The sequence below is a fragment of the Xiphophorus couchianus genome, chromosome 16 (genome assembly GCF_001444195.1).
Source record: "Xiphophorus couchianus chromosome 16, X_couchianus-1.0, whole genome shotgun sequence".
Lineage (NCBI taxonomy): Eukaryota > Metazoa > Chordata > Actinopteri > Cyprinodontiformes > Poeciliidae > Xiphophorus > Xiphophorus couchianus.
Genome location: NC_040243.1, coordinates 8,209,437 through 8,279,635, shown reverse-complemented (window position 1 = coordinate 8,279,635; position 70,199 = coordinate 8,209,437). Strand labels below are relative to the sequence as shown.

General features: G+C 37.1%; 6 protein-coding genes and 1 non-coding gene across 10 annotated transcripts; 4 read left to right on the top strand and 3 right to left on the bottom strand.

Annotated features, from left to right (window-relative positions):
- The first annotated feature begins 11,852 nt into the window (after nt 1-11,852).
- Nucleotides 11,853-25,911, top strand: kdm8 (lysine (K)-specific demethylase 8). Its single transcript, XM_028042263.1, has 9 exons — nt 11,853-11,940; nt 14,829-15,307; nt 17,056-17,228; nt 17,830-17,962; nt 18,051-18,116; nt 21,400-21,549; nt 21,631-21,723; nt 21,818-24,621; nt 25,035-25,911. The coding sequence occupies exons 2-8, from the start codon at nt 14,852-14,854 to the stop codon at nt 21,980-21,982; spliced, it is 1,236 nt and encodes a 411-aa protein (XP_027898064.1). The 5' UTR covers nt 11,853-11,940; nt 14,829-14,851; the 3' UTR covers nt 21,983-24,621; nt 25,035-25,911.
- Nucleotides 24,622-36,120, bottom strand: LOC114159962 (UNC93-like protein MFSD11). 2 transcript variants are annotated; one of them, XM_028042261.1, is made up of 13 exons: nt 35,654-36,118; nt 35,194-35,249; nt 35,001-35,108; nt 34,834-34,913; nt 33,392-33,488; nt 30,385-30,443; nt 30,061-30,205; nt 29,338-29,387; nt 27,426-27,491; nt 27,218-27,343; nt 26,971-27,145; nt 26,743-26,878; nt 24,622-25,221 (listed from the first exon to the last, which is right to left on the bottom strand). In XM_028042261.1, the coding sequence occupies exons 1-13, from the start codon at nt 35,741-35,743 to the stop codon at nt 25,069-25,071; spliced, it is 1,341 nt and encodes a 446-aa protein (XP_027898062.1). In that variant the 5' UTR covers nt 35,744-36,118; the 3' UTR covers nt 24,622-25,068. The 2 variants fall into 2 exon arrangements, with proteins under 2 accessions (XP_027898062.1, XP_027898061.1); XM_028042260.1 differs by having other exon boundaries at nt 26,971-27,343; nt 35,654-36,120.
- Nucleotides 36,121-36,860: 740 nt separating this feature from the next.
- On the top strand, nt 36,861-41,785 carry ubfd1 (ubiquitin family domain containing 1). Its single transcript, XM_028042133.1, has 7 exons — nt 36,861-37,011; nt 38,705-38,983; nt 39,093-39,301; nt 39,376-39,441; nt 39,552-39,657; nt 39,746-39,828; nt 41,357-41,785. Exons 1-7 carry the CDS (start codon nt 36,996-36,998, stop codon nt 41,465-41,467), a joined length of 870 nt encoding a protein of 289 aa, XP_027897934.1. The 5' UTR covers nt 36,861-36,995; the 3' UTR covers nt 41,468-41,785.
- A 137-nt stretch (nt 41,786-41,922) lies between these two features.
- rmi2 (RecQ mediated genome instability 2) lies at nt 41,923-45,305 on the top strand. Its single transcript, XM_028042134.1, has 2 exons — nt 41,923-43,676; nt 44,941-45,305. Exons 1-2 carry the CDS (start codon nt 43,388-43,390, stop codon nt 45,090-45,092), a joined length of 441 nt encoding a protein of 146 aa, XP_027897935.1. The 5' UTR covers nt 41,923-43,387; the 3' UTR covers nt 45,093-45,305.
- A 113-nt stretch (nt 45,306-45,418) lies between these two features.
- Nucleotides 45,419-60,760, bottom strand: zc3h7a (zinc finger CCCH-type containing 7A). Its single transcript, XM_028042132.1, has 23 exons — nt 60,614-60,760; nt 59,264-59,366; nt 55,545-55,584; nt 55,157-55,360; nt 54,410-54,568; nt 53,372-53,452; nt 53,154-53,207; nt 53,029-53,068; nt 52,602-52,945; nt 52,259-52,511; nt 52,138-52,166; nt 51,918-52,062; nt 51,649-51,807; nt 51,211-51,416; nt 48,890-48,990; nt 48,577-48,758; nt 47,899-47,972; nt 47,658-47,791; nt 47,476-47,581; nt 47,283-47,391; nt 47,045-47,178; nt 46,096-46,259; nt 45,419-46,009 (listed from the first exon to the last, which is right to left on the bottom strand). Exons 2-23 carry the CDS (start codon nt 59,329-59,331, stop codon nt 45,820-45,822), a joined length of 2,976 nt encoding a protein of 991 aa, XP_027897933.1. The 5' UTR covers nt 59,332-59,366; nt 60,614-60,760; the 3' UTR covers nt 45,419-45,819.
- A 2,123-nt stretch (nt 60,761-62,883) lies between these two features.
- Nucleotides 62,884-66,473, top strand: pla2g10 (phospholipase A2 group X). Of its 3 annotated transcripts, none has more exons than XM_028041338.1 (5): nt 62,884-63,025; nt 63,565-63,733; nt 64,328-64,434; nt 64,830-64,984; nt 65,929-66,473. In XM_028041338.1, exons 1-4 carry the CDS (start codon nt 62,992-62,994, stop codon nt 64,976-64,978), a joined length of 459 nt encoding a protein of 152 aa, XP_027897139.1. In that variant the 5' UTR covers nt 62,884-62,991; the 3' UTR covers nt 64,979-64,984; nt 65,929-66,473. The 3 variants fall into 3 exon arrangements, with proteins under 3 accessions (XP_027897139.1, XP_027897138.1, XP_027897137.1); XM_028041337.1 differs by having other exon boundaries at nt 65,926-66,473; XM_028041336.1 differs by lacking the exon at nt 65,929-66,473 and having other exon boundaries at nt 64,830-65,047.
- A 1,474-nt stretch (nt 66,474-67,947) lies between these two features.
- Nucleotides 67,948-68,019, bottom strand: trnat-cgu (transfer RNA threonine (anticodon CGU)). Its single transcript has one exon. It is a non-coding gene; the product is annotated as a tRNA-Thr (tRNA).
- Between the last annotated feature and the right edge of the window lie 2,180 nt (nt 68,020-70,199).

The following is a 70,199-nucleotide window of genomic DNA, read 5'->3' as shown; positions in this document are numbered from 1 at the left end:
AGATAATAAATATCAGAAGAATAATCTTTTAGTGTTTTTGTTTTTTTTGTTCACAGAATTTGTCTACCCTGTTATCTGAGATCAAGTAAGGAATGTAACAGGTCTAGGATGGAAGCAAAGAAATGCCTTTTAAATGTAAAATTATGTATCTCATATAGAGGGAACTCAAGGCAAAAAGTCTGTCCCAAGTTCTTCTCCATGTGGGGAATGACTGGAAATCTCTAAAGGTAGGCACCCAGGAGGCATCCTGTTCAGATGTCTGAACCGAACATCCCCTGGTGATTTTTTCGAGTCCTCCAAAGGAGTGTTATTTTTTGTTGTTTTGTTTTTTTTATGGAGATTTACTGTTTTAAAAAGATTTAAAATTCGAGAGTACGCTGGTTCAATTGAGACAGACATAAAGGGACTGCAAAGGTTTATTTAGGAGAGTGTCTTAGGAAGATTCATGAATATTAAATTTTGTCAAGTTGTACTTAAACCAACATTCCCATCAGCAACTTTGATAAAATCTTTATCTCATTTAAATTCATTATTGTCATATAATTATAATGTATTCATTTGATTTGCAATTAGAAGTCTGTTGCTCATGAAATGTATCTTATTAATTGACCATAGATACACACACATGCATATATATATTTATGTTTTTATATATTATACCTGTCGGTGTGAATCATTGAATCGTTCAGTGAAATTAAACTTCATGCAGTATAAGTGTAATAATGTTTTTTGGCCCTTCAGTGCCTTTAATTATATGAAAAATAAGCTTATCTATTTTTCTTCCTAAGGTTTATCACTTTTTGTTTATTATGTGAAAAGATTTTGTTATTTATATGTTGCAAAGGAGAGAAGTCCCTTTATGTTCCAAAAGATGAGATGTAGTGATGAGCTCAAATTATTACCATAACTTCTCACAGGCCACTCTCTGCTGAAAAATCACCATTCTGACTCCCAGTATCGCCATGTTTTACTTAGCATTACCATCAAGATTAGAGGGGGCATATCAAGGGAGAGGCTGGAGTTTGAGCTTCCAGTCTATCCAATCTAAAACATAAAGCTTGCCAAGTTTGCCCGCAGTCAGAGAACTGCCAAATCTCTCACATCCTACAAGCAAATGATTCATCTCAGCCTTTCAACGACAGAAAATATGGAAACGGGATATGTTTTCTGCGGCCAGACAGAGAATCAAAGGATCTTCCCACTCATATTTTCACTTCTTTTATGGATTAGTGCACAGAGTGCACTATTGATCTGTGTACAGCAACTAAACCGTCTTTTCTTAGCTGCAGTTGTGTTAATAAAACAAAACTCTTAATGAAGAAATGATTACCCATAAGCTAACGCAGAAGCAATTTTTATAATGTCAAGATGACATTGAATTAGTAAATAATCATATTTCCTTAACACTTTCTAAACATTCTGAGAAATAAAATCAGATAACTGGGAACAAACCTTTTGGTCTGCACAAGGAAGCTGGGAATATCTGTCTGAAAGTACGTCTTGGATTTAAAATAAGAAGTTTAAGAATAAACCGAACCAAACACAAAATAAGAAGCTTACAGAGGACAGCAGTCCTTTAGCCAATTCAATAATGTGTCCTTGCTGTTGTTTTAGACATTTCATTGATTTCCTTTCACTGAGAAATTGTCAGAATGCGACCATGCAGGAGCCTCTTTTCAACAATTTATTAAATATTCACTATGCATTTTTTCCAGTCTGTGCAAAGTTGATTTACCACATTTCCTCTCAACAAACATAAAACATGAAAGTTGTCAACAGTTAAAAGGATTGTGCTATAGTCATTTCGAACGTAGCTGCAGTTTCCAAGGTTACGGGCAACGCAGTATTGTTGTCTTTTAGGTAGCAGGAAATTGGGAATAGATCATAATTTATTTTTGATGAGGAGTAAAAAAAAAAGGAGAGGACAATTTTGTAATAGGAAATATGTTGGTTCATTGAGGCTGGTGAAGGGGGGGGAAGGAAACAGAAAATATTGGGACATTGTATCTGTGGACGCTGCATCGTTTCTCAGTGAGACAACAAACATGAGGGTGGCATCTGCACACTCTGAGAGGAAAACAGAAATGTGCACTTCAGATGGGGAAACAAAATTGAAAATCAGCACCAAAGCTCTGGACATCTGACTTCAGCAGATAAATCAAAGATTTATTCAGAGAGGTCAAAGCATCAAAATGTGAACACAGAACTTGGATGATGGATCAGCACCCATTTGACAGCTGGATGTGATAAAAGCCCCAGGGCATGTTCAGCGATGTGTCCGTCTGCATATTTGTTCATCAGAGAGGCAGGTGCCTGCTGAATTGAACCGCTTTGCTCTTCTTTGTCTGTGCTACACCAAGGCACAATGGGCATTTGTTCTTTGTGAGGAAGATGCTACATAAAGGTAACTATTTAAAACAATAACACAAACAGCATAAGCTTGATTGAGCAAGAGAGCCAGAAAGATAATCATCAATCAGCACCCCGTGTTTTCTAAATCAATACCATGTGCTGGCATTCTGGCAGCTTTCCTCACACCACCGCCAGAGACAAAAACAAAAAAAAAAAAAACTCTGCCACTGAATCTGCCACAAGGCGTGCTCCTCTCCTCCTACTTATTTACAGAGGCAGTTGTTTTTTAACAGAAAACACAGCGGCGGGTCACAGGTGCCACGAAAATGAACCATCTTCTTCCCTCTGCTGCAAACAAGTATGAGCATTTACGCTTCCATATCTGTGGATGCATTCGACGTGCGCCTAAATGAAGAACAGACTCCTCTTCACAGGTAGAGGTGACTGCTGACCTAGTTTGAATTTGGTAATGTGTGTCAAGGTCACACACCCACAGCGTATATTTGTTCACAAACAACCAGAAGGCATGCGAACGCTCTGGTATGTGGTTTTGGTATTGGAGTTCTGTTAACTTCAGAAAAGAGCAAAGGATGTTTTCTATAGCTGCATTCCTTCTCCAAAAGGCTTGAAAAGTATTTATAAGAGGTGGGCGATATGGCTGAAAGGCTTATGACAATAGAAGTGTTTTTGCATCAGTTGATATTGATAATTACATATTTGTTTTTTGTTTTAAATATCCTAAGTACTGCCAAGCTGGCGACGTGACCTATCCTTTTTCATCCACAATTTCCTCATGAGCTGTTGCACCTTTTTTTCCCATCACTCCTGTTGTTTTGTATTTTTAAGCAATTATGAGGCATGGTGGCAAAACATGAAACTGCTCCAACATACTGAGGTGTATCTGCATTCTGTGAACCTTGCAGACTCTGCGCACTGACCTCAGACAGTTTAGATTTAATAGTTACAGATTTGCCGACATTTCTCGCGACAAATTCCTTCATTCCCCATTTCCATTATCAAAATGGACACTAGCAAGTTTGATGAGCTTGTTGTTCACCTAGCGCTGTTTCTTCTGCACCGGACAGCCACCGCTCCGCTGTCAGTGCTGAGAGAGGCAGTCATGCTACAGGTCCCGGAGACTGGTTGCTCTGACTTTCCACATTATGTCGCTAACAGAACAGTTTGAAGCGATTGCTGTTTCCTGTCGAACAGTTTCCTGCGTGCATCACCGAGTACGCGGCCGTAAAATTGTACCTCTGTGGGAACGTTTCTGAAAGACATTGAGTCCAGTGTGCCAGGACCTCCGAGGACTGAAATTTGCCCGGGTCTGTTGGGGACAAAACTTCTACTGCATATGTTTCTCATCAGATTATTGGTAGGTAACCAAAGAGGGAGTGAGTTAGTTGATGCCATCCACTTTCATTTGACCTTGCTTAAGTCGTGAGAGGTTGAGCGACTAAAGCCTTTCCTCTGCCTACATCCCCCAGAATGCAGTGCAGTTATGGATGGAATTTCATTTAAATTATCAACATTCTATCAGATGTACCTTATTGATATTGATCACTTGTCTATTACAAAGGTATTCATGACAAATACAGTGACTTTAGCAACAGTATTCAGATTCCCAGAATTTTTTCAACTTTTGTCATATAAAATCCACAAACTGCAGTATATTTTATTGGCTTTTTAAAAACAAGACTGACATAAAAATTAGTAGAATAGTGGAGGAAAATTCAATTTTGATAAATGTATCAAAACTGTGAGGAGATAACAATTTGGAACGTGTTGCATGAGCATTTGCGCTTCCCTATCTGTGGATGCATTCAACTCTCAGATTTATTATTCTTGAACTATCTTTCTTGCAGTTGCAGCTGCAGGTTTACAGATATCTTTACCTGCTTTGCACATATAATGCTAAATATCTCAAGCTTTTTCAGATTCTTTAGGTCTAGGACTTTCTGATCTTCAATTGTACCTCTGGTATGTTTTGGGTCCAGCTTCAACATCCTCCTATAAAATCTGACAAGCTTTCCTTTCCTGCTGAACCAAAGCATATCCACATCAAGATGCTGCCACCACCATTTTTCATGGTGGGGTTGACGTGTTGATCTTCTACTGTTTTTTGCTTGCAGTGAAAGACTGCCAAAGCCTAACTCAAATATTAACCAGATCTCAATCAAACAGGAGCACCTCCTTTGACATATTTGCTGTGTGCCCAACATGGATTGCAGTGGAGAGTTTTCTGACTTTTTTTTCCAACAATTCAACAATCTTGCTGTTCTTTTATAGAGGCCAAATTGGTGGAGTGTACAACTAGTAGATGTTCTGTTAACAGATTGACTGAGAAGTGTGTCTCTGCAGCTCCTTCAGAGTTACCATGGGCCATACTTTGAATTTAAAGATGGATTAATGAGTGCTCTTTGTGATGGTCAACCATGTTTGTGATGTTGGCATATTGCTTTATTACTCAACCCTTCTTTAAGCTTCTCCTCAACTTTATCCCCTGACTTGTCTGTTGTATTCCATGGTCTAGTTTGTTTGCTAATTTTTCTAACACCCTTTTGAGGCCTTCATATAACAGCTGACATTGCAGTACAGACAGGCAGATTCTGGTGAGTACTTGGGAATACAAGTACTTAGGAACTAAATAAAAGAGGCTGAATACACACTTTTCAGATATTTATTGGTTGAAAAATTGAAAAACATGTATCCTTTTTTATTCATATTCACATTTAGGTACTTTGTGTTGGTCAGTCACAAAAAATTGCAATGCAACGCAATAAAGTTTTCAATTGTAATGTGACAAAAAGCAAAAAACTTTAATGTTTGGTTTTGAGTTTTCTGTTAAAAGGTTTTTGTTTTAACTCCTGGATTTTACTCATCATAACATTTACTTATTTTTTATTATAAAAAGCAAGAAAAAAAACAACTTTTAGAGCTTTTTACGCTCATAGCTGAAATTATTTCCTGCGTCTTGACTTGGTTTTGAAGTCTTAATCTCCCCTTCACAGCCCTGCTCTGTAATGTCGAGGATGTCATTTATAAATCTGACCTCATGAAAAGCCTTTGGAGTCTTTCAACAAAGAAAAGCATGACAACTAACTCTGTTTCCTTTTTGCATACTAAATTGCAAGGGAAGTGATAGGAGAGAACTTTTGCTGCCTCAATACTGTTCTCTGCTGGAGAAGAACCTTTCTTTTATGACGCTGACCCATGGGTAGACACTGGACCAACATTGAGAGAAAAAAGAAATCAAGAAATGAGACTGAGAGTTAGGTGTTGGTGTTTACTACCAAAGCAGCATCACTAAAGAGTTAAAAAAAAAAAGGATATAAAGCCTGTTCAGTCTTTATGTGGAAGGTTATGCTCTCTTTATTTTCTTAAACAGATCCTCCACCTTATGGCTCTCAGATTTACAGGCTTGCAGGCACAGTTTGAAAAGCCGCAGGGTTGAAGGACATTTGGAGTAATACCACTTTGCTCAGCTCCCATGCTTGCGTGTGTGAGCTCACACGTGCACCTCGTCAGGAGCTACATGGTTCCCGCAGAGCCCTCGGAGCTGACCACCCACCTCTTTTTAGCCCGGTTAAAGAACCAAAGGGAATTCATATTTCAGGATGATACTCTCTCTCTTCATCTGCGCCATGCTTATTACTGCATCCAAGAAAGATCAAAGCTACCTAAACTACCCTCAGAGCTCGCAGCCCACTGAAGATTCTTCACAGTGCTAGAATAACGAGGTGAAGACTGCCTCCACTTTTATCCTCACCTTACTTAGCAAGTGAGTCATATTTGTAAGAAAATCGTTTTCGCCAGAAGTGCCACACTCCCTTTATAAACACACCGAGGGAGACATGGAAGCATGGGACGATTCAAGTTGGCAAACACGCTCATCAACATTAACACTGTTTTACTTCCCACATGAGGTGTAACCATTTATTTCCCTGCTGTCGGCTATTGATTCATGTATCAGTATTACCCAAAGGTCAGAGCAATAATCAGATGTGACCAGTATCAAGTGCTCCCATGAAGCCTCTGATTCTGAAACAGCTGTTTGAGCTCTAATTAAAGGGAAGGAGCAGGTGTCACCTGAGCCCCGACTGCAGGTCCACACCTGGTTGCATTAATTTGATTCAAAGTGGTTTTGACACTCTGCTTGCACTCTAAAGTCCCACATTAAGCCACGGGAACTGAGCACCTGGCTGGACAGGAGGAGTGTTTCACTGACACCACTCTGAGAAAGCCAGGGAGCCCGTGTGTCTGCGGGCAACCCAGGGGACGTCTCCATCCTCCCTGGATCTGCCTTACCAGGAACATCTGTAAGTGAGCAGACCTGCGACGCTGACCTGTAGTCACACTGAGCTGAGGGCTCGGCGCGCTCGAGATAATTGTCTGTGGAAACCTCCCACAGGCTGTAAAAGCAGCTTGTTTCAGATCTCCTGATGATTTCACAGGACATTTAACTTTACACCTCTCATTTGTTATCTCTCCCGGGGCATTTCCAAATATCCATTACCTCGTTCCCAAGGAATGTGCAAAACCTTAACTGCTTCTTGCTTTTATGTATGCATCAATTGCCACGGGGATAAATGTGACTCTGAATTTGGACGGAGTGACACCATGGTTGTTAATGTGCAGCTCTAAACAAACTGATGACCTCTTAAACGTTACAATAAAAATAGTCATTCTAGATGCAACACTGTTCAGTCTGTCTGAGGCTGAGCAATGCCCAATGAAATCTATATGATCCAAGCATAGAGCACCAGTGGTTCAAGTGGTTACTGGTTCAGGTCACGTGGAACTCTCTGTGGCAACAGTTTAATTTTGCCATGACAATAATTTCATGAGTCAACAGGCTACGACTGGCAGTTTGTGTCAAGCTAAACAGTGTTTAATTGGATTCTGAGCCATGGCAACGACACCAGGGGCTTGTTTCCATCTTTTATTTCAGCAGCACCTGGAGCGTAATGGTAGTGATTACATCCCTCCTGCGGTGTCCCGGTGGTTGTACCCTTGCGGGCCCCTGGGAGGAGGAGGCGGCTGAAAGTCGTAATGCGTGCAGCGCCTGCTGACCTGTTTAACTGCTGGCAAACCCTGAGCTTCTGCTGCTGAGGGCTTTACTTACAGCACTGCCGAGACAAACTCGGGTTCTAAAGGAATTATGACAAACACCAAATGAATTGCTCGCTTGCACAAAGTCAGACCGCCGAGATTCCAGAGTGTTTCTGCAAAACACAACTCTTTTTGCAAAAACATAAAATGAAAGCAGTTTACTTCAAGGTGAAATTAAATTAAACTGTTTTACAGAGAATTACTGTGAATAATTTTACAATTTAATAAAAATATATAGCACTTCGAGTAATGTACAGTATTTAAGTCTTAATCAACTGCATGACTCAGAGTGCTTTGAATGCTATTACTTTGACTTTTGTCTCAAAGCTGTTTACCTCTCAAAAGAACTGATTGCTGAAATTGCAAAAATTAGAAAAGTTAAAAAATTTTATTCCAGCTGAAGCCTATCCCAACAGTCATCAGGAGAGAGCCAAGGTACAGAACAGGTCAAAAGTTCTTTGCAAGACCAACAGAAAGACAGGCAAAACAGGCAACAACTCACACTTCAAAGCAATTTAAATGCAAAATGTTCTGCAATTTTAGAGAACTTTACAAGCTATACAGGCCACACAAGCTGCTTTTATACCACAACCTTCATTCACTAATTCACACACCGTTTTTTCTAACGCTTTGTGACACCACAGGCTTTCATTTATTAACAGTTGAAGAAGATATCCATTAAAGGCCCAGGGCTGGGAATTAAACCCAGGGACATCTGCATCAAGGACTGTAGCCTCATTGTATGTCACACCTGCTCTACCACTGAACCTCAGATAGATAACAGGCATTTATTTAAATGGGGAAACAAAGAAAAGGACATTTCTGAAATAATTTTCTGCAAGAGAGGAAAGGAAGGTGTGTGCTATGGGAATTGTAAAGTTCTCTTTGCGTTTTACAAATGATATGATCCTGCTGGTAACTTCAGGCCATTACATTTTGTGCATGCTACGAATGTTCGTAGTTGGTTGCAAAGTAGACAAGAGCAAAGTCAGTTCCTAAAAGTTTTACACCATGGTTCCTGATTGGGAAAAAAGGTAGACTGCTCCCTACAGGTCACAATTTAAAAACAAGTTGCAAGTTGGGAGAAAACTGCGACAAATTACCTTTTTGTTAAAGTGGATTACATGCATTTTTGATCATATTTTACTACATTTTGACCAGTACTTCTACCATTTATTCTTAGAAATGCTCGGTAGCTGAGCTAATATCTAAGTCAAACCGAGGATAATGATTTTGACATTACCTACGAAGTAAGAGTGTCCAGAGTCAGTCCTCATGGGGGAAGGTATCCTGAATGTTCAGTTCTCTCAAATAATAGCTCATTAGTAGACCTTTGCAGAACACTGACATGCAGAGGAGGTTGCAAATACCACCAGGGAGAGACATAACACATGCAGAATACCTGTAATTTCCTCTTTGTCCAGAGCTGTGCTAGAAAACACAATTCAACAGGGAGGGTCTAATGAGTCAAAAAACAAAGAGTTTGGAGAGCACTGGCTGATGAGGAACCAGGAGGATTTATTTTTTAGCATAATGAACAACTTTAGAAAATTGAAAAATATGGTGCCATACTGACGTAACATCAACAGTTTAATGCTATTTTATAAATTTCACTGTGAATAGTATTACTAAGTCAAGTCAGTGTATGTATGCCAGTCTTATTAAACCTTTTTTTTTATCTGAACAGACATGTAGATAAGCTCTCTAAGAAGTACGTGTTTAAAAATAAGATTTTCAAAGTGTATTTTTCATGCCTGGAAATAATGAAATCATGTGTGCATTATAATTTATGCATGAAAGGTCTAAAAAGAGCCACTGCTCATCCACATTGAAGGCAGTCCATTGAAGCGGTTTGGGAGTCTTATGAGGATGCCTCCTGGGTGCCTGCAGTTGGAGGTTTTTCATTCACAGCCTACTGGAAAAAGACCCGGAGCTCATTTGTAGGAACTATATTAACCCTCTGGTCACGAAACTCCCCTGGATTCCACAGACTGAGCCTTGTTGGTTTTCTTGGACGCAAGGAACCTGAGCTCAGGTAAGAGGAGGATGATGGATGGAATTCAAAGCACTGTTAAGGAACATCTAAATGCATTTTTGCCAAAACTAAATTATCTTTAAGTCTACTTTGGGCTTTGGATATCTTGTTTCTGGACTTTGGATCTTGTTATTTTTCTGTGTGTTGTCTTTGCTTCAATACCTTTTTTTAAAAAAGATTTTATAAAATTCTCATGACCTTAAAAGATGCAATTGAGGGGCGTGCTGTGGTAGCATAGGGGATAGCGCGACCCACGTTTGGAGGCCTTGAGTCCTTGACGCGGCCGTCGTGGGTTCGATTTCTGGACCCAGCGATATTTGCTTTCCTGTCGGCCTACTTTCATATAAGGGACACTAGAGCCCACAAAATACCCCCTGGAGGGGGTGGAAAAAAGATGCAATTGCTCACAATAATTAAAAATTAAATCCTAATATATCCTCTGAAAGACACCAGTCTTCCTTCCACCAGGGCTTTGGGAGGAACAATGATTCCTCACCTGCCTCCCGATAAAACGGGAGAAAGGTTTCTGACCTCTGTGCATGAAGTCGGTCCTGACAGCACAGCGAGGGACAGAGTTGTCAGACTTGTGACCTTCAGCTCGGCCCCACACTGTCTTACAACCACAGTATAACGTGTGTGAATAATGCATTGGTTCTCCTGCTGGGACCCCCTTCAGCAGCTCACACAAGCAGATTTGGACATACACAGCATTCACATTATGGTGTGAGGTTTTCCCCCATACAGTGTAATAAAGAAAACATGTTTGACCAGCGCAGACCTGGTGTTTCAGTGTATAATATGAGGACAAACACACGTTTTGTAGTAGCCTTTCTTAGCTGCACTACAGGCATGAAGGTTTTTGCATCCCTTTTTATTCCAGGAGAAAACCTAAATGTAATCCTAGTTCTAACAATTCCTATTCAGTTATGAGAACTGGGGAAGTATGAGAAGCAAAACATCTTAGAGAAACAAGTTGGCTGCCTTCTGCTTAAGCACTAAGGATTGTCATAGCGTGGATGACTGAGAACCTACACCAGCATAACTTTAATTTAGATTCTAAAAGCTTAAATAAGTTTTTATTCTTTTTTATTGCATGTAGAGTAGCAATTGTTGCTGTTTTTGATATTTTTTGCCAAAGATATTAGCAAAACTGTAATAAAACTCAGTGAACAATCACAGTAATGTCTAACCTCCATAAAAGCAAATGAATAGTACATTGAGTCACTACGATTCTGAATGTTTACACAGTGAAAGTGAATAGAAATGCTTGAAGCGTCTTAAAATCCCCAGAGATTCCTGGAAAGGCAGTGTGACTCTCTTGTTTCTGTCTGCCTTACATACAAGAGTAGCTCAGCGATTTCCACCGAGATTATTTGAATTTCACAGAGTGTTTGACATTTGATAATAGTGCTCTGGGTTTATAGATTCTAGAGTTCCCCAAATGAAGATTTCCTATCGTGTTTGTTCATGCCACATCTCTGTGGGTGGAAAGAAAAGGTAGAGGAATACAAAAGATTAAAAAGGAAATACCTATGAGATATCAAAAGGACAAATCCGATTATTGTTTCAGCTTCACGTGAGCAGACACAAATCTGCAAGTCTTCGAGGAATATCTATATTTGCACAATACATCATGAGCAGCTGGAGTCTCGTTTGGAAGGAAGAGGAAAGCAAATGTTTGTCTAACAGTTTTGCCATCATTTATCATGACGGGAGTTATCTCAGTGCAATACAACTATGAGACAGGCTTGTCCACCTGTTGAGACAGATGCATCGGTGTCAACATGTATGTTAATGAGGATGTGCTGTCACCACCAGAGCTGTGACTAGTTTCAGCTGACTGGGCTCGGCTACATTTGGTCAACAAAAGTGAAAAGACAGACCTCGGTAGAGAGGAATGAACAGATTTCCCATGCTGCTACACGAAGACTAAGACGTTGTGGACAAATGCAACTGTGTGGGAGTGTGATGTGGGTGAGTGTATAGATAGTAGGAAACTGCCCACACATGCCAAACAAGTGTGAGTGTGAATTCAGTTTGTGGTTTTTCCTGATGGAAGGAATGTTTCCTGCAGTCTTCTCATCACGTTGCAAAATTAAATTTTTTCCGGGGCCAGTCTGGCTTCACACACTTCTGTCTGTTACTTTCATATGTAAGCGTGGTCATAGAGACCACATAGTGAATTAATATTAGCTTTTTTTCTAAACCTAAAGAAGGGCATATAATATACAATTTTTACACACTATCAGTAATGTTAATAACAGATTTTCCGACTTCATAACTTCTAATTTGGATATTTCCAACTTTAATAGCAGCACGGAACCAATATTTCGTGTTGTTCAAGTTTCCTGACGGAATGTTTTGTCTGTGTCACCCGCAGCCGAGCTGTGCTTCGCAGTCCAGATTGTGATGGATTTACACTGTATACTAGGCAATAAGAGGTAAATATTGACCTTAGTTAGCTATATTCGAGTGAAATATTAATATTTTTAAGCAGAAGTTTGCTTTAGGAAGCATTCTTACACGAGCTTAATCTCTTTTACCGCTCCTTATATTAACTCAAGCTAAACGTCAACTCTTTCAAACGTTAGTTGATTTTAAATAGGCTTTCTTATATCACGAAAGATTATGATGCTTTAATAAGCTAAAATAAAACGTTTTTCTTGCTTCTTCATTGCTTTGAGTCAAACTCTTACAATCCTGGCCCCTTTTGTACTAACATACGTTTTAGGGATTTATCAAAATTCCTAGAGATTATTTCTGAATTTTTTAAAAGTTTTTGTTGTAACTTTAGTAGTTGTGAACTTGACAGTAAATGAAGAGGGTTATTTTTAAATGAAAATAATCCACATCGTCATAATGCATTAAGGTATAATTTCTATAACCTTAAATCTAAACACAAATTCAAAACGTAATGCATGTATTCAAAGACAGAAAAATAAGAACTTAATGTTTTATTTTATTTAAATAACTGGCACAAACAAAATAAATGAGTTTCCCAGTGTTTAATAGACACAGAATAAAGATCAGTCTGAGATTCTCATAGTTTCATAGCCTTGAATATCCATACCACGGCTTTAAAGTATCACTTACTCACAAATTTAAAATCAAAATTGATAAGAGTATTCCTGATGATGCAAAATAATCGAATGTACTGATTATTGCAGTAATAAGAATGCAGTTTCAAAACAGCTCTATAACGATTAGTGACTCCCGTAATTCCCAGGGAAAAACTGCAGTTTCTTGAACTGTTTAAGACAGTCTTTCCTTTTGTTTTAGCAAGGGAAAGGTGTTGAGTCATACTTTCATCCAGCTGATTAGCAGTGCATAGCAACAGGTAGAGGGAGGGCTGCTTTGTGTTACTGTGCTGCATACAGCCAGAAAAAACTGATTCCTTGGACTGGGCCCTGCAACCTGCAGTTCTAGCACCTCAAGTGACTCTGTGGACTTTCGATGCTGACACATAATAATTTAACTTAAAATGTGCAGAACAAACAAATTTCTAGACATATATACATAATAAATGCAGTTTTTGCAGCTTATTTTATTTTATTTTTTTGCATGGAATAAATCAGGCATTGAATTTCCACAGCAGAATGACACAAGCATCAGTAATATATATATTGTTTCCATTATGGCATTGGAAACTGTTTTTCTTTAAGTAATTTTCCACAAACATCCACATCCCATAAAAGAAAATGTATCAATGCTCTTTATGTAAATGTTTTAGTTTTTTGTGTGTTTTTTTTGCTTTAAAACTCAATAATAATGAAATGGTGATTCTTTTAAAAATGACATATTTCCAACAGTATAGATTTATGAAAAAAAAATGCTGTTTTTTTCACAAAAGCTTATGGAACATTTGTGGCTCTAAATGAATTTTATTTACCTTTACTGAGGGCAAAAAGTAGGAACAGTGTGACAGATAATTTCACAAATTTTGAAACCATAATTTATTAAAGTCTTGTTATACTTGATAATCGATCCATATTTAATTTGATATGATGGTCCCCTGTGAAGGCAAAAACTATTTTGTTCACTGTCTAATTGATTTGTGGACCACTAATAAATTTTCTGAATTGAGGAATTTTTTTGTGAACTGTTAAGTCTTTTTATTGTTTGACCATCATTGATCAATAGATCACAACAGAATACGTCTGTATGGTCCACCGGAGAGGAAAATTGTGTTTGGCGCATGCACATAAAAGAATGATTAAAAAGATTCAAAGAACCAAACACACAATAAAGATGTAATAAAAACAACCTGGCAAAAAATGTATACAAGTTAAGTTAAATAAAAGAAGACATAATAAAACAGGAGTTAATTTTATTACTATGGTTTAGTCATTTTGGTGAATTAAGAAAGCTAATAGAATACAAAAGTTTTCACCAAACATTGCTTTTTAGCACCTCACAGACTAGATAAGTTGAAGGTGACTAAAGATGATGAGAACTGTTAGTAGTGGTTCTCCAAGGTTTCTTTCTCATGCAGGCAATGAGGAGGTAGATCAGATGTTTTAGGGGTTTAGGGTCACAATTATTCCCTTCTGCTTGCCACTGATAATATTAAATAGACAGTTTAGGTAAACACACAAAGCAGTAGTGTGATTTGTTAACGTGTAGTGTCCACATGCTCAATATTCTGTGACCTGATACCGCAACAATTTCACCTCTAGAGGAGATTGAGTGACTGTATAAATAGCCTCTTAGTTTTTGCTTCTTGATGTTTGTGTTTTATTATTATTTGGCTTTAGTGTCTCTGTTCATGTGAATGTGTAAAAATCTGAGAGCTGCTGGAGGCCAACATCATCCCTTACACATGTGGTTTAATAAACACAATTATTCATTTTGATGAGTTCAGCCCGCTTCTGGGTTCACACGGTTCTGTTTCCACGTAAAAAATAAATGAGGTGCTTATGTGTTGGCAGCTTCTACGGGAAGCAGAGAGCGTCCGAGTATGGATGGAGCAACACAGAGGCAGTGTTGGCATTTCCGCGCTGCAAACTGTCGTTATTGTTCATGTGTCACACGTGCGGTCCTGGCTCACGCTGTCCTCACCTGTGTTTTGTGTTTGCCAGTTAGGAAATTATGTGTACAACGTCTGTTTCCCTGCAGCAGTGAGGCTGTATGTGTGTGGCAGGTTTTTGCAGATTGCTACACTGATGGGCCCACAACCTGCCAAACCACATAATGTTCCAGCTTTTGTCTGAACAAAAATGCATCAACGTGTTCCAAGACAGACTCTGCAGTGTGTGGATGCAACTTTAGTTTAGATTAGAATTTCTTTTGGGTCATTGCTTCACTTTTACTGTTTTTCTCCATCTTTCAGAGCGTAGAACATTCATCTCGTCCATGGCATCTTTGTGGACAAAAATCTCAGCCACCCTGCCTCCTAATGAAGAACAGTTTCCGCTGCAGTTTAGTGATAAAGTGGTGTTAAGCGTGGTGGAGATGCTGGAACGGGCCCGGCAGCAGCTGTACGTTGAGACGTCGAGCGCCAGCCAAATTCTCACTGCTCAGATCATTTTGGACTATTCATGGGAGAGACTTAACATGGGAACATGGCGCCATGTGGACAAAGAGTGGAGGCGGGTTTACTCGTATGGCTGCCTGTTCAAAGCAGCCGCGATCTGTCGAGGAAGTCCATCAGAGGAGGAGATCTTGCAGGCCATCAGGACATGTGACATGGGTTTGCTGATGGGTGCGGCCATCATGGAAAATATACTTCAGGTCATCGTTCGAATTCTGCAAAGGGAAATAAGGACATTGGCTAAAGAAGAAGATAATCATGAAAACATCGAGGCAAAGGTTAGTTGTCTTCTTTTCCAATCATGTCCCTTTTTTCTTACATTTTAATACTGAAAGGTCAGACCACTGTGTTTAGACTCCGAGGAGTTTGACTTCTTTTCTTGATTATATATTTTAAAGTACACCTTGGCATCTCAAACAGCCCACATATTAAGGCTGAAACAACCGTCATCAGGTTCTTGTATTGAGAGGTATTAAAATAAATATAAGAAGAAAAAAAAAACCTGGAATCAGCTTTGTCTAGTTACAACCACCTCCACACTAATCATCACCCTGTTAAAGAAAAAGCCTGAAGGTAAAGTCAAATTTTTATTGCAATCACATACTTTTGTAGTAAAAATGCATTCAAATCAATATTTTTCATCTAGGTCCAATGTTTTAGTGGAAGAAAAAAAAATCTCACATGAAGAAATAATTGTTATTTTACTGCACCACAATCATTGCCACCTTAACAATTCCTATAAAATAAATTTAACTGAAGCATGTCTTTATATTTAAATTAATCAAAAACTTTTAATTAACAATTAAACTCTGTTTATCATATATTCTATTTTTATTGGGTTATAAATATGACATGAAACAGAAGCTTATTTCTTTTGGCTATTCTTAAGAGTAAGACTAGAGAACACATCGGTTATATGTTGATCATGAGAAGAAAGAAATCATTTTCTCATCTCCAGTTGCTTATATCAATTTAAACTTTAACTTAAAGGGTTAAAATAACTGTAACTGTGAGAAACGTAGCTGGATGAGGACTCATGATTATCTGTCAGCCATACAGAGGAAGGGTGATGCTTAATGAGATATAAAAGTAAAAAAATATCTCTAAAACTTACAGTTAGAGAACTGAAGCAAAGAGTTGTGTTTTGGGCTTACCATGTCTCCATAACAACCATAATATTCTAATTTCATGCCAACTGGTTGTTTGCTATCCATACCAGTAAAAAGCCTGGCGTGGACTGCCATCACAAACATAAAAGTAAAGTTAGCTCAACGCTTTCTCTCAGATGAGATTAAAATGAAGCATTTTGGAACAACAACTCCACATGTTGAAAAACATGTTGTATAATTTTATTATTCACTCTTCACTAATACTGACAATCTATGGTGGTGTGAGCCTGTTTTGCTTGCAAAGGTTGGAACTTTGTTAGAGTGCATGGCACCAGGAACTCTTTGTAAAACCAGGATGTTTTTAATATTTTTATGTAACTCGTGGACGTCCAGAAAACTGAAAATGGGTAAAACAGATGGCCAAATAAACACAGAATGCATTCACCAAACAGAAAATCAGCCTTTTTTTCATGACCACCATTTTAGGTCCTCAAGCTTAAATCCTTTAGAAAACCTGTGAGCTGAGCTGAAGAGAAGAGAGAGTTGGAGAGGACCCAGAGGAGGAATGGTCAGATATCACTCTCTGTGTGTATACTCACTCTGAGAAATATCTTTATTTTATTCATTCACCTATTTCTTTTTTACAGCCGTCTAACCAAGGTGCCAGTGAATGTGGAGAGTGCTGTATATTATCCTAATTCAAACATGTTTTTCGTTGCTATTTCAGCTTTCAATGACATCAAATGTACTTTCATTACGGTAAAATAAAATAAAAAACTGAAAGCACAGCTCTTAAAACTAGCTGAGATTATAACAAACTATTCAGTAAAATGTCTGAAACATTCAATCCTTTTCGGAAAGTATCCTCTGAAGTTTAAACTGACCTTGTTTTTTTCTCTCTCTGCTGTTATTAACAGAAAAGGAAGATTGCAAGCCCACATGTTGGTCTAATCAAAGACGAGTTGTCAGTTCCCAGAATTAAGTGTCCTTCACTGGAAAGCTTCAATGCAAACTACCTCCTTCCCCTCAAACCAGTGATTTTAGAGGGGATAATTGACCACTGGCCTGCCCTCAACAACCATCCCTGGAGGTTTGTTTTCTCAGAATCTATGCATTTTCAGCTAAATATTGTGTCTCTTGATGGTACATCGCTGTACATTTTCATCTTCAGATGATCTCATCTGAAAGTTCACCTAAATTATTGTCTGACGGATTTTAATTTAGGCCGTCAAAATAAGCTTTTATTATTAACATTATCCTGCAGTTACATTCAGTCCAGCAAAGTAATCAGACTGATATATACTTATCACAAGAGCTGAGAGCTCTTGTTGGGCTGAGTGGACGGGAAATCTGGAGTACTCTCAAATAGAAGGATAACTAACACATAACACACAAACTCAGTCTGGAAGATATAAAAATTAGAGTTTTAGCTTACTTTGACTTAAATAAGTAAGAATTTAGACAATAAACTGAGCATAGTTTGCTTAATTCATCTAAACATCTGTGATTCTTCTAAATCATTTCAGGTCATCATTTTTTCGCTGCTCACTCTGATTTTTAATAGGAAAAATCAAAATGGTTGTCTGATTCCCATCCAAAAGGGCTGTTTTACCATGTTGTTGTGCCCTCCTCAAATCACAACGGCCGTGTATGTTTTTGAGGATAGTAATTATTATTTCCCCCTTGTGAAGCATCGAGTACCTGAGGTCCGTGGCCGGCTGCCGGACAGTTCCCGTCGAGGTGGGCTCCCGTTATACAGACGAGGACTGGTCACAAACACTGCTTACCGTCAATGAGTTCATCGACAAATACATTTTGAATAAAGTGAGTGTGTCTTTTTTTGTTTTAAGTCCACATTATAATTTTAATTAGGGGTAATAAGAGTTATTAGTCCATGTCTTTTGCTTCCCAGGTTCAAGAGTCTGAGAGTGATCACAAAGCTGTGGGTTATCTCGCTCAACATCAGCTTTTTGATCAGGTACTTGTGCCATGTTGATAAATTGTCGTAGTTGCCTTCTTATCATCTACGTGTTATCTGTTTTATGCAATGTGTTGCAAAGATATTTCTAGCCCTTGAACTATGCAACATTACAATGGAGCACCTTAAAGTATCTCACATCTATGAAGTGCAAGAAAAAAGACGAATGGTTCTCAAAGGCTTTTACAAAGAAATCAGAATAAATGCTTGGTGCATTTGACATTTTTTCCAATTGTTTGCAAAATAGTTCCAATCAGCTCAGTCAGATTGGATAGAGAGCAGCTTCAACTGGATTTTCATCTGAACTGGGCCTCTAACAACCCCACAGCATGACGCTACTATCACCATGTTTCACTGTAAGGATAGTGTGTTCAGGTTACTGTGCAGACTTAAAAAAAATCTAGATTTGTTTCCTATTATTTGCTGTTCCCTAAGTATCTTGTGGCAACTTTAAAACAGAGTTTCTGTGGGTTTGTTTCAATAATGCCTTTCTTTTATGCTCTCAAAACTAGATTTGATGAGTGCTCTACTAATTTCCTGTAAACAGATTTTCCTTCACATTTCTCATGTGTATTTGTACTAAAAAAGAGCTAAAAGGTACATCGCTTTCAATCTGCTTCAAAATTGCACTCAACTTTGTGACAGTCTACCATCAAATTCCCAATAAAACACCTTGAAGTTTTCAAGTATTCAAGGGCTTTGAATACTCTTACAAGACACTGTAAGTACTGTGCAAAATAAAGCCAATGCCATCACTGGCAGGGCGTCAGTTTGTTTCCCCTGGAAAATACTAATTGGAGCCCAGAAATGGTTGATTTGTTGTCTAGGCGTTTGTTCTCTTCTTCACAACATGTGAACTGATATAGATAAGACCTGATTTTTGGTTTGTTTGGCACGTCTTAAAAGAACAATGAGCAGCTACCTGTTCTCAAAAATTTATGATAAACCTGCTGTTTGATCAAAGTAGATAAGAAACTTGAAGCGAGGAAGTAACAATCAAGTTTTTCAGAGTTTTTCACTTTCTGGCAGCACAGGAGCAACAAATCAAAGACACTCTCACAATGAGATATTAATAAAAAGATTTATTTATGCTATATCATATTTTTTTACCTAACTTGATACAAGGTAGTGCATTGTAGATTGAGCTTTACAAAGGGATCATATATCATTTATAAATTTCAGACATTTTTAGAACATCTATTGATAGTGAAGCTAAAGCTCTGCATCTTTCACAATTGGTTGTTTCTGTATAAATATTTTAAAGTGCAGAAAAGATACCTAAACATTGTGGGACGGTTTCTTTCTTACACTATTTAATATTTAGCTTCATAAAAATTCTTCTGTGATATTATGATAAAAAGTCCATAATTAGGAGTCATCAAATTTTGCACATGGAGTTATTATTTTTAGAGCTATAAAAATCTATCCCAAAGTCAAAAACGAAGTAGGTCTGCATGACATTAGTAAAACATGACATTGGGATATTATTGTTGATAATATCACTAGTACTTCATTTTTCTGCCATCCAAGCATCCTAACCACTTTCCTTGTTTTTTCTGATTTTGGTCACTATATCTGGATCTATAGCAACTGTGGGCGTCCAGGACTCGGAATACATTATTAAAGTTTTATTGCACAGCTTCTACAATCTTATAGCCTACCGATTATTTCATTATTATTTCAACAGTTCCTCACAAACGTGGTTTTGCACACATTGATATTGCCATGACAACTGCAATCCATATGCAGTGCTGTGAGAAAGTGTTTGCTGTCCGACAGATTTCTTCTTTTCACACCTAAATGTTTCAGATTGTGAAACCAATTGTAATATTGGAGAAATGTTGTGCAAGAAAATAGAGAATGCATTTGTCAGTAGTTGCTTTTTATAAACTACAGTATCTAAATACAACACTCCTGTTAAATTATGTACCGAATTAACAAGGTACATAATAATATATAATTATTATGATTAATTATATATAATTAATCAAATCTATTAGAAATATAATGGGTTCACCTTCACTCATCACACCCAGACATGATTACAACACATCGTGCCCTGACTTAAAGACATCCAAGAATAGATGAGAAACAAAGGTGTCAGTTTGGAAATGCTTGCAAAGCCAATTCTAAAGCTTTAGTACTGCAACAAGCCAGCGTGGTGGTAGTTGTTAACAAGTGGCGAAAACAAGAAATGGTGGCAAATCTTCACAAGCGTGATCAGACTGCTAAAATTAGTCCATGTACAAATCAACAACTCATTCAGGAACCACGTGATATCTAAATCACTGCAACTTTTTAAAGATCTGCATCCTGTTATGTCTGGAATTACACCAACAGCATTTTAAAAAGTCGTCTGAGACCCTTATGCTGTTTTGTGTGTGTGTGTGTATGTATACGCTTTGTTTAAGAGAACATGTTTCAGACTGTAATCTTCTACCTAACCTACCCTCTGAGCAGGTGGTGGCAGTAATGCACCATTACATTGGAGGCCAACCTCCATTAAACAAGAAGAAGAAGTGACAGTCTGGGGCCACTTTTCTTCTTTAGGACCCGAGTGATCTGCTGTAATTGATGGAATCATGAACCATCTGGTTGTGGTCTTAAGCTCAAGTGGTTATACAGCAGCATAAAGATGCAAAGCACACAAGCACGTTGAACCCCGAGTGACTCAGAAAAACAAATTCCGATTTTGGAGCTACCAGTCAAAGTCTCGAATTAAATCTGATTGAGATGCTGTGACCTTCACTCAAAAATGAATCGGTGTTCAATGTGCTTGTGCTAAAACAATTTAGCAGAAGAAGAGTGTGCCAAAATTCTTCCACAACAATGTAAAAAACAACTCATTCCCAGCTGTTGGAAACATTTGATGGCAGTTGTTGCCGCCAAGCGTGGCACAACTAGTTATTAGGGGTTAGGGGCAATCCCTTATTCGCCTAGAGCCAGATTTCTCTAGATGGATTTTTTCATATGAACAAAAGTAGTTTTTCTTTAATTTGACGATCTGAAATCTCCCAAGTGCGACAAAAATGCAAAAACAAAAAAGAAAAAAAAATCACTTTCACAGCACTGCTGTACACATTCTGTATTGTTAACAGCATGGTGAGCTGATAAATTCATAAGTGCCTCATTGAAAACCATGAAAATTAAGTTATAATAACTTCAATGATATTTTTAAGTTGCTGAAAAATGTCGCATGCTCCAAAACTAATTTTATTAGTGTATGTTCTGTTTGTTTCATTTTCTGCCTTAGATGTCCTATAATGTCTTCCTTTAATTCTAGATCCCAGAATTAAAGGAAGACATTCGCATCCCAGATTATTGCTGTCTTGGTGAAGGAGATGAAGATGACATCACTGTAAATGCGTGGTTTGGACCCAAGGGTACGGTATCTCCTCTTCACCAAGATCCCCAGCAGAACTTCCTGGCTCAGGTGACTAAAGCTGCTCTCTTTCTAAACAGCTGACACCTGATCAGAGAATAACCTCTTGGGATTTCCTTTGCATATCTAAAGGTAGTGGGAAACAAATACATACGGCTGTATTCCCCAGAGGACACAGAGAAGCTTTATCCTCACGAATCCCAGCTTCTTCACAACACCAGTCAGGTGCGATTGACAAGTCTGTAGAGAAAACATGTGTTGCACCTGCCAAGAAAACAAAAAGATTCAGTGCTTCCAGTTTCTGAACTCTTCTGTGCAGGTGGAGGTGGAGAGTCCAGATGCTGAACGCTTCCCTGAGTTTGTGAAGGCACCGTACCTCGAATGTGTCTTACAGCCTGGAGACATGCTATTCATCCCTGTCAAATACTGGCACTATGTCCGATCTTTAGAAATCAGCTTCTCCGTCAGCTTCTGGTGGTCATGACTTTATTTCATAATAAAACACGTTTACTCTCAATTTCACTAAGAGTTTTTACCCAATGGGAGGCTAATTTCCTATAATGCTACATCAGACAAACCTTTGAACACTGAACACACACTGCTGAATGACTAGAGTCATTTTAGTTGCTGATGACTGAGACAACATTTACTGTGTGCAAAGCTAAATGCTGCACAAACTAACCAAAAATCCTACAGTTATTAGTCAGCTGAATTGATATTATTCTCTTTGGAAATTGGCTTATTTAATTGTCTACTCCACCTCATTCATCCAAATATCCTACAACGTGTGATTTCCATAATTCTAGGAAAATGAGACAAGTCCTCAAATTTAATAACCGAGCGAGCTACAGGCACAGAACAGTTGTAACTCTGAATAAACCGACAGTCGGAGGCAATCAAGCAGGTCACAGAAGGAAATGATTGAAATAAATGAACCAATCTCTTGGGCATACACAGACTCCGAAATTAAAACAGCTTCACTGGATAAAAGCCATAATAGTGAAAACTCATTCTCTCGCATCTAAAAACACAATAACTGACAACACAGAGCGCATGCTGCGCTTTTCAAGGCCCCAGTCGTGTATGCTGCAAGTCCATTTCAATCAGATCCACCTATTAGGACTGTGAGGAAGTGGCAAAATGAAGCAGATAAGCCCCCGTGTGCACATTTATTCAAGTTATCAACCAAAGGTGCGGCAGGCTAAAGTGGTGCTTCGGGAAATCAAGCTGGTGTTCGTCGGGTGGAGCTGAAGGGCTGTGGGGACGCTCAATTAAAACAAACGCTCAATAAACACAAACAAGAATCATATTTTATTTGTCGATATTGTCTCTAACTCGACTGAACATATACTGAATTCTGTGCTTGAGACTTTTAGAACTACTCAGGCATTAAACATACCAGTACTGAGGTAATAGACTTATCCAGACTGAGCTACACTCCTTACAAGGTTACTCCACTAAACTAATAACACAGATCATGCTGGGATGTAATTTTGGGGCCAAATGTTGTAAACTTTCATTAACCCTTCCGTTCTTTGTTATATCAGTAAGTGACACAATTGACTTAAGATTCCACTAACCTGCTTTCTCTCATTATAATTTAATCAATACTCAATTACCTATAAAGTAATGTGAGACCTGTGGGCTTCTGACCTTTTCACTGAAACTGAGCTGTGCATGCTCCTTTTTGATTAATAGCGTTATTGATTTTTAAACAAATCTGACAAATTGGGGTTAAAATTAAGTGATTCGGCTGGGGAGACTGGCTACAAGCTGGAGGTCCATGTTGTGGTCAATTAAAGATTAATTTAAAAGACCACAATTCACAAAAATCACCGGAGTTGTAGCAAAGCAAATTGCAAGGTATGTGTTTCTAGAGTGCTAAGAAGGTTATGCAAGTTTGTCAAAGTCAACCTCGATAAACATCTCAGTTTTCAGTGTTGTTGAATACTAAAATCATCTGAGTTTTAACGCACAATATTACATAGTAGTAAGCATGACAAATGTACTAATGGTCACTATCATCACATTTATTTTATAAAATCACAATTTAATGCATTAATTTCAAATTATGCACAATATATAAAATCATTTATTTAATGTCTTTACAAATGTTTACATAGGTTAAATATGTGTTTTTAATAATACCAGTAAATATAGATATGGTCAAGGATAAATCATATTTATTTAATGTGTACATTTATATACGTATATTTCCACATGAAGAAGTTAACAATGAATAAAACAGAGAGCTAACATCCTAAACACCTTGTGAATGGAACCCCTAAACATAAGATCTCCTATCTGGTGTTAAGATTTTTTTTATACTAATATATTCACACAAAAAAATTGCATAACTCATTTTATATAGGAAATACTGTCTTGTTGCAATGATTGGACTATTCAAACTTAAGCATCCCACCAGAATATATTGTGATGGTCAAGTTTCTGTGTTTGAATAACTCTGGAATATTGATTATGCATTCATTTTATATATAATTTAAATAAAAGCGATTTTTGGTTAAAAAAAAATTACATTAAGATTAATGATTTTTGTGATGTGGAACAATACATTCAGATACTTCTATGGTTTTCTGGTCTTAAGGTTCATCATTATGAGTTACCCATGCTCACTTCAAATTAAACATATTTGCTAAAAACACACTGAGCACCATAGCTACAGTTCTTACATCAATGTAAAGGACTTTTTTGTCAAGTTAAAGTTCAAGCATAAAGGAGGAGAAACACATTTTGTCATCTTCTCAGATCAACACAGACTGATATAACACACAGTCTGACTTTGGACATCTGCTAAATTTACCTGTTAGTAGGTATATTTAATTTGTACCAACTAAAGGTATACATTTAATATTTATATTTGAATTTCACTCTATTTACATATATTTAAAAATAAATACTCAACATTTAAAATGTATAGATATTTTAATAAATGATATTGTTTTTGACATTTATATTTGATGCATATTAAATATTTATTCTGATATTATTAATTCAAACCCTATTTATGACAGGTTTCATGCTAAAATGCATAGATAAGAATTTGTGTGTGTAATTTTCAGCAATGGCAGCGCCTTGTGCAAGCAACAGTCACAGGATTCCGACGTGAGTTAAACTTTTATTATTCAAAGATTTACCAAAAGGAAGAGACATTTACACTATAAAGCAAAATGAACACACATGACATAAAGTAGTGATTGTCAGGCATTATTTTGTATCATTTATATAAAAAAGGTGTAGATACATAAAATATTAGAATTTTCATTAAGACAAACCTGAGCTAGAAATAATGTAGAGTATAATATAAAACAAGAGGATATAAACGTTTAACCATAACACTGGACTAGGTGCAACTATGTAGTGAAACAAAGCCCAAAGAGACAACTGATAACATTCTAACATATTGCGGCAGTTGATATGCTGTGGTACTTCATTGGTTACTTTATTACAATGATACATTTTTTTTTTTTTTAATTAAAAATGCAAGACTGAGTTTCAGGACTACATTTGTTTTCCAGGACACAAATGATTCTGACCACAGAATCCTGCTTTTCAAAATTCCTGTGAATCCATGGAGTACTCCTGTATCCTCTCAACTACGAAGAAGCAGAGAGTTCCAGTAAAGCCGAGGATGACCAGAAGCAGGAGCTGCCACGTTAGCAGAAGGTAGCCGCTGTAGAAGAACGCCACTGCTGCACTCACAGACTAACAGGAAACATACATTTTATTGTTGGTTATGAGAAGAAAGAACTGCAAGCTTTGCAACATCTCATCTGTAGCCATGTTTGTCCAACTGTGGAACATGTTACACGGGTGGTATTTGAGCTACCTCTAGTGGTACTCAGAAGAAATCTTGGCATTAATTACAAAGTAAATATGTGCAAATTAGCTGAGACAAAGTGAACTACAGTGCACTAGGAACAGTTTGCTAGGCATGATGTATGTTTTTTTTTTGTTGTTTTTTTTCTACATTGCTCTGAAGTTAGAACATGGATCTGACAAAGACATCAAATCCAACTTAACCATGTTGGAGTTCCATGTTCCAAAATGGATGTATCGGTTGATTGATTTACTTTTTATTTACAGTGGTTAAAACCAACTTTCATGTGAAAGGCAGCCATGTTGAATTTTAGGGTCAGGGTTGGTGAGAGTCCATCACTTTTCCTCGACGCCATTTTGAATTACATGACAGTTGAGAATTTCAACTTCTATGGATATGTTATTTTCAGATTTACTACAGTTTTAAAATGTCTTGACAAAATGGTGGTATAGTTTGGGAACCACTGGACTAGAAAGACAAGTCTGTTTGAATGAAGTAGCATCTTCTCATTTGTCAGATTAAATGTAACTTTTGAAAATAATATTTAAGAACGTATTAAATATACTTTTAACTAAGCCCACCTCTGTATTAAAAATATTTACCTTTTTGGTGTCCTGATGTAATATTCTAATCTTAAATGTGTTTTCATTAGTTGAAAATCTGCATAATTAACAGAATAATGGCCTGAAATAAATGAACTTTTCAATAATCTAATTTTTTAAATATGACGGTAATTGTCCCATATTTTAACATAATTGGCTTGATGAAATCAGTCTAGTTTTTTTTTTATTATAATGAAGTGTTTAAAATCATCCAGCAAATTTTAATTTTTGCTAATCTGAATAAACACAAAGCAGTTTTCAAATGAGTATTTAATCTATCGACAACCCGTTCCTGTGTAAAAATGTAATTGGTCTCTAAATTGACTGTTCAAGCAGAGTGTTTATTGGACAAAAATGATAAAGTACTTTGTGGCTTGTTCGCTCAGCAGTGGTTTTCACATTTGATGTTAGGATAGCTTTGTCCATTATGAAATAAAATTCTCAAATGCAAACTGCTAAAAAGAAAAAAGAAAGACATTTGTATGAAGACAAATACTTCTTTTTCATAGCACTGCATGCTAACATAGAGTTAAAAGACTTGCTCATTATAATACCTTGAAAAATATGTTCCGCTATTTGACAAGCAAGCTTAGAAAATATCACAATTTCCTAGAGGTAATTCTTTTTCAAGATCAACTATGCTGCAAAGAAAAGAGGGCGAGGTGAAGATTTGCCTTTCTGACACCTTCCATCCCTATTAATGAGGCTTCAGCTGAATTTATTTCACACTTGACAGGACAACATTTTGACTGAGCTTTGCTCGGCTCTGCTAACAATGTCTGAGAATTGGCAATCGAGGATTACCTGGATGAATTTAAAGATGGCGAAGGCAGGCGTGCTTTGTTCGGCGTAAACATAACCCAATATGCTGTAGAGCTGCGTGTTGAAGCAACTATCTCCAAGTCCAAGCAGGAAGGAGCACAGCAGGGCAATGGATGCACTGAAGGAGAAAACAAAATGCTTATTAATAACATGACACGAATAACAACTGCTTGAATTCCCTCCTGTTAAATAATGAGAGAAACCACCTACGATGGGCTTAGAAATGGATTCTTTTTTGTGGTGGTTTCAACGACGACAGGCGCGTCATCTGGGATGTTGAGGAAAATCAGGTAGGAAGCGACGAAATGGACGACCATCCCCAGAAACACCACCGAGGTTCGTCTGAAGCGACTGTTTTTGCACAGGAGTCCAAACAACCCCCCACCTGATGGGACAAAGAATACTTCAAGAACCTCTCGTGGGTTTTTAAATCTCTGTGAGCAGCGCGTTGACCCACCTACTATTTCTCCAATGCCCACCACTATCCCAGAGATCCCAATGAAGCCCTTGGCTGCTTCTCCAAAGTGGGCAGTTGCGCCGATGCACGTTCCGTACACTCCACTGTAGAAAGACAGCTCAAGCCCTGGAGAACCGGGACAGTGTGTTTTCAGCTCCAACTTCAAGCATTTCACAAGCGGCCTGAAGATTTTCTACATTTCCCCTACCGCTGTAGACCATGCAGGGACTCAGGAGCATTATTGTTTTTGTCTTCAATAGATGCAGGATGGTTTCTGTAAGAGAAAAAATATATATATATAGAATCCAATGCACTCATTTGAATTGCTAATGAAGCCATATTTTTTGAACAAATATGCCTCGTTTACTGCTTCACAAAGCGTGGATTAAAATGCAGACATTAAAGCCCAATTTTCTCCTTAGAATTAAAGTTCTGTGCTGGAAGAGGATGGGAGAAAAAGAAATGAGCCAAAGAGCCACATTTAAATGCAGAAAGAAAAGCACCCAGGAGAGGCTTCCATTCAGGCTGTTAGAGAAATCTAGATTTTAGGGCAGAAATCCCAGTAGGTTTGTTTATGTATGCCTTGATGCCCTTTCTGACATGAATCAGCATGCATCTTTGATAAACCCGATATCTTTCGAGGCAGGTGCACACAAGTCTACGTGTGCACAAGATACACACGAGACAAAGAGCAATCAGATCATCCAAACAACCCGGGGCAGCACTGAAAGCAGGAGCAACTGCGGCAGAGTTTCCAGTTGACAAACAGAGAGATAATCTGAGATAAACTCACACTAAGGCACTGTCTGTGTACTCTGTCGCGTAGCAGGGAGATTTTTATCCACATGAAAGCAAGTTTTACTTGAAGAAAAACAAAACTGCCTGCTAGCTGCAGAATGGAAGCAGTCAGATGTGACGCAAATACAAATCACCAGGAAGCAAAAGGAAAATGTCAAGTTTTTTTTGTGGGGGGTGGAAATGTTGTGATGCCATTAGTCATTTTGGGCCTCATTTGCAACACAAAGCTCAAGATAAAGACTGTAGTGATCACCAAGATTAAGTAAATGTAAGATTTTTTTTGTTGTACTTAGTATTTGAACAGAATTACTCCTCCAGAAGTTTCTCAGTGAAATACAAAAGAAAATAAATAATGTTTGGGTTTAGATGTTAACATATTCTCAGAATTATTCTTTTTTTTATTCCTTATTAACTTATTTAATTATATACAATTATATACACTGTGACCCTAAATGCAGCAGCTTGCGTATTTATTGAGTCCATCTCAATAAATGTAAATACTATCAACTCAATTCTAAAACACACATATAGCGATAATGCCTCATAAATTAGACAGATTTATTAAAACTAGAGCAATATGTTTCAGTTATTTTTGTGTAGTTTGATCATTTTCTACCACATTTTCCTTTCACTCAACTTTCGCAATAATATAATGGCACACAGAACTTTGTGAACAGTCAACTTCTCTATCAATAACTTTTTATGACTGTCGTCTGGACAACTGTCAAGTCAGCAGTCTGATAAGTGTGTAGGCTATAACAAAATATTCCAACCTTTGGTTTAAGTGCATATTCAACGAGAAAGAAAGTGTAAAGTTAAGAAAGAAATCATTTTAGCACAACCATTTGCACCTCCAACAATAACTATACAACTCAAACCTGTTTGTGTTTTTAATGAATCAGATTAGCAAGTAACCCGGCCATAACCTCCTGCTTCCCTGGGGTATAAATACTGACAGGTTCATACAAAGTCAATTTCTCTTAGCTTCAAAATGGGAAAGAGAAGAGAAATCACTGTCAAATATGATTAAACAGTTTAAAACAACTTATGCTTTTGCAAAGAAAACTGCATGAAGGTTTATTTTTCTGCAATTGAAACAAATGGCAAGCTCACTGTAAGAGAAATGCAGCAGTTTTATTAAGTGTCAGATTATGTCTTTGCAAGAAAAGATATTTTTATTTTTGGATTTCTTAAAAACATTTTTACCTGGGTTTCAAATATTTGTGGAGAGCACTGTAAGCAAGGGTTTTCATCATTTGAACTCAGGATCCTGCATTTTTTATCCTGTGTAATATTTAAATAAAGTCTAAATAAAAACTTACGGAACTCTGTTTTGGTATCCTGTAGAGCGGTGTTGGCTCTGTTCTTGTACCTAAACAGCAGAAGAGACATTGATGTCAAACTTCTGCAATGCTCAAAATGATCAATAGAAATCAATTACTCAGCCATACAGAGAAATGTATTGATTTACTCCAGAGGAAACATGAAGTGAACTACATCTTTAATTCAGCTCAGTTTCTTTACATGCCATTTGGAAAAGCTTTTGTGCATAAATACTTCTCATCTGACTTTCAGTCGTCTTTCTTTTCAGGTCCTCGTCCACATTCATGGAAATTAAAACACCCCTGAAAAAAAATCATATTGAGGGCCTTTCTCAACACTCAACAGTTCTCCATCTTAGCTGGCCAGGATCTGCCTGATTGCAGTCTACTCTTCTTGAGTGCCGTCACTGGACTCGACTAGGTCGAAGTTATAAAAACCTGGACGAAAGAAATTCCAGTGTAATTTTTTTGAAGGACAAATCTGGTTCCAAATTTCTGCAATTTGGAACCAGTACCATTACGTTGATCTTGACAAACACTTGGAAAATCCAAGGCTGGCAATTTGGAGGAAAATCATTTTGTGGATTAAAAAAAAGAATAAATTCACAACTGTTTCCTCTTTGATTCGTTATGTTATTCCTGAGTGACGACCCCAGTACATTCTGGTTGATTTTGTAAGACCACGGGGAAAGAAGTGTAATTATCTGAAGAACGGTCCTTTACATTGTGCGCGTTGAGAGCAGCGACTGCCCTTCCTCTTCAGACAGCAGCTCCTCTTCACGATGACTCGTCCACAAGACCAGGAAGCTGAGCGTGCCAAGGACGGAGGAGACCAGCAGGAACAGAAAAATATTCCTCCTGCTGCTGTCTGAGATTAAAATAAACAGCTTTAATAAAAGGCGACAGATATTTTAAGACCATCGAGCTGAGACAGATTTATAATTACCACCCAGTCGTATAATCCTGTGTGATGATAATTTACTTGCATCATTGTGCAACATTTTTGCTTTTATAATCAAAACGGTAATTAGCTGAGTCTGACTTCACCTGATATTTCTGATTTTCCGTTCCAGTCGAGGTAAATGTAAAGATTCCCAAACAGCATGCTGCAAATGAAAGGGACTCTATTAATGAATGGAGAAAAAAAAAAGCTTCTATTGTCTTTCTGATCATTAGCACAGCTGGCCTGTTTGTTTTCACCCGTCCATAAATATGCCGCCCACTTTCCCTTTAGGGAGCTTTTAAATCAAGCCTGCTGTACAAGTCCACACTGCCCACAATTGCTCTTTATATATTATATAGAGCACTGTATATTCACTATATGCCATGTTATCCCAGCGTCAGCATTCTGTGTGAAGTTTATGGAGCGTGGCACCCACAGAAATCCCCACAATGAAATGTAAAATGTAGCCTCTGCTTGTCGTTACATAAAAGAACAAATGTCTCTCTGAAAAGTCCCATAATGTAACACATCAGCTGCTATCATGCAAAAACTTCTACTGAGCAGTAGTAAGTCTGTCCATGTGTCATTTTGAGCATGGTTCTAGGTGGAGTTGTTTTCTTTTTTCTTCCCATGTTTTCCTCTGTTCTTCATTGATTTTTTTAAACGAATGCATCTACTATTCCTCCATGCTCATGTGAGCGAAAAGCATGCAAGTCTGAGGAAAATACATGTATTTTGTAGCTGAAATAAAAAATTAGAAATATACTAGAATGGATTGCGATTTGGTGTTAAGAAGATTGATTTTATTTGACGTTCACCTGCCAAGAAGGAGAGGGGGAAGCCTGGGCTCTCACAGACCCAACACTGTTTCCTTCTCAACGAAATCCGTGGTAAAACATTATTTTTTGTAGGAATGGGGATATTAGAAAGACTTTGTGAAATGTATGTATTTATTTATTTTATTTATTTTGTGGCATAAAGATGTTGAAGTTCTGTTATGGCCTTGAGCTTTTGTGTGCTACAGCGAGATTAAGATTATGCACGACCTTCGTCTGGGGACCCAATGTGAAAACATTGTGGAATACACAAAACCTAATTGAATTTCAGCAACACACATTTGCAACATTATATTTCAGAATAAAAAAAAAAATCTTTCACTGCAATCATCGGTCAGTAGTTGGACAGGGTGTACAAATGAAAGGAATTTAAGAGCCACTGTTAACTTGCTTAGAAGAGGTAAGAATCTCCTTAGAGTTAAAAAAAAAATCCTAGACATTTAATGGACTCTTGTCCATCAATTAATTTTCATGAGACGACTAAACAACAGTGTTCAACTTTGACCTGCTAGAGGAAAAAAACAACTATTCATCTGGAAAAGAAGGTTCTCTATTTAATATCATGTGGTTATGCCTGAAGGAGCTTTTAGAAATGTTTTATGAATTGTAACCATGAGAACTGAGCTGTCCGGTTTAAAAAAGATATGTTGTTAGGAGGAAGTGAAACACTGCATACCAACTTTAGCTCTGTACCATCTCTTAAACGTTGAAGCGGTGGTATCCTGGTCTGAGCTTGTTTTGCTCAACCTACAACTGATTAACTTACTATGACTTAAACTCAAAAAAAAGAAGTTCTCAATTGTTTCAAGGAATGTTTCTTTAAGTTGATGCTTTGATGTATTTCTTGATCTGCTGTGTTGTTTTTTTCTAACAATCTTAACCATTTAGTTTGTTTCCCAAAATGTAAAAAAAAAAGCTTGCCAGTTGTGTGAGTAAAAATGGAAATTATAGGGGATTCTAAAATTTTTCCAAGTAATTAGATTTTTTTCTTTCTCTTCTGCTTGTTTTATAATGACTTTTTTTCTTCATTTTTGCAAGGTGCTTTTAAGGCAGCAGGCTGTGATTAAATAATGTGACTTCCTTGTTCTCATGGATATCTTAATAATTATGCAGCCAATTTAAGAATGAGAAAAATCTCATCAACTTTCATGATAATTATAGCCGGTCTATGTAAGTTTTAAGCATTTTAACCTTTAAACATAACCCATAATCTGTATGCATCAAGCCTCTTTTCTGCCTTTTGGAGCTTAAAAGGCTGTGACCTTTAATTGAGGTTTTTCCACTTGGTGGATTAGTGTAATTAAAAAAAAACCCACCTATGAGCGAGATGTTAAGTGAACCATTCGAAAAATTATGTTTGAGTGGTAGAAAATGTTACCTACATTAATTTTATTTTTTAGAAATAATGAATTTCTGCCCGTGGTGAGGTTTTCACATAAATAAGCGAGGTTTCAAAGAAAATGAAAACGTTCCATTAAATATCTAGATCTATTTCTGTCTTTGATTAAATATCCGTATACATATGGTCTCCTTCCAAGAACCCAGGTGAGGAGAAGCAGAGGTTATTCATGACTGCTAACAGTGACATTCTGTGTTTGTGTTTGCAGCCTGTGAGCGACTGAATCATAAGTTTATTACGGCCGTGATCATCCCTGCAGAGTCAGATTAGCATGGCCCTATTGGGAGCTTTGGCACAGGTGAAAGCCAATGTAATTATAATACTAATTCAATTTGCAAATTGGAGCAAACACAAATTAGCTGTCCAAGCCAGCGTGCATGAGAAATGGGCCAAATCCAAGAAACGAAAAGGGCCAAGTCTTGCTTGCTGTGCTTTTAAGGAGCTTTGATGTGTTTAGTTTTAACAGAGAGAGAGAGAGACAAACGGCAGCAACGTGTTTTATTAAAATCTGATTATGGTAAATGAAGAGCAAAGGAATATATCCTGCCGAGACGTAATGTCTTCTGGACAGGAATTCTGAGTATAAGCTTGAGTACAATTAAGTCCTGGATAAATGTAGAGACTTAGCATTAAGAATTAAGAAAACATTGAAAAATAAAAGTTCCTCCAATTTTAGGAACACATTATGCAATGAAGACTAATTAAAAACTTAAATTCCCAAATACAACAAAAGTTGCTCTTATATGAATTCTTCCATGTACAATAATTCAAGTTCTGAAACAATGTGTGTTTTGAGCAAACCACAAAATATGGACCAGAATTACAGCATGCATGCATTCCCATTTTGACTGAGCCTGGAGTATAACGTGTAGCTACCTGCATTGTAGTAGACCCCAGAAAAGCCCTGTGTTCCTGTTGATGGTGGAAGCTTCGGAGTTTTCCACCAGGAATTGCCCCTGCGCAGTCCAGAGCACTGCACAACGCAGAGAGGGAGGGAAAAGATATTCACTGCTCAGTTGCCGACAAGAAGGGATAAATGACGCTGGTGTGTAAGTAAGTAATGCATTCAAATATTCAGTGGCCAAAAGATAAAAAATGCAACTCACTGCAGTGTTTTGAGGCAGCATTAAATAAGAAAACTTAAAACAACTGCCCCACATCATTTTTTTGTGTTATTCCTTTAAAAGTAGACAGTCTTCTCTGTATTTTCACCAACATTTATGAGTAAACTTAAGATGCTCTGTGTTACTTGGAGACAGTTCCTAACCCATTTAAGTTCTAATTCAGGATACACTGTTTATAGCATCGTCGTATTCCAGGCGCAATAATCCCTGTACGCATGATTAACCACAACTTTGATTCTTTTTTTTTATTTATTTATTTTTTACCGCAGACAAACAGAGCTTCCATGGGCTGCAGTAGCCCAAGGCAAGCATGCTGAACTATTTACAAGCTTTAAATTTCTTCAGCTATTCTTAATACCCTGTATGCTGTTTCACTATGTATTCTCAGTGAGAGCAATTAAGCTTAGAGACAAGTACAAAAAGTATAGCTGCTTCAGGTCTTTTTATTTATATAAATATAGGGTCGGTGAAATGTTTACATAAACTCATTATTGAGAATAATTCATTTTAGGTTTTCAAGATAGTTTAATTTTGACTACAGACGTTTTGTGGCCAACAAACAAGCTTCTGACCATTCTGGCTGGATATTTGACCACTCTTCCATGGAGAGTTTTTCTAAACTTTCTGTAATTTTGAGACGGACCTTGCGTTTGAGCACAGTCTGCAAATTTTCCAACAGATCTGAGGATCTGGGATAGCCTTTCTATTTCTATATTCAATACCAATATGTCCATTTCAAAACCAGTTTTGTGTGTGTTTCATGTCATTGTCCTTTTTGTACACCCAGCTGGGTCTAAGCTGCAAACATCTGCAGCAAATTGTCACTCTCTAAGGAAGGAGACTGGTTAGGATGTTTACGAACAGACGGGAAGCCAAAAAGACTGCGGCATATTTATTAAAAACTGGAAGAATCCAGATTACCAACGTCTCTGTCCACCAAGAAGTGAGGTTTTAAACTGACACTTTCAGGCACAACTAAAATTTGCTGACATAAATTGAGCTGTTTGGTCAATATAAGCACAACTATGTTTAGATGAGACATATCAGGCATGCAGGTGGTAGCATCAAGCTGAGGGTCTGATTTGCTTCAAGTGTACCAGTGCATTGCACAAAGGAGTAGGAATAACAAAACTTCCAATACACATTTATAACTAACCAAAATATGGGGAGAGAATTTATGAAATGGGAACTTACATGCTGCTCCTATACCGATGAGAACAGAGGTCAGGTAAAATGACCAAGTAGAGGGCATGATGAACACTGCAATGTAACCACTAAACAAAAGCACAGCCATAAGCCACATGTTTAAGCATTTATGTCCTCCTTACTTCTCTTTCTCTACTCAGCACAGCCAAGTTTACCTGTAAAGTAGGCCACTCAAAAACATGGTCAGTTTCGCTCCAATAACTGTAACAACAGTTGGTGCAACCAGATTGGAGAACGAAAAAACTCCATAGATGATCCCTAGACTGCAGAAGAAGTCAAGAAAATACAGTTAGCATCTTTATGCGTTTTTTAATTTGGTGAAATAAACTTTTTCTTTCTTTCGTTTACCTGTGGTAACCACTTCCGCTGAAAGTTGAATTGTTCAGACTTTTCACCACAGTTTGCTGAAAGGGGGAAAAAATGAATTAGGGTTGTCAAAACAGTTCAGAGCCAATTTAGCCTCAGGTCATTCATCCTGTTTGATAATTTCACTGACCATTGAAGAAAATCAGAAACACGAGAAGCGCCTGACTAACTCCCCTGACTTCCATTTCCTTCACTTTACAAAAAACAGCAGCAGACTGATTTTCTTTTTTATGCTTTCATTTATGAAACGCATAGCTATCGTACAGAACAAAGTAAATAAATAACAGCTGCGAGTTGCACGTGTTGATTTGTAACGCAAGATTTCATTTTTGAAACCTTGTTTTAATTAAAATACATCTTCAATCTGCAAAATCAGCATTTGAGGAATCCACACTACAAACTAGAAGCACCATGGTAAACAGAGGATAGTTTTTGAACTTACTTCAATGTTCCCACAGGTGGTGAAGGCGGTGAAAATGAACAGAAATCCTACACCCAAAACCACAACGTTGTAAGTCCTTCTGTCTGCCATTCTGTCTTCTTTTTTCCTCCTAATACATTACAAGTATTAGTGCTTTTAACGTCCTCTGTCGATGAATTCCACCTACAACTCTTAAACCCTGGAGGACCCGAATGTCTCCATTTTTACAAAGTTTACCAACTGTTTGGTTACAGTTTATTCGCAACCAGAGGAGAACTGAGGAGATGCAAATAGAAAGCAACAGTGGAGCACTGTACACGAGAACACTTCCTTCCTATTATACAGAGTACACATGACAACTTGTGACTTTAATTACAAGCAGTTTTTCCGCTCATTTTCTTTTTCACTCTGACTTTTTCTTTCGTCGTCATGAGGACGGTCGTGACAGTAGTTCTGGGTTCTGCCTCTTCTTCTGTCCGCGTAATTTGTGGTCATTTGTGTTTGCTGCCGTCCGGAGGAGGCCACGGGAAACGTACCTTCATGAAAATTACTGAACATTTGCAAAATACGAATAAAAACTTCAACAATTACAAAACAATTATTGTGTTACAAAGTAATTTGAGATTTATACAATTATTGTGTATTGTGAATTTGTTTAGCTTTCAGTTTTGAGAATCCAAAGTGTTTAAAAGCAAAGAAGTGAAATTGAGATATTATCCCAGTGGGCTGTCTTTAATTGTTATTTTTGACATAGTTGTATGGCTTTTTAAAATATTTTCCAAAAATCTGATTTTATTTTGAATTCCAAGATATTTTCAAAGACGGAAAACAAGATTAAAAGTTCCATCGTTCGATGTCTGTCTTGGCTGCTACAGTGCAAAGATGCGCCAAATAACAAGAGTGTTCACTGCCACTTACTTCCGCCTTCACATCCACGTTTTCCAGCTGTGACTACTACGTACATGTCTACATTTAGTTTCAAGTTATTTCTTTAAAAATCTATTTTTAACAAAGACTATTTCATGGTTCTCATTTCCCCAATTAAACCGACAACAAAGTTACATATATTTGTATAGTTATACATATTTTCCACATAAAATATTCTCCAAATGCGCATGCGCGTTTCTATCATATCCGTTTTATGATAAATTGTCTACAAAGGCTTTAACTAAGTCAAGTTTTCGTTACTATATTTTCATACATATATTTTGAACAATTAAATTATATTAACACATTGTTACCATCCATATCAATTCATTGGCGTACCATAACTAACTTATTTTAGACTTTTCTTAGTGGCATCGGAGTCATCCTGCTTCCTGTATCCTCTTTGCCACAAACCGACAGATTGTACACAATCATCATGGCGACGCAGGATGGTGGGTATAGAGAAAATTGAGCAAAAATACACAGAACATTTTTAGTTTACGTTTATGTTGTAGCAATAAAATGTCACATATGTCTAATTTAGTCTTTGAAACATGCTGTTATTATTAGACGGTGATGTAAATGTGCGTTTCTCTGCTACGTTTTTTCTGTAAATGTTCAGCAGCGGTCCTGCTAGCAAACGTTAACGATAGCTAACATCAGTTACATTTTATCTACATTTGACGACAGCTGCTATTAAGGTCGAAAGCATTAACAGGTGTGAGCATTTGACCGTAAATTATCATTACCTATATAAGACAATTAAAGATAATTATCGAAAGTACTGGAATCTCGTGAACGGCTCACGGTAATGTGACTACTTTGGCTAAGATCCTCAGTTTTTTGGGTGTTTGGTTTTTTTGTTGTTTTGTCTGCCATAATTGCATAATTTGCGTTTGTTTATTTTGGTTTTTTTTTTAAATTCGTTCATGGTACAAAAAAACTGGTGACTTTCATTAAATGTGAGCGATAGAAAGAGCTAGAAAGACCTCGAGAGTGAATGCGGCTGAGGAGAAAAAAAGCGAAACTAGGAGAATCTTAAATGTGTTGTCTAAAAAAACCCATCTTTACACCTTAAATGTTCAGATGAGCATTTAAGGAGTACTCAAATAGATTCTCATGAAGTCCCACTGACTATATATGCACACTGCTACTATAAAGGATACAAGGGAATCTTGAAACATTTTGGTATAGTATAAAAAAACTTTATTAAGCAACATAATATGTTTTTAATTTGGTTTTAGGTGAAATTGTAAACCAACTAGTCAGATGTTATTGTGCAGAAAGTTCAGTGTTTTGTTTGATCAAAGGCAGTAAACTCAGGAGGCCCAGAATCACATTTTCTATTTGAATTCAGTGTTTCACCAGACATCTGCATTTCAGTAAACAAGATAACAAATGTGTTTGCTCTAATTATCAGTTAAAATATTCTTAATTGTTTGACTTATTGCTCCCCTTTCAGAATAACATGCTTTGCATTTTATTTGTTGTTGATTTAGAAATTTATCACACACTTTGATCTAAAATTATAACTTACCCAGTTTTATTAATAACATTTGATTATAACATTATGCTAACTTTAGTGTTTTGTCTATAGTTACTTGTAACTAAAGATTTGTTTTACTCTTTCTTTAGTCTTAAAGAATTATATTCATATGCATTTTCTCAGGAATAGGCCATGATCTGCTGAAATATCCATCCATCCATCCATTTTCTGTGCACCCTTGTCCCTAATGGGGTCGGGAGGGTTGCTGGTGCCCATCTCCAGCTACGTTCCAGGCGGGAGGCGGGGTACACCCTGGACAGGTCGCCAGTCTGTCGCAGGGCAACACAAAGACATACAGGACAAACAACCATTCACACACAAACACACACCTAGGGAGAATTTAGATAGACCAATTAACCTAACAGTCATGTTTTTGGACTGTGGGAGGAAGCCGGAGTACCCGGAGAGAACCCACGCATGCACAGGGAGAACATGCAAACTCCATGCAGAAAGACCCCGGCCGGGAATCGAACCCAGGACCTTCTTGCTGCAAGGCAACAGTGCTACCAACTGCGCCACTGTGCAGCCCCTGCTGAAATATATTCCAGGAATTCTTGTTTAATTTTATTTAAATAAATATAAACTGGATGCTTTTGCAGGAGATGAAGGAGCCGTAATGGACACTGAGACTGAGGCAAAGCCAACAGAAGCAGAGGCACTTGGTGAAAATGTGGAAAAGGCCGATGCAGAATCTACATCTCTCACAGATGCAGGAAATGCCACAACTCAGGACTCTAGTATTAGCAATGGCGACGACGCAGACGACAAGCAGGAGACGGTGGACTTGAAGATTATCTGGAACAAGAACAAATACGACCTGAAAATTCCTGTCGACAGTACCGGAGCCAAGCTAAAAGAGAGGATCCATGCACTCACTGGTAGGAGAGTGAAATTGTTTAAATGACTTTTTAAACAAGTCAACAACAACAACATTTCATAACAAATGCTGTTGACTAATAACTGAAGGAGTTCTCACATTGCTTTTAGGTCTTCCACCAGCAATGCAGAAAGTGATGTACAAAGGACTGCTTCCAGAGGATAAGACGCTACGTGACATAAAGGTTACAAACGGGGCAAAAATAATGGTGGTCGGATCTACAATAAATGATGTATTAGCTGTAAACACACCGAAAGAGGTTATTCAGCAGGAAGTTAAAGCCGAGGAAAACAAGAAAGAGCCCTTATGCAGGCAAAAGGTAAGATTTTTCAACAGCACTGTTAAATATTGAAGTTGTATGGATTTTTTTAAAAACCTGCATTGTGTCTTCAGCAACACAGGAAAGTACTGGACAAAGGTAAACCAGAAGATATAATGCCATCTATCAAAGGAACAAAGGTGAGGGGTGGTGATTAGAGCTCATTCAAGTTAGCTACAGCTGTCCAACATATGTTTTGTCTTTTAAGTGAACTAACAAGGGATTAATAGCTCCTTTGTCGAACCAACAGGAACGATTACCAACAGTGCCTTTATCCGGAATGTTTAACAAATCCGGAGGAAAAGTAAGACTCACATTCAAACTGGAGCAAGATCAGTTGTGGATCGGAACAAAAGGTAACATTATGATTCCTGACTGAGGTCCCAGCAGTGCGGAGATGCTGACTATGCTAATGCAGTTATGCTTATGCTTTCTCACTTGCAGAGAGAACAGAGAAAGTTCCAATGGGCTCTATTAAAAATGTAGTGTCCGAACCCATCGAAGGCCATGAGGACTATCACATGATGGTAACTATTGTTGTTGCTGCCTGCATGTCAGATTTATGATTTAGTTGTAAAATAAAATAAAAGAAAAATCTAATACTCAGAGCTAGCAGATGTGTGTTTGGGGTATGCTACCCAGAAAAGTTCAGAAGGTAAGATTGTTTTATTTACTTACAGAGTAGGATGGAGCTCAACTGTATTTTCTAAATATAAAGTATTTTGAGGATATGAAAAGCTGTTGTAGCTTTTCCAGGAAAGCTTTGAGGGAGTTGTGTGCATCAGAGATTGAGTCATAATTGTCAGTATTTTTGGGAGGAATATTCTCAGGAAAGGCTATTTTAAGATAAAACTAGTAGTGTGGCATTATAAAGAACTCTGTCAAAGATACAGTATGTGTCTCATAGCTTTGCACATATGGAAATGATCAACCACAGGATTTGCTTTATGAATCACAAACTAAGGTCATTATGCCGTGAAGTACTTTTCTTGGAGCATATCTAGTATCTGTGCATGTATGACTGAGAACTTATAAAACTTAATCATCAGCTCCACCTTAGTGAACACTAAGTTTAATAGCAGAAGAAATAAATATCATCAAAGATTACATTTATTCCCATCTTGTTCAGGTTTTAGATCAGAATATGTACATTTGATCAATAGAGTTGCATCACAGCCCGTATACATGATAGCAGAAATATTGAATCAGATTCTAGAATCACAGCTCTGCTTTGAGTTCAAACATCCTAATGAATGAAATGTGCTGCACGGAGCGCAGAGGGGAGATAATTAAATGTTGTGCATTCTGTTACAGCATTTCAGAAAAAAAAAAAAAAACCCAAACAAAAAAAATATGCAAACGTGGTAGTTTGCTGCTTCCGGTCCTGGACAATAGGCTGTGTTTGATTACAATAAAGTCTACTCTATACCAAAAAACCCAGAAATAATCCTTCAGTTTTTAAGCTTAATCGGGTTGGGTTATGCAGGAAGACGGGTATCTAAAGCATACCAGCAATCATATAAAAAATAATTCTACAAAACGGCCCAAAAGTCTTCCATTTGCTATCAAGGTTGGCCGAAACAGTTGTTAGGTATAGTGGTGATTTACTATTAAATAGGGACAGCTTGATTTGATAGCTTTTTTTCCCTTAATGAAATAAATAAAATCTTTAAAAGTGTATCTTTATATTTCCCCAGATTACACTGTCTGTTAAATGCATTCATATTAAGATAGAACACATAATGTATACTAACAAATATTGTTTCAGTGGTGGGATGGTAGACCTGAAGGCATGCAAACAAGATGTTTTTTCCTTGTACCGATTGTAGGCTTGATGAAGTCTTGGTTGTGACAGATCTGAAGACACAATGGATTGATAAGATCCAGTTGGGCATACAGTCCTTTGTCACTGTATTCCGTAAGACTTAGGTTTTCTCTCTGAAGACTTAAACAAGAGGCCTAACATATATTTTTAAAAATCTCAGTCATGTGGGTAATCTGTCGTAGTCCTTGTAATCCCAAAATTCCTCACCAGTTTATCTTCCACTTCTGCAGGCTTTTCAGTTGGGTCCAACGGAAGCCTCTCAGTATTGGGTCTACTGGGTGCCTGCACAGTTTGTCGATGCAATCAAAGACACAGTCCTTGGAAAATGGCAGTATTTCTAATGTGCCTCTTTTTTCACAATGATGAACTGGGATGGAGAGGAGGAGCCAAAAAAAATAAATAAATTAAAAAACTGGAGACTAAAGTGAGGCTTGAGGAACTGTTGGGATGTTTTTTGAAGGAAACTGACGGATGCCTGTGGACTAACTATCTTGTTTTTAGGTTAAAGGTGCACTATGCGGCAGCATACAATTTCTCAGCCCTGTTGATCAATGTTTTCAGCAAATCCAAGGGAAAATTAAAAAAAAAATGTACAGAAATTGCTAACACTTTTCTTCAGTTATTCTTAAAAAGAAATAAAATTTATTTAATGAAATAAATGCACCCTGAGTTGTTTGACTCATTTGGTTCCTTTTGAGTTGTGCCTGCCTTTTGAAACACAATAAGGGTCTGATTGAGGTTTGATATAGATCAGAAATGGAATTTTACAATTTGGCTTTGTTGTTTTGCTTTTTGCATATTTTCCTTCTTGAAATAAAAATCATACATTACAACAAAAAACAGGGAGAAAATTGTCATATTTGTGCTTGAATTACAGAGCTTTTGTTTTAGGTTTTCTGAGGACCTCTTCTGCTTCAACAAATTATGTACAGAAGAGAGGAAACAAAATTACATTTACAAACCACAGTAGAAGGGTTAAGATTGGTCAAACCAACTTGTTTCATATTTAAGAAATGAATTCATCAGGATTACAGTATCAAACAAAACTGCATGAATTACTAGCTTATTCCTTCTGTATGGAATAGAAACGTCAGGAACAAACGTATGCTTTAAGATGCCAGTTTTATACTTTTGAACTAAGATTTTGGATTTATGTGTACACCTGTTAATAATAATTTGTTTCATTGTAGACATATTTGATTTTATTCATATATGTAGATGCATCTCAATAAACTACATACTTGAAAAATTTAACTTGGATTCATTATGCACAGAGGGACATTGCAAGAGCTGATTTCTGTTCTAACCAAAGAGGCTTGTTTATGCCTCCCTTTTTTTCCAGAGTATTAAAAAAATACATAAACAGATTGAAAACAAGAATACTGATGGATATTTTCATATACTGTACAGTATGTGCATTTAATAGCTGCTCCTCTTTGCATGAATTACTGAAGATGGTGTGGCATTGAGCACTGCTAGGGGGTTGAGCCCAGATTGCTTTGACTGGGCTGTATTGTTAGATCTGGCATCTCTAATCTTCCTCTTAATACTCAGTTGTTTGTCTTTGGGGTTTTGTTCGAGCCAGTTTACTGATTTATCAAACACAGTTATACTATGTTCACTAAAGCAGGTATTAGAAATTTTGGGCAACTCTTAACATTGTTTATGGTTTAGGGGTGGGTTCACAAAAAGAATAGTTGTAAATTAGGTCATGTATACGTCTGTGTAACATGTCTGAAAGCACTAACTCCAGCTGCAGTTCGTGCCTTGTTAATCTCTTCTCAATCTTCAATGAGCTTTGCCTTGCAATCCTTTCACAACTGTTGTTACATGTGTATATATTTTAAATTTTTCTTCCACTCACTTTTCCATTACTATGCATAAAAGTCTTTTAAAGCTTGCTCTCCTTGTAAAAAAGTGTCAGTGACCTTCTGCTGGTCAACTGGCCAGGCAGCAGGCATTAGGGGACAACTGTGTATGAATAAAACAAATTTATTTGGTCTTATGTTGTATTGTCAAAGTGCATTTCTAATCATTCTTGTATTTGGCTGTAATTTAAAAGTATTTAAATTTTCAAACAAGATTATATGGACACAGACGTAGATGAGAAGCTTTTAATTTGAAATAATCCTGGCCGGAACCTGTTCCCAAGAGGAAAATCTATATCTTCCGGGTAACACATTTGGCGCGCCGTGAGAAATCAAATGACAAACTTTCCAGTCTGAGCTGCTCCATCTGGAGTCAGTTTCATTCGTCCGATAATGTCCAAACTACAGCAAAGCTGCAAGGACGGGAAACGTTCGCCGCCGGTAAAAGTCCTGTCAGGTCAGCTGAGGGCGGCGGGGATCCGGGGTGCCGCTGACAGCGCGGAGGGATACGTAATCCGAGCGGGAAGGGGTCGCACTCTGCGTGTGTCTCTTGTGTGGATGCAGGGCACGGTGCTGGAGGTCCAACTGGGCGGGACCACCGTGATGCTGATGGACGAAACAGGGACTTTTGCCGTCCTTGGCGTTAATAACATTCCCAAAGGCAAACCGTGTTTGCTTCCAGGTAATATGGGTGCATGTGTCATTCAAAATCTAATCACAGTAATCTGATTTTAAAATATTTGTATGGTTTTTATTGTTGTATTTATTATTTCTAACACCAAACTCCTAAGAAAATTTAAATTGCACACAAAAAATAAAATTTAACGAGTTTTACACTGAGCTGATTTTGTAGTCATGGAGACGAGACACCTTTCGCAATAAAGATAAACCACAAAATATCTTGAGAAAATGACTGGAGTGTGATATTGTGTAAGGGCTTATTAATGGAAAGTTGAGTGGAAGAAAGAAAGTGTGGACATGGTGCACAATGTCTTACCACTGCTGACAAGCTGAAGGTCGCTATTACAGCAACCTGTGCTTCCTCAACACCTGAGCAGAGCCACAGGCTGAGATGAAGTTAAAAATCTATGCTGTACTTTGATGAATCCTAACATCATTTCTTAGTGCTTGAATATTTGTATCCAAAGTATCCTCTGAAGTTGTTTGATCAAGTATGCACATTGATGCAACACCTAAAATATTTATTTGCTTCTAGTAGCAAAAGGGGATGTTAAAAATCAGGATATTTATCCAGACCGTGATCTACGTTTAGGATAAATCTGCTGCTTTTGACCATCATAATTCATCACTGCATTTTCATAAACATGAACCAAGATTAATAAAATAAAAGTTTATCTAAAACTTGTAAAGTTGGATTCAGTAACTTTTAACTTTGACATTTAGGAAGCAGTCACACTTTATGTAGTGGAACTATTGAGATTCTGTATGAATGAAAGAAAAACATATTTGAGCTTAGAATTGCCAGATTTTGTCAAAACTATTAGAATAAATGTTAACTTTACTCTGAGAAAATGCAATACTGTTGTTAAAAACGACATTAATATCCACTACAATTAATATTTTTCCACAAGTTTGAATTTCAGCCACCAAAATAAATCTTTTCATCAAAAGCAGCTACTTTTCTCAAATGGCCAGATTGTGTGTAAGCATTCTTTTGCATTTGCAATGTTGCATTTTGATATATTGTGCACCTTTTTTTTTAACCACTGATATAAGTTACAACCTAAAAATGACTGATTGAAATCCCTTGGTTTCAAATAGTGCAATGATTTACTTTTCCACATTAAGCAGCATAAATTGCAAAACTGTAGATCCAAAAATGGCCAAAAGATGTTAAACGAATACTTAAATATCACAGCCAAAAGCTTAATCAGCTGCTGTACATTTTCACCTTTGCCCACATTGATCACCCGCTGCTGTTGCAGGTAAATATGTAATGGTGATGGGCGTCATCCAGGCCGTTTCCCCGGAGCCAGTAATCCGTGCTGTGAAGATAGCAGACCTCTCGGACTTCGCTGCGCTCCACAGACAGATGTGGAAGCTGGAGGTGGAGGAGCTGCAGCAAGTGTTAGCCTGAATATCAGACTGCTGATGAGTACTATTAGCTGCATAGAGCAGGTGCAGTTGTATGACTAAATGATGTTTGTGACTGAGGTTCACCGGGAAATGTCTTGACCCGTTTTGTTTTTTTCTTGTGCATCATACTTTGTAAATATCGGTTTTACATGCACCAGAGTTGCAGTGACTTGTTCGTGTAAGGCATATTAAATGATAATACAACAAAGTTTAAGATTTTGAAAAATATGGTGTCTTTATTTGGTAAGGTGCCCATCACACCAGTAACACTATCAGATAAATGGAAAGTGAAAATGACCTATGTTGATTCATTAAAACACAAGAATGTCAACTCAATTTAAGTAGTTTAATACTTAAACAGGAAAGGTCATTAACATATACAAATGTTTTGTGAAAAGAATTTCTTTTAGGTTAACTAAGCATCGGAACATGTCTCTGATCAAGGTTTACACATGCTATTTTTGTCACCATATTCAGGCGTTTCTACAGAACAATGTAGCAAAGCTTCAGGTGTTGCACACTGAATATTTGCCATTAATGATAACACTCTGTAGATTGGATCAGAGAAAACCACCCACCAATCAGAGCGACGGTCCTGTACGCCCTCTGTTAAATCATGCTGGGATCAGGCTACTTCCTGCTCCAAGCAGAGGCCTTTTAACAAAGACCCGACTTATGACTCAATACTGTCTTGTTTGCGAGTGAGCATCAATATTTCCAGCATGTCATTATTTAATGTCTTTAAGGAGAAAACTGTATTTTCCAAAATCATTGTCATTTGGTGCTATAAGATGGTCTTTTCTCGCTTTGGCAAGTTTCATCAAAAGGAATTCCCTGCGCTCCATCCATTCTTTCAACTCCTGCTCTCCATGAGCCAGCTTACACAAGTCATCCTCTGTGCAAGTGCCTTTGAGAAATCTGTTGAAACACAACATCAAACATCAAAAACTGCAGAAGGAGGTCCAAGGCACCAGGTATAGACCAGCTGCTTAATCTGATCTTACCTCTCACAAACTTTGAAAGTGCCTGTGGGAAATCTGTACTGCCAGCAGTTCTGATCATCCTCCGAGTTGAAAACTCTCTCTTTGTGTTTCTCTGAAGTGATATGCTGCTGCCACTGCTTCTCGCTGTTGCAGTTTTTACCACACAACCAGCAATGATTGCCGGCCTGCAAAAAAGAAATCAGCTTTTAAATTTTTCTTTAGTTACGAGGCAAATAACCAAACTAGAACTCACAAAAACCAGGACAACAGAGCTTAAAGTCCTTACACTGCCTCTCTGTAGTTCAGAGAACTTTGAAATACTTATGGTAGTTTATAAATCAGTGAATAGCTTAGCAACAAGATCTTTTGATCCAAAAATATCAACCTTACAGACCTCTCTGGTCTTCTGTTTCTGGTATGCTCTGCATCCCCAGAACCAAACATGGAGAAACAGCATTCAGATTCTACACATCACAAATCTGGAAGGAACTTCCAGAAAACTACAAAAACGCAGGAACAGAGTTTCTTTAAATTAAGGTTAAATCTCACCTGTTCAGAGTTGCCTTTGAGTGGAACATTGCTCAATCTATTTACTTAATAGGTTTGATGGCATTTGACAAAATGTAATGTTTATTGCTTGTTTCACAATTGGTTACTTATTTTATAGTATAAAGCACATTGACCAGCTTTGTTGTTGAAGTGTTCTGTACAAGTAAACTTAACTTCAATGAAAAACTCCACTGAAGTTGACAAAGTGGTAGAGATTTGTAATCAAATTGAGGTATAAAATATTTTCAGATCAGCATCGAGATGCAACAATCTATCAGAGGGATGCTTATTTCTTAGTAGTTTACTTCATGGAATGAAAGCTGTCATTTCTCTGTTGAACAGTTCATGTTTCCAGAACAAACATGCCAACTGCCAATTTAAACATGAATTGTTTGCGGAGGCAGCTGGCTCTGCAACTCACCACTTCCTCAGCATAGTCTGTTGGCATGTGGATCTGTTTGCCGTTCTCCCTGAAAGAATTATTGGACATTTCGTCCCCCCAGCCAGGCTTCTGAGACTGCAGCCACTGCTCATAAAGCTGATCCATATCTGGAACTGGAGGATGGACGTACAATGAGTGTGCTGCATTGTAAGGCGATTCAATTGTACTAATGAAATCCAACCAAGTGAGAAAGCCGAGCTCCTCCACAGAAACTTACTGTTGTTTTCCTTCATGTAGGTCCAAAGGTCTCTTTCTTCTACACTGTGAGCAAATGTGCAATTGCCGATGTACTGACACTTCTTGCCCGCTGTCACATGCATGCAAATCTAAAATGAAACATTTAGTTACCAGTTAGCAGAAACTCAAAAAGAAAGTGTTCTTCACAAAATATAACAATGCTGGATGTGTACCTCAAACTGAGATGGGATGGGCTTTTTGGTTGGAAGTGGTCTTACTGTTGTCCACTTTTTTCTTTCATGAGAACTAACGAGCACAACCCTCTTGTCTTTTGCCCACCTAAAATCAGTAAGAGACCAATTACTGTAATATTCGCTCATTTTGAAACAATCCAAGAGATTGTTGAAATACTTACGTATGTCTTGCCTTTGCTTGGCAATACTTCTTATTTTTGTCAGCTTCACTCAGTTGGCCGTTTCTCCAGCACTGGCCACAAACAAACATCATCTTCAGATTTGGAGGGCCAAATCTTCTCTGGGGATTTGAAAACTGGGGACAATGTTTGAAGATAGGGATACTTTGTTAGACAACTGCAGCTATTTTTATCTGTGTTAAACAGAATGAGTTGATACATTGTTTTGTAGTGTGTTTTCAACCTGTGCTCCTTGCAATGAAGCTGTTGCATTCCAATATTTCTTTGCCTCTTGAACAATACTTTCATGAGTGATACCTGCAAGAAGAGTTAAAAACGTGAGTGAAAATATATATATATTTTTCCTCCAAGAAATCAAATCTTTGTCAGCATTCTCAAAAAGGCCTCAGACTTCTGATAGCAAAACAATACCTAGCAAATAAATCAATACACTTTTAAATATTCACATTATGAACATTAACAACCCTACAGACTCCTCCAGTTGGACACAAAAGATGGTTGCTAAGACAAACAAGTTCAGCTGAACGGTTGTAGCGCCATTCTTCTCCCTACTGTCACTACATGCATGCTTAGTATGATGGACCACTGCAAAGTTACCATCTATGGAATCAACCGTCTTCAGTTGACGTTCAGAAAGTGCAATTGCATAATGCTGCCCACACCATTTTTCATACTTCAGATGTTGTGTTCTGTCTGTTTTCAGCCATACAGTTTCATTTTGATCTCATCTGACTCCAATACGCCCACCTGACCTCTACAGATCTTTGCGGTTCATTGAAAGAAAGCTGGAATTGATACTCTAATACTTTTATATGAAACTGTAGGACTTCTTGTATTATTGATGGTATTTCGGACTGGCATTCATCTCTTGCAAAATGCTAAAGTAACACACGTCGCTTACCAAGTTCATGTTGCATCATCCAGACCTTGAGTTCGATTAGACTGTGGGCGTAGAAACAGTCATCTTCTCTTACGCAGCCATAGCGCACTTCATGCCGGCAAAGATCCAGCTGACTCTGGGGACTCAAAGGTCTGATTTTAGAATAACGAACTGTATTGTCCCTCAAAATGTGAACTAGGCACCTAGAAGGAGACATAAAAAGGGAAGAAACAAAGTTAGTAATTGGATCATTTTTTTCACAATTTCTAAATTTCTCAGAATCTCTCTAAAAAGATGTTTTAAGACAGAATTTAACAAATTTTGAATGACTCACTTATGAGTCTCAAAGTCATGCTTTGTCACTGGATGAGAGCAAAGAGATGGGTCATCTTTGTTGGTTTTGCTGATTATTCTGGGTTTGTGATCAAAGCACACCTGCAAGACAAATAAGGTGCATTAAGGAAGTTTCATCATTTCCCAAACAATACAATATCTGGTTAATTTTAGCCAAACAGACAAATCAGGCAAAGTACGGTGAGTCAAGATTTTTTAGAATTTCTACTAATTAAGTATTGCCAATGCTTAGGTCAAGTACCACCTCAGTCTTTTCATTGGTTTATTTGTAATATTTGTTAAAATGTGTATGTTTCTGTATAGTGCTTTAAACATATTGCAGTTTCATTCATGTAATTTTTCTTCCACTGAACTAATTATATGTTCAAGAGTAGAATACTTCTCCTCCCCCACATGTAGTCAGCTACATATGACGCCATGGGAATTCCCTTGAACTTTTATCCTCAGTGAAACAAAAGGACATTAAGTTGGCAGTCTAAAAATTATTCCTTTGCCAAAGAAAAACGTCACAACTTACCTGAGTGCTGCCGTTCATTACACTTTTTAAAGTAGAACTGTTTTAAGGACTTGCTTGCATGTCTGTGTCATTAAATATGAACTGCATGCTATGCAGCACTGTTTAAAAAAGCAGATAATTAGGCTAATTACTTTGCCAACACTAACACTTATGGCTCCCTATGTTATTCAGTGAGGAGAATGAAAAAAGATTTTGTACCATAGGAGCTCTAAATTTTAACTACTTTTTGTTTTGGTCTTCCACAACTGTTAGAAAAATTAGTTGACTCCTTTGTAAACACAAAGCCAACATTGATTTTCAATTATCTCAGTGCTTAAAACTAGATTTAGATTTATATCAAAAGCTGTTGTAGATTTAAAGACTGTTAGTCATCTTATGATAAAAAAATAAGTTGCAATTAGTAACAGTTGGAACAGTAACAATATGTCATAATAACTGAAATGAAACTATTGTTATTGCTGCAACAGAAATACAGTGTGACATTTTTACTATTTTTGCTGATATACTGTATATATATATATATATGGTTCAAGTGTGGTATTTTTGTTAATTGCTATACTGTCAGAAGTGCAAATATGGAGTCCACAAGAACAAAATCCCCCAGCAGTCCAACACAGCTGAGATGATGTTTTATACTTGGTTTCTACACACATCAATGACTCTTATTTTCATCACAATAGTCTGACAGCAAGGAAGACGAGTGTTAAACTCTTTTGGACTAGTACAGCTTCAACTCAAAATAAAGGAGCCAAAACTCCACCATTAACATGGAATATTTTTACATAAAATGTTGACTCATTTAGAAAGAAATAATTGTATTAATCCACAGAGCACTTAATGGATCAACCTCTCACATGATCTCTGACACCCTCAATTTCTGTGACCGGATAAGTACAGACATTTTCGCTTTTTCCTTAATTAAATTTGTCCGGTGAGAATTTTAGTTAATGTCGTTCTTGATCCAAAGTCAATGCAACTGTGACAACATTTAAAAAGCATATTTTCAGAGGCCTTCAACTAAAAACTGTGGAGAGGCACAATCTGCCTCTCCACTTTCATGAAGAAGATGTGCATAAGAGTTTGTATCTTTGCAATTTTTCACAACCTCCCTAGTGGATTTGGCTTAAAGTCATCTCTTAAATTGACCAAAAACATGTCTTGGCAGAGGGGAGCATGGAAGGAGCAAAAAATTAGGGTGAAAGCAGGCAGGCCTGCCAAACTCAGATTTGAAAGTACAGATCATCAAAAATAAATATTCAAAGTACAAGCAGAAACTAGCAAAAACCTGCCAAGAAACTAATGTCATATGATTACATAATTGATTGCTATGTTAAGATTTCCCATTCATTACTGTGAAGAGTATAAATAATTTAACATGCCACTTAATAAAATATGAATACTTTCTTCAAGGAAAGTACAAAGTACTTCCTGTTTTCCTGCTTATTGTCTTATGCTTTTATCCAACAAAGCACCTTCAATTCAATTTATGACATCACAAAAATAACATCAGTAATAGAGGTGCAGAGGTTTTTACCTTGATCTTACATCTACAGATGCAAATACTCAGCTTTTATATTTCCAATAAAGCAGAGGAAAATATAATCTAAGGATGTAAGACATAATAAATTTAATCAAGGCCCTTAGCATTTGTCAATGTTTTCCCTTAAATCAGTATGATTTAAAAAATATTTGCCTCATCAACAACAAAAACAAAGAACAACCCTTATGTCTAAACACATCAACCTACTCCAAAGTCAATGCGGTGAAAAAATTAAAACACTAACCCCACAGAGAAACATGAATATTCCACGATGCTCCTGTAAGATCTTGGGAACAGTTAGCCTGATGTTTGAGTTTGGCCCAAAAGGATCAAAAAGCAGTTCCCTGGAGATAAAACCTTTCCGCTCTAGAGTCCAAACATCAATCTCTTCCTGGCAGTATGCAAATGTGCAGTGGCCTGGGTATAGGCACTCTTTTCCAACAGCCACCTCTGAAACAGGTAAGGTCACATTTTAGTATTCCCTTACAGTCTACCCTTGACTTAAGAGAAAGCAAACTGTGCACAAGGAAGAAAAACATGCTATGGCAGCTCCTCTACTTGTTTTACTATGATGTATTATGATAAAAATAAATAGAATAAACATTTATTAGATTGACTATGGCTATTCAAAAATCAAAACAAAAATCACAAGGGGAAAAAGAAAAGTGTTCACGCAAGTTACCTTTGCAAATGTAGTAAGGTCCTACATATTGGGTTTTTGTTGGTCTGGGTCGAATGAGCTGCCATGTTTTATCAGGTGAGTGCTTTATTCTGCCAAGTAATACATCTTTTTTGCATTTATGATCTTCAGTGTGAAGAGTATAATCCAACACTCCAGGTCCTGCATGCACAAGGAAAAAACAACAACTTTATACCAAACAAAACAACATACTCTCTCAGCTTACAGAAACTTAAGGAGGAGTTACCTTTACTGTCATAACAAACCCTCACCTGTTTTGACGTAACACGTTGAGCAAGCTTGCTTGAACTCATGTGTTTCAGCTAAGGGGTTTTTTGCTAAATCCACAGCAGCAGGGAGGTCCTTCACTTCAGGCATACCTAGTGGCATTCCCATAGGCTGTTCTTTATTGTTGAGCTGTATTTAAAAAGAAATTAAAAAACTACTCCAAAATTATATTATTAAAACCTGCTGATTAAACAGAGAAATTACCTTTGGAATGAAGGGACTGTGGGCAAAATCTGGAAATATTGGAGTGAGAAGAACAAAAAGAAAGATATTAATTTATTTTGTATAAATATCTCGCCCTTTAAGAAATAAAAAAATAACATACCAGTTTTGTAGTCTGATATGCTGAGGCTGTCCAATGAGTCCAGCGGTGAGGGCAAGGAGTGAAAAGTGTCCATACCAAACAAAGTACTGCTTCCTGACTTGTTATAGAGAGGAGGCAGAGTTACAGTACACTGCTGTGAACCAGTGTGGAGATAAGGGCTTATATTAGAGGGCATCAGGAATGGATTTGACAAAGAACTGCCAGAGGAAATACTGGTAGGCAAGGGAAGAGGGCCTTTCACGGTGGGGATACCCTGATGAAAGACACAGAAAAGTTACAGTTCAGCTGAAAGAAATAAACTATCTAGACACATATTCCTTCATATTAAAATTCCCCCACTAACCATGTCTGGTTCAGGGCCAGCTTGGTCCAGCAGGTCATCCAGGTCATCCCCAATTATGTCAGTGTCAAAATCTTGACTGGGTTCGAGAATCTGACAGGTCTTGCTGGTTCGGCAACCGTTCACAAATGAGTGCATGGACAGAGGAACTGATGTGGGGGCAGATACAGGCAGGGGGACCGACTCAAAGCCCGGGAGCTCAGATGGGGGCACAGACAAAATACTTTTGCTAGGAGGGAGTTCATCAACCACAGAGTCATTCAGAGGGGCGTGCACTGCTGCCGGGGATTGGATCGGAGCTGGACCTGAAGCCAAAACACTGCCATCTTGGGCAAATGGAGGCACTTCTAAAACAGAAAACACAACAGCATTAGATCTGACTCAGCTCCTTGTCACATTCAGACCAAAACGTTTTAATAGTAAAACTTACCAATTTCTATTTCTTCAACTGAATCTGAGCCATGAGAAAACTAAAAATGAAGACATTTTACAGATTAATGTATTGCTTGGGAAACTGTTTTCTTCAAATGAACTCATGAAGGTGATGTTGCATACTTTGTCACATGATGCATCTTGATAACTTGATCCACGCAAAACATTCAAGGCAGGCTGTAAAAAAAAATTTTTTTAAGAAGTTAATATTTTTTGATCACCATTTGGAAAGGACATTTACATACCTATTAAATGATCTTACTCTTGAAAATCCACGAGTCAGACAGAAAAAACTAACTCTTCATGACATCATGTGTGGTCAAGTTGACTTTCATACATACCTTACTTCTTACATAAGCTTTGCGGATTTTCAACCCCAAAATTTTGGCAAGGTCCTGAGTCAGCTGTGTGACATTGGAATCCTGAGAAGACAAAACAGCAGCTGTGAAACAATCTTTGTGCATTACTGTTATGCTTTAAACACAGGAAATACATTTATGACAAAAACAAGTAGATGCTTCACTGTGTGTTTTGCATTTTAAATAAGGAAGTCCTTATTTTGTATGAGTAATACATGTTCAAGTCAAGCTTTGACCTGCTGACACCGAGTTGAGACAACTCTCTGAGAGCTTTAAAACAAGAAGGAAGAACAACATCATTTAAAGTATTACTAAAGCCTACCTACCAGAAGTGATTAAGTATTTTTAGTTGGAGCAGAGAAAGTCACATCGTCTGTCAGACACAAGATGCTAGAGTCCCAAGAAAATTGAGACCCTGACCATAATTTTCCATAAAGCTGTCAACCTTTTCAAATCCAGCATGCTCAATGACTGACAGAGGCTGAAAGCTATAAAAATATGATCAAGCAACTTTGTTAAAAATCCATTCAAGTTTTTTTCTCTGATTCTCTAGCAGCATGAATGACCTAAAGAACTGTCTGGTTTCCTTTCAAATAGTTTCCTACATCTCTGTTCTTCCTCCATCTTCACTTAACACCTTGCTGCTCCTGAAAATAGTCAAGTTAGAGACTGCAACACCGAAGAATGTTGTCAACACAACGGGAAGGCACTCAGCTGTGCTCATTGGTTGAAAGAGATTGAAGTTTTTAGTTCCCAATCAGTTGATCACTAATCCGGGCAAATCGAGTAGAACACCAGCTCATTCCAATCATCATCCTGTTTCTCAGTGTATCTCAATTTTACTGCATCCAGACTCGTCCTGTCTGTGTTGCATTAACAGTATGTACCCATGTTACTGCTATATTCTGTCTCTCTAACCTGTCAGGGTGATTTTTTTCCCCTCAGACACGGACAAAACAACAAGTAGATTCCTTGCAGATGTACATTAGTAATCTGCAGCATGCAAATATTTGTCCTTACCTGAGGCACTGTAAGCGAACATTTGGCAACAGCCTCATAGGCCTCTTGATGTCTCCCCATTTCTTTCAAGGCTTTTGCTTTCCTGTACAGTGCTCTGCAGTTCCCCTCATTCAACTGGAGAGCCTTTTCACAGTCTTCTAGGGCTTGGTCATACAGTCCCTATGAGTGATGACAAAAAAATGGTGTATAAGATCACACTAATTAACTTTAGTTTGAATTAGGTTTGGGTGTGCCTTGTTCTGACAACTGTAAAATATTTTCCCTGACATGTAAAACATGTTGTTGAATCCAGAAGAAGTAAAATACTTCACATAGCAAGTCATTCTTTTTTCCTCAAATACTTTTTGATGGATCCCATTTAAAAACCTTAAATAAAAAAACTTTAAAAAACTAGCTTTACTGTTTAAAAAGTGATAAAAATTTTTACATTTATGTGATAGGTTAATGATCATGAAATATGTGTATAAATTTTAACCAATAACCATATGATTAGGTCTGCTAAGCAGTATTAAAAAAACTTGATCAGCTCTCTTGTCATATCCAGAATTTTCTGTTTTCAGTGAATAACTTCAGCCAGTTAAATGACAATGAATGACAATGCAAAAAAACACTTGATGATCAATTGGAAAGGTTTTTTTGTTCTTTGCCAACATATCTTCCATTAAAAAGTGAAAGAACTGGAAATCCTGCAGTCCATCTCAAGTGAGACAGCTTCTGATGCATTAGAACCAGCTGACACCAACTTACTGGAACAATATTGAGATATGCAGCAGCTCGATTTGCATACAGCTTCTCCAGTACACTTGTTGGAACACAGATATCTTCTGAGTCCGCATAGTCTGCTATACTTAGTGCTTCTGTGTACATCTCAATTGATTTTGTCCACTCCCCTTCTTGGAACACATCATTTCCTTCTCCAAACAGGTTCCACACAAGTTCCTTTATGAACACCTTTAAATTAAAAAGAAAACAAAATCACTGACAATTACAAAACAATGTGTTATTGCATGCACAAGACAAAGAACTTCTCCTTTTACTCAATTTGAAACGCTGGCCTTTAATTTAGCTTACCCAACATGAGCTCATGGAAAAAAATAAAAGATGCTGCACCCACATTCAAATTTCCAAAACTTACCTCATACTGCTCTTGGGTTCCAGGAAATGGAAGGGTTGATCTACAAAGCCCAAACCAAAGAACAGAATGAGTTTCACACCTTTAATATGTCAATTCGATTAAAACACACACAAAAGGCAACCACTAAAGAGAAAAAAAATGTTTTAAAGTTTAGCAGCTCAAGTAGAAAGCCATAAAGAAGCCCAATCAAGTAGTACAGCAACATAATACAAGGAGGACCATGATTGGCAGAATGTTTAAGTTTATCAGCTTAAATAGGCTAAACTCTCAACATGCAGTGACCAAGAACTTTACAGACAGATCTAATTTACTTTATACATGGAAATAGTCAATATAGACAGATTCAAAGTCAATTACATGCCTAGTTATAAAATAATGCTGCAGTCAAAATAAAGAAACGTATCTGAACTGCCCTATTCTATTCTTTTTGGCACTAAATCAGATACATTTGTTTCCAAAGGGTCCACGGTATGAATTGTCATGTCGCATTTCATACGCGATTCGTGCAAAACATGCATCAAAATTCTGCACCAGAAAGTGCCAGACGATGTCAAACCACATGTAAATAATGGCTGAAATTTATAATTATGAATGAAAAGAAAGAAGTGTTTCAGTGAAGCACATCACATAACAATTTCACCACTCCACGCAAACAACAAAGACAAAAAAATGAAAAAACACTCATCGTCCAACTACGCATCCAAGCTTCTTCATTTGAAGTTGCAGTTAATGCCCCACCAAAGGCTATTGTTATAAGTTGTGCTTTTTTTTCTCAGCTTCCTTCATTTGGTTATGACCTTGTGACAAACCTGCTGACTCTCATTGCTGAATAACTTTAAAAATCAGATCATAGAATCCATTATTACTTCCATAAATTCAGTAGCATGAATGACCACGCAAACAAAAAATAAAAAAATAAAATTGGAATTGTGCATTAAGTCTAACTGTGTAAATGTAGCCTGAGCTTATTTATTTTATTGGGAATAGGTTCCCTATGTCAATAAACACAGCTGGCTGCAGAGAGTTACCATCTTTGTAGCAATAACTCCTCCTGAACTGGTGACAACACGCAGTTGATTACATCAAACCTTTAACTTTGCTCAAATGTTGTATATTGAGCATAGATGTGGTGACAGTGGAAAAGCAAACTAAATTTTAACAGGAAGATAAGATAAGATACAAATTTATTGTCCACTAGGGTGAACGTTTTCCTGAAGATACCCTCAGCATAAACTGACTCGGTGACATCCATAAAAATGAATTACCAGGAAAGTGTTCAGGTGTTTGTGTTCATCATTAGCTGGACTGGTCGCAATGTACGCACAAACTGAATGTAAAAAAGCCAACATCAACAGAAAAAGATGCTTAAGAAAAGAATACCCCCAAAAATCTAATTTCAATAATCTGTTGAAATTTGCCTCTAAGAAAGAACAAAGTAATTGTTTATTCACACTAAATGGTACTGAACACCAAGGATGTAAAATGTCTCAGTATGATGTTGCTTTACACATTATAAAAAAGAAGACAGTAAACTCTATAACACTCATTTCAAGACAGTTCACTTAAAAAATGTAAAACCCTCACAAAATAGTGACGTAGAATCAATATGTGTCAGTCATCTCATACTATCCTGAAAAGATCACATGATTTATTGCACAAACTGAATTCCTGTGGTATTAAACATTACAATGGAAGTTCTGTTTTGATATGTGGTTATTTTGTCATCTCCGGTGTGTTTGTTCTCTTTGAAAACACGCTGAAGAAATCTGGACAGTCTATTACCACATAAAATTTCAATAACCTTAAAACTACCTCACTAAACTCAAAATAAATCGTATTTCTTTAAACTGTTTCAGTGTTTTACTCTATGGCAAACAACTAAAATCAAAGTGACAAATCTATGTTGTTCATAAATGTTAAATGCCATAAAATAATGTGGTCAGATTTACTACAACATCTGGTTGGAAATTGCAATCTCCTAACCTGACAAAGCTATGAAATAAATTCAATTTCAGTTATCACTTTTGTTTTAAGAAAATGTCTCTGACAGATAAGTGGAAATGTGACATTACTCTGTGTAGCACAGCTGCAGAACAAGGTTTGCACAAAGCTTTAGTCTACACAGTGTCGAAGCCAAGCCCAGATATAAAAAAAATACAAAAACAAAGGCCATCTCTGCCGCCTCGCAGCTGATCTCATAAAAATAATAAAAACAGAATTCTGTACGACTAGAATCACAGAAACATTTTCCTTCTTCCATGCTCATTTCTGGTAAGCTTCAAAATATACATTATCTTAACATCCCACTGCAGTTTATGGAATAAAAACAACTAAAGTCGGAGCAGCTACAGGAGCTGCTGGTCATCTTCTACACAGCCATTTTTCAGCCTGTTCTGAGTTTGTCTATCATTGTGTGGTTTGGCTCAGCTACAAAACAGGAGACGGACAAGCTGCAAAGAGCAGCCAGGTCAGCAGAGAGAATAGTTGGGGCTGTTCTTCACTCCATCCAGGAGTTATACAGATCTAGGTGCAAGGAAAATGTCAGATGACCCCATACATCCCGGGCACAAGTAGTTAAGACTTTTTCCTTTGGGTCGGCACTACAGAGCACTTTCAGAATAAACAAACAGCCACAGAAACAGTTTGTTCCCTCAGGCTCTCTTTGATGAATGCTTAAGAGCACCCAGCTACTCTGCTGGGAATCACCAACCTTGTCTTAATTTTGTTTTTGTAATATTGTATATACTGAATATACACATTTCTTAATAAAAAAAAACTTTGTTTCCTTCAAAATGTATGTCTATTTTTAAAAATGTCTGCACTTTGTAAGCAAGAGTGGAACCAAAGTCTTATTCCTTTTTGTTTGTATAAATCTGGCAAGTAGAGCCAAATATTATTCTATTCAAGTTGATTTCATTTACAATCAGACATAAAAATAAATAAAAATATATATTCTGGTTTAAAAAAAGACCCACCAAAAACAGCCATTACTTACTCCTTAAAAGCCTGACTGATGTACCAATAGAGAAAAATACACTGGTGTGATGCAACACACTAATATTAATTTTCACAAGCTGAGATTTCTGCTTGCTTAATTAAATACTTACAACATACTTTGGCCAAGATTATATTACTTACATGCTAGTTTCTAACTCCCATCTTTGCACTATTTCTTCAGCAGGAGCAGTGACATGGCTCACTTCTCTCTGAGGTACAGTTTTTTGGTCTGGGAATTTGGATTTAACAAACTAGTTGCAATGTATACAACAAATTTTCTTTATCACATCATATTTATAAATGTTCAGTGTTTAGAGACTTTAAGAGGCTAATAACCTAGCATAACCCTGATATACTAGGCTCCATTAATAAAACTGATAGAATATTTAAATGGAAATAGCAAATTAAATGCAAATTTCCAGGTAGAAAAAAAAACACATCCTGAACTCTATTTTCCAAAAGAAGTGAAAGCAATCTGATTTAAAGTTTAAGCTGAGTGAAAGTGGTAGGTCAGATACCCTTTAAATAAAGACCATTATTCTTTCTACTGCATATGTGAAGTGCTAAACCAAAAAGGCCCTAAAACAAGTTGAGGTTTTACTTTTTCTCAACCTTATGAGGTGCACTGATGTAGGAAACTAAATATTTATCATAAAAAAAATTTTTTTGTTCTTTTTTTGTGTACCCTATTAAACAACTGATGATCTGTAAAATACACTTACTGAATGAACTGAAGGCCTTTCTGAATTTCCTGCCAGCGACGACTTCTGTCCCGGCACGCTCCAGACATAGTTGCGCGTTTAGTGTCCTCTCCTCAAACAGCACCTGCAATTATAAAGTTTGATATAGCTTTTTAAACAACATACACAGATTAAATAAATTGTAATTCTTCTACCTGCTCATTTTTCTACATCAGTTCATGTTCCTATAGCCCGAGTTCGACTAAGAGTCAAAATTTACATTCCAAGTAAAGCCTGAGCTTTACTTGGAATGCCTTCTCCCAGGTTCACTTCCGAGTTTGAAAATGACGACACACACACAGTCCCGGAAATATGAGTTAAGTGAGTTATTTTTAAGCATGAGAGCTTAAACAAGCGCACAAACGGTTTGGTCGGCATTTCAAATAAATAATACAAGTTATAATTACATAGTTGAGGGTGTGGATAAGTTAGGTCACTGGCCTGCCGAAAATGTTCAAACTTTAGCATCTGAAAGACACCAGTCTATTATCGGACACCGATTCGATAGGCTTTAACCGCGCAGTCTGAGTTATCGTCCGATGTCTCTTCACGAGAAAAAAGTCACAATCAAATACACATTATTTGTACATTTATACATATTGACCAGTCAGGGCTGGTCAATATGTTATTCTGGAATGGCCACACAACGTATGACCGAGGTTTAAAAAAGGAATTAAGCTGCAAGACTAAAAACAACCAATGTGCCATTTCTACCAGCAGTAAATCATTAACACCGATTATGATTTCAATCGGTGTTTCAAACTTTCAAACACTGTAGGATACGCTGTAGGTTCAGGAGTTGATGTGTTATTCGTACAGCCCCGTATCACGTACCGGATTCAAAACTGGTTTATATTTCAGCAGATTAAAGTTTCTGTCGTTAAATAAAAGGTCTACACACGGAACACAGGACGGTTATAGAGAAAATTTTAGTTCTAAAATGTAAGTATTGTCCGCTGTCCGATAATGGACGCATGTCTTTTAGCGCACGTGTGTTACCCGCGGCTAGACACCGTCGATTATACTTCTCGTTAGCCACCGTTGCCTCCTGCTAGCAAATGTTACCGTTTATTACACAGTTACAAAATAATTCAAACTTAATAAAAATGTATTTTTTTTCTTACAAGAGACCATAAACACAGTCTTTAATCAATAAGATGACACTACTGTATAAGTTCAAAGGAGGAAGTCTGAACCAAACAAAGCATTGGTATTTCCAAGTTAAACTAGTTCCTCAACGCAAACAATGGCGAGCTGTAGATGTTTAGCCGCAAGCTTAGACGAAGAATATAACACAGACAGTTCTGAATAGTATCTGTTTTAGATACTTACATGAATGAGTCTTTATTCCAAACAATCTTTCAGTCTGTATGTAAGAAGGGGGAAAGGAAATCTTCGTTTTAGCTAAAAGAACTTAGCCGGAGATGTCGCTGAAGGCCGCCCTTTGCTTCTTCTTCTTCTTGTTGTTTAATCATTGACGTTTTCATGTTGTTGCCCCCACTGGCGATTATTAGACATGACCATTTGAGACAGAAAAAACACAACACTGGATCATGAACGTTCCTTTTTTTCATGCTACATGTCACTTACCAAGTTAATGTAGGCTGTTTAGGATCTACCTCTGAAATAATAGAATTACAACAGGATTGATTATTTGTCAGTAATTCTTACAAAATTTTGAGAGGGAAAAAAAAGGATTTTCAGCAATTATTTATATTTTGTTTTTTGTATTTCACACTTTTTACTTTTAACTAACAACTCAGGAAGGTTCAGATCTGTTCTTGGTGCATTTTTAATTGTCCATTTGTTTTCTTTCATTTGAGTGACTCATACAGCTGAGAGTCAAATGACTTCTCTGAATAAAACTTTGCAGACTTCTAATTCTTCAGATATGAGTCAGACTGAAAGACCACATTTAATTATTTAAACAAAGCAAAAAATAAAAGAATTTCGATAACTTTCTCAAAATAGTAGATAAGAATTTCAAAGAAAACCCCGAGATTTACAAGGAAAAATGCAATTCTTGACTTACTAACAGGGGGGCACTCCCTGAAGTGTACCTTTAATGTAACAGTATGCAAGCATCTCTGGGGAAATGAAGATGAAAGAAAATGCTTTTAGGCCCTCTTATCACAAGCGGAATTGTCAAAGTTTTTTTTATATAGGCTTTTTAAAGAACATATAATATGACTAAAAGAACAAACAAAACCAACAATTCTCTAGTTGTTTCCAAGTCTGTTTTGCTTCCATTGCTGAATAAATTTAGCAGTTGGAGTGCGCTGCTCCGTAAGTGTGATGTTTGTTTATCGAGGAAATGACCACTGAGTTCACCACAATGATTTATTCTTCTGGAAGAGAAAAATATGGATGACACCAGAAAAATAAATGTATGGATCAGAATTACTCTGCTTTTATGCATTTTGTGTGATATAGTGGAACCTCTTGTAAAACTATCTAGTTCACATTAACAGAATAAGACAATGAGATGTTGATAGAATTATTGATATAATAAAAGTGGACCACCCGTTTCATACAAACCTAGTGCCGTCTGGGTTACTTTATGAGTGTAATCATCCTGTTAGTACAACAACATTTTTACTTTGCTGTGACTCAGTTAAAACAGTTGCACACAATATTAAACCCAGACCCTAAATGAACACAATTGTTCTACTCTCACTCTCTACCTGTATTCTGCCCTCCTGTCTGTTCGTACCAAATTAATCAGATAAAAAATAGTGTAAAAATAAAGAATAATTATCAATATGTTGTGACCAGTGTTGTGTGTGTTTTCTTTTCTTGTTTTGAGATTTATGTCTGGAGGTTTTGCTGTTTTTTCTTTGCAATTAAACACCATGCAAATTAAATTAAACTGATGCAGACTCAATTTGAAATTCTAGATGAAATAACACCGCAAAGTCTCATCTAAAAAGGTTTCAAACATTTGGCAAAGCACTTACTTTTGTAAATTCTTCTTTGGCCTAACTTGAATTCAATTAGGTTGTTTGCCTTCTAATATTTTTACTATACGTCTTATATTGCTGGAGTCGTCTGTACATATTTCATTATTTTTTCATTATCAGCATCCATTTAACAGTTCAACTTTTAAAATCTGTAAAAACTATATATTTCCTGACATACTTTTGGAGCATGTTAAGATTATTGTGGTACACAAATATGTCTTTTGCATTCCTTGTTCATGTGTGTAATTTTATAATTCTATCATGTTCAAAATAAAATAAATAAATAAATAAATAAATAAATAAATAAAATAAACATAGTTCCTGTGTCATACTTTAACAAGTTAGCTTTGAATGTTTTAGCAGAAGTAAAACAAAGCCTTTTTGGTTAATAATTAATTGACTTTTTTGTAGATTATGTGATTCATCTTCCTCGATAGTAATTCAGTGAAGGCAAACCACAACATACTTCAGTATACAAAAAATAAAAATACAAGTAAAGAATACTTCCAATGGTTTTGATTTAAAATGTTAAATTTTTGCCTATAACAGACATACAAATATATACAACAATCCCTCTCCTGCAGGGGGAGCCTAGTGTCACAAACATTGGATTAGGCCCTGTCCAATGATGATGCGCACGAGATTATTCCAGCAGCCTCTAAAAAAAGCCTTCCCCTTCACTCTGGACTCAGACGGTGGTAGCCCTGGAACCCTGGCTGAGCAGAGTTCAGGTGCCTCTTGCACATAGTGATGACATCTTACCAAATACTTCTCCTGTTCTCTGGTAAGCTGTTTCATTTGAAGTTTCACATCTTGTGCAAAAGGACAACTGAAAGTGTGATTTAAAGACTACAGATGAAGCTAGACTAGATCTTGTGAGATTTTTGTAAAGTGAGTGTTGGCAATCAAATTAATTTTGTGGAAGAGATGGTGAGTTTTGGTATTTTTCTAGGTTTTACAGCATCCCGGTCTAACCTCTTGTTTGTGAGACATACGAATGAAGTTTGTCCTGTGTGTCCTAGTTACTAAAGAGAAGAGTCTCTGTGGATATTACAGTAGCAACAGAATGATGCACACAGTGATTAAAATGTTTATTAACAGGCAAAGAATAAACTAAAAGAATTGAATGATTTTACATCTAAAGTCAGCAAAAGAGTTTAATGTGAAGTAAGTTTGATTCTATGTGTGAATCAGAAATGTTGTTAAGATTTTACTCATTGATTATTCATAAAAAGCTATTTCTTTCAGACTGGACTGCATGGCTTGATTCTCAGGGATAGAGAAGTTTGTTCCTCCTCTTCAGTTGTTTATTCCTTTTTGCAGTGGCTGTGGCTCCTGTGGCTGCACACAGTTCCCACCGGACAAAAAGAGGGTTACTTGAGCTTGCAGGAGCCATCAAATGCAGCACTGGGAGATCTGCTTTGGCTTACATGATGTATGGATGCTACTGTGGGCTGGGGGGTGAGGGGTGGCCCCGTGACAGAGCAGACTGGTGAGGCATATCCTTTTCTCTAATCTTTCTCACATAATAGTATGCTTCTGCACCTGACGACAGCATTTACCAAAATTCAAATAGTCAGACAGGTCTATGCATGCATTATAGGCTACAAAGCTTATAATTCAGCACGCATCACTGTGTTTTCACTCTTCAGCGCAGGCATGGTATGTACACATTATTTCCTCTTCTTGGTGGAGCTCAACTCTTCAATTTCTAAAATAGGTGTGACCAGTTTCCGAATCCGTCTTTCTCCACTAAACCACAAGTGCTACCAGAGGATTGGAACAAATGAATGATGACCTTTTTCACAACACAAGCCTGGTCAGATGGGGACTTTAAAATAGGCCTAAAACTCCACACCCAAATCCTAATTACTGTCTCTTTGTTTTCTATCTTCACCACTAGACATCTTGCCCATTAAAAACTGTTTGACTGCCAAGTAAGTGCAGTGAAAAAACAAAGTGGTGATCCTGGACTGCTTTTAAAATAGCTGTGGTGTCGCTTTGCCACCCATCTATACTGCTGCTCAGTCCACTCCAGACGGAGCTCAGCCTTGAAAGTAATGCATTCAATATGTTGCGCCTGTAGGTGTTGCCACAAGCATGACTGCTGTTACGGAGATGCAGAACGTCTTGGCTGCTACACCAAAACGGCCAAATATCATTGGACTTGCGAGGACAGGGAAGCTGAGTGCGGTATGTATATATTTTTAAATACACCTTCAGAGGATTGAAGAAAACATAAACTTTTCCAGTACGTGGTTTTATGAAAGGGTAGCAGAAGAACTGTTCAGGCAGCACATAGCTAATATTAAGTATTCAGAATTTTTTCTCATCGAAATTCTGTGCCGTGTGAAAGTATCAATAAACTTTGATTTTTTTTTCTAATTGAACCACCAACTTCAATGTATTTTTTTTTAGGTTTTTATGTGACAAACCAAACAAAGCACTGCATTATTGGGAAATGAAAAGAAAATTATTTGTGGTTTCCAACTTTATTTCCTTTTTTATAAATAAAACTCTGAAATTGGTCACAGATTTTGTTTGCAAATCTTTTTAATGACATAAATCTCTTATCTTTTTCATTTCAGAGGATTTAGAGGACAGATGTGAGAAGTTTTTATGCAAGTGTGACAAAGAGGCAGCCAAGTGTTTGAGAAAAGCACCATTCATCCAGAAATACTCACTATGGCCGGATTTTATGTGCGGCCACGATCACCCAACATGCAACATGTACTGAAGCAGTGTAAGCATCTTCATATTGAGTGCCTATTTATGAAATAGTATAATAAATAAATCCAAAAACTGACTAAAGTATCATATTTTCACAGTCATCACTTTTTATGAGACATGGTGACACTTGTTAAGTAAGTGGCTTTGTGTACAAGTGTGGGTTTAACTAAAGCAGAAATTTGGGTATTTTAAGGACGAGAATGACAATAATTCATGCAAGTATCAGAAAATAACAAATTTAGGCAAAAGAAAATGTTTCCAAATCAGTTTCTTTCAATAGAAAACTTATGAAACTTTAATAAAAACTGCAGGTGTGTGTCTGGTGAATATTTGATTACAACATATTTGCTTTTCATTCAGTGGTTATAGAATCCAGAAATTTACTCAAGTAAGAGTAGCGATACTTCATAATAAAATTACTCAAATAAAAATAAAAAGCACTCCAAAGTTACTCAAGTAAATGTAATTGAGTAAATGTAACTAGTTACCACCCAACACTGGTGAATTAAGCCTTTCTCTTCCTCAAAAGACTAAACTTCTGCAATTGGCTTTAAGGTCAAGTGTTACATTTCAGGTCACCACTTCCCACAAAGCTACTTTTATATGTTGAAGCTGCAACCTAGACGTCCACTCCTTACACACTTTGTCAGGGTTTTGGACATGATATCTTTCAATGGAGCCTAAAAAAACATGATGAAATTTACTAAGCTAACAGTCTGAGCTCCTTTAAGTCTGCAGTGAGATAATCATCAACAGTTATGCCTAAAGGCGTGTTCGCTGCTTCGTGCTCTGCTCTTTTCAAGGGTTTATCAAAATCACAACATAGTCACAGTTTGTTGAGCAATAGTTTTCCAGTGACTAAGCGAATAGCTGCCAAATGACCTAATTTCCTGTCAGGGCTATAAAATATGCAGGTGAATGTTGGGTTTTCACAGTTTACTTTGTTCGTTTCAGAAGTTCACAAAAACTTCCTCGCCTGCAGTCCTTCCCCATAGTGGAGGCTGAAGACGTTCCAACATCCCTAAAAAAAGTATCAGCTAATTTGCTGTGTATGAAATCTACATCTTCAGCACTAGATGGTGCCAAATCCACAAACAAACTGCAGGGCGGAACACCCGAGCAAGAGTTTGACTTCATTTCTGAAATAGTTTTTATATTCGTTTAGTTTTGAAAGAGAAGACTGTTCTCACTCTTGAGTCAAAACCTTTTACTCCTCTTTCCTATGTATGTTCTTTCCATCAACATGGAATGTAATCTAAATCCGCCCAGATGTTACTCAGAGCCCTGTAAAGTGAGGAAAACACAGCTTCTTTGTTCAAACAGTGCTGGGTCCGTAAGCTTCAACCGAAATGAGAGAAGCAGTTAATGTAATGTATCCTGCTAAGAGCTGAAAGTTGAATGTTTGGGTCAAAGCCTACAAACACTTGTTCAGTTGTTTCGAACCTTTGCCGTACAAGAAAGTCAAGAGTTGTAAAGTGCAAAAATAAAGTTTCTTGAAGTTCCTTTTGTTTTCTTGTCTTTGGTTATACAAATATTAAATTCCCCTATTATAACATCAATAATTTTCCTAGTTTTTTCATGATCAACTGTGATGTGTTCCATTTTAACTACTGTTTCTATTTGGTTTTTCAGTGGTAGTTCAAAGACTTATTAACTGGCATCTCAGAGACAGCAGATGTTTGAGCTGATTTCTAAACCAAAAATAAGAACATTATATACAATCAAGGTTAAGTCATATGGATATACTCAAAAATTGCTCTAAAGTTCAAAACACGTGTCTGCTGCCCTTATGTGTTTGTAATTTTTTCCTGAAATTAGGGGGTAGGGTGTATTTTGCTGTGTGTCACTCTGTGGTAACTTCATGCAGAATTTAAGATACTAAATATTTCAGTTCCTTTTCGTAAACTTCATTTCTTGAAAACAGTGAAAACGTTTTTCATTTTGCAGTAACTCTTACGTGTGTTTTAAGAAATGCTGGCCTAATTTTCTACAACATTATCAAAAAAAGCTGACAGAAACGCCAGTCTTCCTTCATTCACTGTATTGCTCTGCAGCTGAGAGCCAATAAACAATACAGGAAACAATACAAACATGATCATGATGAGTAATTTCCTACTGGGCTGAGATCTTTTGCTCTTTTAACATCACACTGGGATGTGGTATGTGTGTTTGGAAAAATTTAGCAGATAAATGCTGTCTCTAAAAGTCCTAAAAGCTACATATTGAAATATGTACTTTTTCTGCAAAAAAATACAAAAAACAAACAAAAAAAACAAATACATGTCTAAAAAGAAGCAGAAATTATAATACATGGTTTTTAGTTAATTTTGCTTGGTTTTAAATATTTCCTCAATTGAGATGTTTATATAGAATGACAGCTTTTATTCTGCTCAGAAAAATATGAAGTCTCAGATGAGCTTCATGTTTACATTCAGGCCGAACTACCAGCAGGAGTTTCTCAAATGCCAATAAAATTTCTGGAAAAAGGAAATATACCGTCTACTACCGTTATTGCACAATACTACCTATATGCACATCTTGAACATATAGGTAGTTCAAGATATGAGGAAGGAATGCATTCAGAAGACATATGATCAATAGGTGGAGAAAAATCAACGTGCGTAGCATTTTAATAAACAGACAGTCGATGCATGTGGTTTATGCAGGAATTTATCTGTGATGTGTTGAGGATATAAATAAGTCTTCTGCAAAATGCTGCAACCAATGTCAAAGTAGCTGCTGTGAACGTGTTTTAAAAATAGTTGCCTTAGTAAATTGGATATGATAGAACTGCATCAGATATGAATTACCCAGGAAACTGCACTAGTATATTGAGTCTGATACGAGAGGATTTTTATGATACTAAATCTGACATGTAGTGTTGCTTTTACATTGTGTCAGTAACACTACTACCACTGAATATTCTTAAAGTTTCGAAAATTAACTTGTCTGGATTTAACCAGATTGACAGACGAAAGGCACGGACGGGGTTCGAACCCGCGATCTTCGGTTTACGAGACCGACGCCTTACCACTTGGCCACCGCGCCTGCGCCGCACAGACTCGCGTTTGCCATTTTGAGAGAAAAAGACGCCCCTCCTAATCAAGCTGTGTAAATTGGGGTTTCATACTCTATAGAGATAAAACTGCGAAAGACACACTGTTTGACGGTAACAATCCAAAAGCATTAGCCTACAGCAGTAATATGAATGTGTATGGTGGAAACGAGCTACAGACAAAAGGCGTTAATATAAATGTATTGTTGTGATTTGGCCACAAGAGGCTGCTGTCGTCTTCCGTCACAGATTTTGGTTGGAGCTCATTGGTGGTGTTTCCAGAAGCCTCTAACAAATAAGGTGAGTATTTACTTCTTCTGTTGAAAGTGAGGCCGAAAGAAAGTTTTATTTCTACTGCGGGAATTTTTGACGTAGCGTATTTGGAGTTGAAAAAAATGTCCAACTATAATTTTTTTTGAAGGAACCATGAAGTAGGGTTTATGTCAATTTTCATTTTAACTCTCTTCAGTGAAAGGAAAACAACGTATTGCACAACAGTGAAACTACTCAAATATGACTCTTCACATTAATAGCAGGTGGAGTGCATTAATCAGATAAACTGTCTGCCAAGATGCCCATCCATATATTTTTATATACTGTATATATATATATATATCTAAAAAGCAGGAGAATCATCTGGCTTTTTGGAAGTTTTTTGATTCTCTATTATTTTTTTGCAAAACAACAGAGATGAATGTTTTATTGTGCAGTTTGTGAGTGTGTGTGTGCGTGGGTGGGTGTGTGGTATCAGATATCCCAGAGGCAATATGGAAAAAAAAATCAATGAGATCTATTTTGTTCATGGAGAATTGGAGTTTTTACCTTAACCTGTTTGTAGAAAATTGTTATGGTATCACCAAAATCAAAAGCAGCTCTATGTCATTTGAATTGACAATGATTTAAAACATCTCAATAATTTTGAGATTGTGTTAAAGTTTATTAAGTTACACATTGTTCTATTACCCAAATTGTTATGTCTTGTTGCAAAACACAACCATGCCAAGGCCAGATTATGAAAAGCGTGTCCTTATACTTGACGAAAACTGGTTTTAAATTGCTGGAGGCCTTTGCAGTGTCCTTTATATTGTGACTTGCTCATGACAATGGAGTTCTGTAACCTAAGGAATCTTGTCAGAAATCCCATGCATTTGGGGCATTATTCTTCATGCAAGAAACATTGAGCAACTCACTCCCTCAGAGAATAAGAAGTATTTCTGTAGCAGTCTGTTTAATTATTTATCATTTTGTTGTTGTTAAACCATTCTTCCCGAGTCTGCTGCATGGGAATTTGTACTCCAGGATCTGTAAGAATATTTGTTTTGGTTTTAGTACATTGATTTTTTTTTTTTTGACACAGGAATGCCTGTATTTTTTTTGTAGATTAGTTTGTAATTCTTACTTGATAGAAACACTCAGATTTTGATTTAAAAAGGCAAACATAGCTATTTTAACTATAAGCTTGATCAAAGAGGAAAGGTTTAAGCCTTGCTTTAAAAGTAGATTGGGTGTGCCTCAAAGACTAAACCAGGAGCTGGTAAAGTGTGATTGAAACAATACAATTTGTCTACTTATACTTAAGAGTTTGAAAAGGTGTAACTGTTGTCTTGTGTTTGTGAAAGACTGAAAAAGAATTCCACAATTACAAAACTCCGCTTCTCTCTGGCTTCAACTTCACAGTTACGCACTAATTTGTGCACACAAAAATAACCATTAAAATATATTTAGGATTTTGGTTTTTATGTGACTAAATGTCAAAAAATCTCATGTCCTCTGAATACAGGAGAGATAATAGAGACACGGTTTCCACTACATTACCCTGAAAATTGTATTGGATTAGGCAAATTTAACAGTTGTGTCCTTCAGCATAATCAAAGACTAATAATGCACATTATATGACTGAGTGGGCATATTGATTTGTTTGCTCAGAATGTGAGAGTTTGCAAAACATCAAGAAAGATGTGTTTATTTTTTCATCAAAGTAATGATTCCAGAATGTATATTTTTATATTGGTTAAAATTTGAGAGCTAGAAATAAATATGCATAAATGTAGCACAGTTCTATTAGGCATGGCCGTCCCCTGGCACCACAGGTCTGTGCTGGTGCAGCTTGCAGAGAAAACTGGTCATTGTAAGGAGCAGCATTCTGCCTATGACCCCGGTCACAACTCGATGT

Bases quoted from the DNA above. Each gene is read 5' to 3' on its own strand.
- ubfd1 (XM_028042133.1), top strand. The intron at 38,984-39,092 runs GTAGGAGAGTGA...CATTGCTTTTAG, and splicing joins GAGGATCCATGCACTCACTG to GTCTTCCACCAGCAATGCAG. The intron at 39,829-41,356 runs GTAACTATTGTT...CCACTTCTGCAG, and splicing joins ATGAGGACTATCACATGATG to GCTTTTCAGTTGGGTCCAAC.
- LOC114159962 (XM_028042260.1), bottom strand. From the start codon at position 35,743: ATGGCAGACAGAAGGACTTACAACGTTGTGGTTTTGGGTGTAGGATTT. The intron at 33,489-34,833 runs GTAAGTTCCCAT...TGCGTTGTGCAG, and splicing joins CATCGGTATAGGAGCAGCAT to TGCTCTGGACTGCGCAGGGG. The intron at 30,444-33,391 runs GTAGCTACACGT...TTTCATTTGCAG, and splicing joins TGGGGTCTACTACAATGCAG to CATGCTGTTTGGGAATCTTT.
- rmi2 (XM_028042134.1), top strand. From the start codon at position 43,388: ATGTCCAAACTACAGCAAAGCTGCAAGGACGGGAAACGTTCGCCGCCG. The intron at 43,677-44,940 runs GTAATATGGGTG...CTGCTGTTGCAG, and splicing joins CAAACCGTGTTTGCTTCCAG to GTAAATATGTAATGGTGATG.
- zc3h7a (XM_028042132.1), bottom strand. From the start codon at position 59,331: ATGTCTGGAGCGTGCCGGGACAGAAGTCGTCGCTGGCAGGAAATTCAG. The intron at 53,208-53,371 runs GTATGTATGAAA...TTTTTTTTACAG, and splicing joins AAGCTTATGTAAGAAGTAAG to CCTGCCTTGAATGTTTTGCG. The intron at 47,179-47,282 runs GTAAGTTTCTGT...TCCATCCTCCAG, and splicing joins CTACATGAAGGAAAACAACA to TTCCAGATATGGATCAGCTT.
- pla2g10 (XM_028041338.1), top strand. From the start codon at position 62,992: ATGACATCTTACCAAATACTTCTCCTGTTCTCTG. The intron at 63,026-63,564 runs GTAAGCTGTTTC...TCCTTTTTGCAG, and splicing joins AATACTTCTCCTGTTCTCTG to TGGCTGTGGCTCCTGTGGCT. The intron at 63,734-64,327 runs GTGAGGCATATC...TTGCGCCTGTAG, and splicing joins CCCCGTGACAGAGCAGACTG to GTGTTGCCACAAGCATGACT.
- kdm8 (XM_028042263.1), top strand. From the start codon at position 14,852: ATGGCATCTTTGTGGACAAAAATCTCAGCCACCCTGCCTCCTAATGAA. The intron at 15,308-17,055 runs GTTAGTTGTCTT...TGTTATTAACAG, and splicing joins ATGAAAACATCGAGGCAAAG to AAAAGGAAGATTGCAAGCCC. The intron at 18,117-21,399 runs GTACTTGTGCCA...CTTTAATTCTAG, and splicing joins AACATCAGCTTTTTGATCAG to ATCCCAGAATTAAAGGAAGA.